We start from the raw sequence: 71,283 nt of genomic DNA, 5'->3' as shown, positions 1-71,283 counted from the left end.
GTGAGGAGCTGCTGGGACAGCAAAGATCTCTGCAGAGCCGAGACACCGGGAGGGAATCACACCGGACCAGAGGGGAAATGTACAAATGTGACTCACCAAGGAGATGTCTAACTCCTCAAATTACGTCCATCACCCAGAGCGAGCAAGCAAGTATGACAGGCAAAGGCAGCAGGAAGGGGTTAAACAGGAGGATGTGCCCAAGATGAAGCAACAGGAAGTGAGTGCGCAAGAGACAGTCCAAGAGAAGCACAGAGAGAGACAGAGTGGAGAGTGCAAGAGACAGAGCCGAGAGTGCCGCTCTAGATAGACAGAGCACAAGAGTCAGGATCAAGAGCACCATAGAAAAATCAAGAGAAAAATAGCACGAGGGCGAGAGGCAGGGCCCAGAGAGCCACCGCCGCGAGGGCGAGAGGCAGGGCCCAGAGAGCCACCGCCGCGAGGGCGAGAGGCAGGGCCCAGAGAGCCACCGCCGCGAGGGCGAGAGGCAGGGCCCAGAGAGCCACCGCCGCGAGGGCGAGAGGCAGGGCCCAGAGAGCCACCGCCGCGAGGGCGAGAGGCAGGGCCCAGAGAGCCACCGCCGCGAGGGCGAGAGGCAGGGCCCAGAGAGCCACCGCCGCGAGGGCGAGAGGCAGGGCCCAGAGAGCCACCGCCGCGAGGGAAAGAGGCAGGGCCCAGAGAGCCACCGCCGCGAGGGAAAGAGGCAGGGCCCAGAGAGCCACCGCCGCGAGGGAAAGAGGCAGGGCCCAGAGAGCCACCGCCGCGAGGGAAAGAGGCAGGGCCCAGAGAGCCACCGCCGCAAGGGAAAGAGGCAGGGCCCAGAGAGCCACCGCCGCAAGGGAAAGAGGCAGGGCCCAGAGAGCCACCGCCGCAAGGGAAAGAGGCAGGGCCCAGAGAGCCACCGCCGCAAGGGAAAGAGGCAGGGCCCAGAGAGCCACCGCCGCGAGGGAAAGAGGCAGGGCCCAGAGAGCCACCGCAGCGAGGGCGAGAGGCAGGGCCCAGAGAGCCACCGCCGCGAGGGAAAGAGGCAGGGCCCAGAGAGCCACCGCCGCGAGGGAAAGAGGCAGGGCCCAGAGAGCCACCGCAGCGAGGGCGAGAGGCAGGGCTGGCATGTAGCATGCGGCATACAATCAGGAGCTGGGCACTCATCCGATGATTCCACTGACCAGTCATTGAGATCTAATTTACATACATTTTATTAAAAAAAAAAAAAAAAAATCAGAGGCTTAATTAGCTGAAAGACAAGCTCACCGTCCATAAGAACAAAACTTCACTCAACTGACCAGCTGGACTGCGAGCTCACCATAGAGGTGAAGAACAGAGGCTCAACTTATCAGACCCTACTAGAAAAATACAGGGGCTCAACTAAACAGCTGGATGACGAGCGTGCCGTACAGGAGAGCGGAGAACGAGCTGCCCAGCTGGGTAACAAGGGCACGGTACAGGGGAAGAGCACAAGTGCAACTGACCTGCTGGACAGTGAGCGCACCATAGAGGTGAAGAACAGAGGCTCAACTTATCAGACCCTACTAGAAAAATACAGGGGCTCAACTAAACAGCTGGATGACGAGCGTGCCGTACAGGAGAGCAGAGAACGAGCTGCCCAGCTGGGTAACAAGGGCACGGTACAGGGGAAGAGCACAAGTGCAACTAACCTGCTGGACAGTGAGCGCACCATAGAGGTGAAGAGCAGGGGCTAGCGTGACCTACTGAACAGCGAGGACACTGTACAGTGAGAGCAGTGCCCACCTGACCTGCTGGACAGTGAGCGCACCATAGAGGTGAAGAGCAGGGGCTAGCGTGACCTACTGAACAGCGAGGACACTGTACAGTGAGAGCAGTGCCCACCTGACCTGCTTGGCAGTGAGCGCATCATAGAGGTGAAGAGCAGAGGCTAGCGTGACCTACTGAACAGCGAGGACACTGTACAGTGAAGCAGTGGCCCACTTGACCTGCTGGACAGTGAGCGCACCATAGAGGTGAAGAGCAGAGGCTAGCATGACCTACTGAACAGCGAGGACACTGTACAGTGAGAGCAGTGGCCACCTGACCTGCTTGGCAGTGAGCGCACCATAGAGGTGAAGAGCAGAGGCTAGCGTGACCTACTGAACAGCGAGGATACTGTACAGTGAAGCAGTGGCCCACTTGACCTGCTGGACAGTGAGCGCACCAAAGAGGTGAAGAGCAGGGGCTTAAGTGAGCCACTAGGTGGAGAAGGAGAAGAGCGGAGGCACAAATGACTAGCAGGACAGCAGACACACTGTACAGAAGAGCTGCAATAAAGTGGGTGCACCGTACAGGGCAAGAACAATGGTGCAACTGACAAGTTGGACATTTTTCGGACGTACAGCAATTCAAAAGGAGAGAACCCGGTAGAGTCCTACAGCACCTTCCGGTAGGAGAACAGGAACTGCTGCAGGTTTATCTACCAGTCTCCCCCCTCGGACTCCACATACCGACTAATGAGCTGCTTGAGCGTTCTGTTGAAATGCTCACACAACCTGTTAGTTTCAGGGTGGTATGGGGTGGTACGCATGGGGCGGACCCCATGTTTCTTCCAGAGGGTCTGAATCACATAGCTTTGGAACTGGGTACCTTGGTCGGTCAATACCTCCTGTGGAAACCCTACTCTACTAAAAATGTCCACGTGCGCCGCATCTATGGATGACAGGGCAACGGAGTCCGGTTAGCAGGTGGCAAAGTCAACCAGGGTAAGGATAAACCTCTTTCCGCTGCAGCTGTGTACAGCTAAGGGGCCCACTAAATAGATGGCAACCCGCTGGAACGATTCCCCTATCAAGGACATAGATTGGAGCAGGGCACGGTAGGGTACTACCCCCATCTGTTCACAAACCGGACAAGAAGATCGGCATTTTTGCACCTCTTGAGCAACCCTTGGCCAAAAGAAACTAAGCAACAGACGGGCCCGGGTCTTTTTGACACCCATGTGCCCAGTTGCAGGGACGTCATGGGCCAAGGGCAGGAGTTGGGGGTCGGTACTGCTGGGGAACCATGAGTTGATGCACACGGGACCAGGGTCTCTCGGGGCAGGATGCAAGCTTTTCACGATATAACAGTCCATTCTCCCATCTATACACCTCCCCCTAATTTCTTTCACCAGGTCGAGCGGCTGCACTGCGGGCAGGCTCTAGGGTGGGGCCCGTGATTTGGGCTTCCTAAAGTCCAGGGCTACTCATCGCCACCGGCTCAGAAGTGGATGATGTAAGCTTGGAGTGTGGGTTACCCTCGGGCGGGGTGGCAGAAGGATCCACATCAGAATGTTGCTTGGCTTGGCTTGGCTGCGGGTGCTGACTGTGACAAATTGGCTTGACAGTCCTTATCCTAGGTCATTCCCCAAAATAACAGGTGTGGGGAGGCGGTCCACGAGTCCCACCTTGACCTCTCCCTGGTCGGTACCCCAGTCCAACTGCACATGTGCTGAAGGAATGTCCGAGCGCTGACCTCCAGCCAGGGAGATGGTCACTTGGCGGCCGGGTAAATAGTGTTCTAGTGGGACAATATCTGGGCTGACCAGGGTCATGGAAGGCCCAGTGTCCCAAAGTTCCTTGGCCTGGATGTGGCAATGGAGGTTGGCTGCTGTAGGCTGGCCAACCCACCGTAGAGTATGGATGGGATATATCACTTTTTCCACTGCTGGTGTATCCCGGGGGTAGCATCCCTCAGACCAGACTGGCTCATTTTGGTAGATATTGACCGACTGGGCAGGCAGACAGGCTCAAGGCATGGGACCCCGGCACTAGGGACACTCTTTGGCAACGTGTCCAAGGAGCCTGCATGTATAACAGCGTCGTGGGTTGGGCAAATCACGGGTACTGTTGGTAACCCTTTGTCCTGATGGGTTTTCTGCTGGTTAGCAGTATAGTCCAGCTTGAGTGACTGGTGGCTGGTCTAATCTTAGGTTGAGATGTCCTCTGGGATTGGTGGACATATCGGGTCTCCAGCAGAGTCGGTTGGCTGTAAACTCGTCGGCCAATCGGGCTCCTTGCTCTGGGTGTTGGGTTTCCGGTCGGCTACCTACTCTCGTATTTCTGGGGCCATTTTCTCTATAAGTTGCTGGAGCACGACTAACTCTCGTAGGGCAGCAGCGGCGTGCGCAGCGCTACTGTCGAGCCAGAGGTTGCAGTGTTGTCGAAGTTGACTGCCAAATTCTTCATAGGAAACCCCCCTGGAGAGATAATGTTCAGAACTTGATGTGATATCTCTTGGAGTTGATGGTAGAAATGGCCAGCAAGGTGTCCTTAATAGTTTCATAGTCTAGGCAGTCCTGAGGCCCAAGCGACCGGGCAGCATCCCGTGCCTGGCCAGTCAAACTACTCCACAGGTATTTAGCCCAATCAGCTGTGGGCACCTCGTGCATCAGGATCAAAGTCTCAGAATCCTGCAGATGTTCATTGACTTCGGTGTTGGACTCATTAAAACACAGGCACGTCTCTGTAGCAGAGAGGAGTTCCTTGCTGTTGGGCCATCAAGGGGTAGGGATACTGGAACTCCCAAAACTGATTCCATAACACAAGCCCTGGTCCCAATGCAACCAACAACTCCTGGATTCGGGCTGCTGGGGACTGGGTTGAATCCAGACTGCCACTGGGTCCTTGCTCTGGCAATTCATCTGGGTCCATTTCAGTGGAGCTTTCGTCGTCCTCCACAACGTTCTGGGCATCCCAACGGACCAATTCCTTGATCAAATCCGACAGTGTCGGTGGCCAAGAATTCAATCCGTTGGAGCTGGAACGGCTCTTGTAGTTGCAGTTTCTTGCTGCGGCTATACATCTACTCCGGTCCTCTTCCCAAGGCAGAGCTGGTAGAGTTGGACCTAGTGTTGTCCGAAACCTGCTGTGTACGCCTCACCTATTGTCTGCTGGGTCTGTCTGTATGCCTCTCTGGCTGTGGAACCCTTGGACGGTGTCTGCAAACACCAGTCCCCCCTGCAATTCCCCTGTATGCACCAGGCTGAGTAGTATCCCACTGCTGCCACCAATGTGTGAAGACCCGGGGTCTTCCATGGGCAAAACACTACTCAGACAACACAGGGTGAGGGTAAACAGCGTGGCAATAATTTATTGAACGACCAGCAATCACTAACCTATAGAACAGTCCCAGCAAATACACAAGATGGTGCAACCTACACAGTCTCACCCTTCCGCTGGCCTGCCGGGATTAGAGTCGTGAGATATGTGGCCAGGTGACCTGATTGTCCCAACCTGGATTCTTCACATCGTCTCACAGTTCAGCAATGGTCAATGGAGCAGTTTTGTATCTTTACAGCCAGGGCTGTGGTCCCTTAATCTGTCATCCTGTAGGGTCTCACTGAACAGAGGCAGAGACCCCTTTTTATAGTTCACATTTGTCAGTTCAAGCCATCATTCACAGGTCAAGGGTCAGGGATCATGATCTTGATCTTATTTCACAATGCTCCACAGCTCATCCCCTAATGTTGACTGGCAAACACCCTACAGAAGTATTTAACTTATCTAGAAAACATCCATTGTTCAATGACCCTGAGTCGCTGTATTACAAGACAGTCAGACAATACATTGTCGATAGCAGCCATTCATCAATTACCAAATATCAACTCAAGTGATCAACATTCAGGATTATTCAAACAATAATCTGTGTTGAGCAACCAAAGAAGAAGAACACAAGTTCAGAAGTCAACATAAAAATATGCCATGTATGTCTGCCATGATTAAGGAAAGCGGTGTCGTCACAGAGGTTAAGCTGCCATAACTGTGGACACAACCCCGACCGGAAGAAGGTACAAGGAGAAGTGTCCCGGAATAGATGGGACACCTCAGAGTCCATTAAGCAGCATCTGCAGCCAGTCTGGGTACACGAGGTGGGGAGGGGAGCGGCGAGCGCAGCTACACACGAGGGGGGGAGGGGAGCGGCGAGCGCGGCTACACACGAGGGGGGGAGGGGAGCGGCGAGCGCGGCTACACACGAGGGGGGGAGGGGAGCGGCGAGCGCGGCTACACACGAGGGGGGGAGGGGAGCGGCGAGCGCGGCTACACACGAGGGGGGGGAGGGGAGCGGCGAGCGCGGCTACACACGAGGGGGAGGGGGCGGAGCAGCTATACACAGAGGTGTCGCACATATACGAGGGGTATACGGCTATACACAGAGGTGTCGCACATATACGAGGGGTATACGGCTATACACAGAGGTGTCGCACATATACGAGGGGTATACGGCTATACACAGAGGTGTCGCGCATATACGAGGGGTATACGGCTATACACAGAGGTGTCGCGCATATACGAGGGGTATACGGCTATACACAGAGGTGTCGCACATATACGAGGGGTATACGGCTATACACAGAGGTGTTACACATATACGAAGGGTATACAGCGTTATAGGAGCAGTATACAGCGATATAGGAGCAGTATACAGCCATATAGGAGCAGTATACAGCGTTATAGGAGCAGTATACAGCGATATAGGAGCAGTATACAGCGATATAGGAGCAGTATACAGCGATATAGGAGCAGTATACAGCGATATAGGAGCAGTATACAGCGATATAGGAGCAGTATACAGCGATATAGGAGCAGTATACAGCGATATAGGAGCAGTATACAGCGATATAGGAGCAGTATACAGCGATATAGGAGCAGTATACAGCGATATAGGAGCAGTATACAGCGATATAGGAGCAGTATACAGCGATATAGGAGCAGTATACAGCGATATAGGAGCAGTATACAGCGATATAGGAGCAGTATACAGCGATATAGGAGCAGTATACAGCGATATAGGAGCAGTATACAGCGATATAGGAGCAGTATACAGCGATATAGGAGCAGTATACAGCGATATAGGAGCAGTATACAGCCATATAGGAGCAGTATACAGCGATATAGGAGCAGTATACAGCGATATAGGAGCAGTATACAGCGATATAGGAGCAGTATACAGCGTTATAGGAGCAGTATACAGCAATATAGGAGCAGTATACACATGACCGTACAGCGGTATACCGGGACTTGTGACGAGCGCTATATAAAGTTGCCTCCGGCTCAGGACTTCCCCGCCGGGGCCTCACAGACACACACAGGCCGGGCTGTGGCCCCCGGGACCCCGGGCCGCACTCACCCTCCGTTCTCCGGTCTCTCTGACTCCTCAGTGTCCGACCCCGCCCGTCCCGCTCTCCCCCACACTGCCTGCAGTGCCGCGTTACTGCCACCAGGGGCCGCTGTGCACAGAGCCTCGCTACATTCTTCTATTCTCCGCTAGAGGCCGCTACATACAGAGCGTCCAGATCCACCTGTCCTCCTGCCGCTAGAGGCCACTCTACCCAGACCGCTCTCTATGTTATTAGCCGAGAAGTCCCGACATCTTTATGACTGGCGGCTGTATGACAACTTCCGGGAGCTGACCGCGGCCGCCATCTTTAGTACTGGCAGCGGGGGAGGGGTCCTGGAGTCAGATACAGCAGACCTCAGTGAGGTTGTGTGCAGACGGTCCGGAGCCGGCTGCGATTCTGCTCATTGTGGAAATGAGCGGCGCCATATTTTTTTTCACCTGCGGACTTTCCTCATACAGGTTAGGTGTATGGGGAGAGCCGGCCTGCGGACCCCCCGGAGGAGGTAGACGCGCCATGTGTCCGCGGGTGATGGGAGACGCAGAGTGGACGTGGGATTTCTCCAGATCCATCCACGGCGGTACCATCCGCGGTGATCACTGACCCAGGGAGGGAGAGACGACGTGACGCGCGCCCCGGAAAACTGTGGCCACGCCCCAATCCACGCCCATTTACCATTATCTTTCTCTTCTGGCAGGAGGAGTTGTCAGAGGGGCGCTGGTAATGAGGGGCATTCAGCAGATGCCTGAGACACCCAAATCCAGGACTAGAGAGGAGCGGAGGGGTCCCGGGTCTCTGCCGGCTGGACACCGTGAATCTCTCCGGCGGCTTCTGATCCCCCCGGTCAGCATGATGTCCTCTGTGCGTCCGGCTCGTCTCTCTTTGTGGATTATTCTTTCTTCATTCACAGTCGGAGCCGCCAGACCTTTCTCATCTTTCTCTACACCACCGTTCAATAGTTTGGGGTCACGCAGACAATCTTGTGTTTTCCATGATACTTTTATTCATCAGATGAGTTGTGAAATGATTAGAAAATATCGTCCAGACATTGACGAGGTTAGAAATAATGATTTTTATTAGAATAATTTTCTCCTTCACACTTTGCTCCTTTGCAGCAGTTCCAGCATTGCTGACCTTTCTAGCTGTTAATTTGCTGAGGTCATCTTGAGACATTTCCCCCCATGCTTCCTGAAGCCCCTCCACAAGTTGGATTGGCTTGATGAGCACTTTTTGCACCATTCGGTGAAGCTGCTCCCACAACAGCTCAATGGGGTTGAGATCTGGTGACTGCGCTGGTCGCTCCATTACAGATAGAATACCAGCTGCCGGCTTCTTCCCTATAGTTCATGTATAATTTGGAGGTGTGCTGTGGGTCACTGTCCTGTTGTAGGATGAAATTGGCTCCAATCAAGCGCTGTCCACAGGGTATGGCATGGCACTGCAAAATGGAGTGATAGCCTTCCTTATGCAAAATCACATTTACCTTGTACAAATCTCCCACTTTACCAGCACCAAAGCAACCCCAGACCATCACATTACCTCCACCATGCTTGACAGATGGCGTCAGGCACTCTTCCAGCATCTTTTCTGTTGTTCTGCGTCTCACAAATGTTCTTCTGTGTGATCCAAACACCTCAAACTTTGATTCGTCTCTCCATAAAACTGTTTTCCAATCTTCCTCTGTCCAATGTCTGTGTTCTTTTGCCCATATTAATCTTTTCCTTTTATTAGCCAGTCTCAGATATGGCTTTTTCTTTGCCTCTTTGCCCTGAAGGCCAGCATCCCGGAGTCGCCTCTTCACTGTAGACGTTGACACTGGGGTTTTGCATGTACTATTTAATGAGGAGCTGTGAGGCGTCGATTTCTCACACTAGAGACTCTAATGTACTTGTCTTGTTGCTCAGTTGTGCAGTGAGGCTCCCACTTCTCTCTACTCTGGTTAGAGCCTGTTTGTGCTCTCCTATAATGTCCTTGTCTTGTTGCTCAGTTGTGCAGCGGGGCGCCCACTCTTCTTTCTACTCTGGTTAGAGCCTGTTTGTGCTCTCCTATAATGTCCTTGTCTTGTTGCTCAGTTGTGCAGCGGGGCGCCCACTTCTCTCTCTACTCTGGTTAGAGCCTGTTTGTGCTCTCCTATAATGTCCTTGTCTTGTTGCTCAGTTGTGCAGCGGGGCGCCCACTTCTCTCTCTACTCTGGTTAGAGCCTGTTTGTGCTCTCCTCTGAAGGGAGTAGTACACACCGTTGGAGGAAATCTTCAGTTTCTTGGCAATATCTCACATGGAATAGCCTTCATTTCTAAGAACAAGAATAGACTGTCGAGTATCACATGAAAGTTCTCTTTTTCTGGCCATTTTTAGAGAACAAACAAATGTAATGCTCCAGATTCTCAACTAGCTCAAAGGAAGGTCAATGTTATAGCTTCTCAAATCAGCCAAACCGTTCTCAGCTGGGCTAACATACTTGTGCAAGGGTTTTCTAGGGTTTTCTAAACATCCATTAGCTTCTTACACAGTTAGCAAACACAATGTACCATTAAAACACTGGAGTGGTGGTTGTTGGAAATGGGCCTCTATACACCTATGTAGATATTGCAATAAAAACAAGACGTTTGCAGCTAGAATAGTCATTTACCACATTAACAATGTATAGAGGGTATTTCTGATTCATTTAATGTCGGCTTCATTGAAAAAAAATGTGCTTTTCTTTCAAAAATAATGACATTTCTAAATGACCCCAAACTTTTGAACGGTAGTGTAGCGTCACTATACGACATCCGGTGTCTGTGGCCGCGTTCACACGCTGCAAAAAAACTGCAGGATCCACACCAGACTCCACAATAACCATCTCTTCCCCCTTATTTGATGCGTTTCTGGTGCAGATGTGAAGCCGCGTTTTTAAGGTGCTTTTTATAGGACAGAAAAGCTTTGATTTTGCACTTAATGAAGTATCTGCGTTTTTTTTCAAGGCTCCACATAGACGCGTCCGAAGACTCTGCCGAACTCTGCGGAAGTGATGAGCGAGCGTGTCTTGTTAACCCTTTCAGCGAGCATGCTCGGCATGTATGTTAGTGCCACTGCGGCTGCTTTGTCACAGCTGTCTAACAAATAGGCAACCCCTGCATGTGTCACAGCTGTCTAACAAACAGGCAATCCCTGCATGTGTCACAGCTGTCTAACAAATAGGCAACCCCTGCATGTGTCACAGCTGTCTAACAAATAGGCAACCCCTGCATGTGTCACAGCTGTCTAACAAACAGGCAATCCCTGCATGGGTCACAGCTGTCTAACAAATAGGCAACCCCTGCATGTGTCACAGCTGTCTAACAAACAGGCAATCCCTGCATGAGTCACAGCTGTCTAACAAACAGGCAATCCCTGCATGCGTCAGAGCTGTCTAACAAACAGGCAATTCTTGCATGTGTCACAGCTGTCTAACAAACCGGCAATCCCTGCATGTGTCACAGCTCACTAACAAAAAGGCAATCCCTGCATGTGTCACAGCTGTCTAACAGGCAATTCCTGCATGTGTCAGAGCTGTGTAACAAACAGGCAATCCCTGCATGGGTCACAGCTGTCTAACAAATAGGCAACCCCTGCATGCGTCACAGCTGTCTAACAAACCGGCAATCCCTGCATGTGTCACAGCTCACTAACAAAAAGGCAATCCCTGCATGTGTCACAGCTCACTAACAAACAGGCAATCCCTGCATGTGTCACAGCTGTCTAACAAACAGGAAATCCCTGCACGTGTCACAGCTGTTTAACAGCCGCGACACATGCAGCCGCGGCGCCTCAAACATATATGCTGAGCACGCCAAAAATACTCTGCGAGCACCTGAGCGTGCGCACCGAAAGGGTTAACCACACCCGCTCGCTCATCTCTGCTCTGCGGGTTTGATGCATTTTCTCATCGGCTTCTTCTGAAAAAAACACAGAGAAAAAAAAACATTTTTAAGCTCAGAATCAAAGTTTTTCTAAAAACTCTGCTTCATATCTGCCCCAAAATCGCATCAAATAAGCAGCAAGCACCAATAATCAGAGGAGATTGTCGCTGCGTCGTGGGGTGCGGACACCGCAGAAAGCGCAGCATTTACGCTACGTGTGAACACGGCCTCAGCATTACTGTTTTATTACATTTTTTATGGGTTTAATAAAGAAAAAATATCAATGACGCCATTTACTGATCCCCGTAAATAATCTGATCGCTGTGTTCTGCGGGGCGTTACGATTACAGGACACCAATGATGTTCATTATTTTTTACAAAACGCAAATGACAATATTTTTTTCATTATTAAATGTTTTCCTTTATTATTTTTTAGCAAAAAATCTCTCATTCTCCCTGTAAAATAAAATGACATATACAGTCCTGACCAAAAGTATTGGCACCCCTGCAATTCTGTCAGATAATACTCAGTTTCTTGCAATCACAAATTCTTTGGTCTTATTCTCTTCATTTATTTGCTTGCAAGGAAAAAACACAAAAGAGAATGAAGCAAAAATCAAATCATTGATCATTTCACACAAAACTCCAAAAATGGGCCAGACAAAAGTATTGGCACCCTCAGCCTAATACTTGGTTGCACAACCTTTAGCCAAAATAACTGCGAACAACCGCTTCCGGTAACCATCAATGAGTTTCTTACAATGCTCTGCTGGAATTGTAGACCATTCTTCTTTGGCAAACTGCTCCAGGTCCCTGATATTTGAAGGGTGCCTTCTCCAAACTGCCATTTTGAGATCTCTCCACAGGTGTTCTATGGGATTCAGGTCTGGACTCATTGCTGGCCACCTTAGAAGTCTCCAGTGCTTTCTCTCAAACCATTTTATAGTGCTTTTGGAAGTGTGTTTTGGGTCATTGTCCTGCTGGAAGACCCATGACCTCTGAGGGAGACCCAGCTTTCTCACACTGGGCCCTACATTATGCTGCAAAATTTGTTGGTAGTCTTCAGACTTCATAATGCCATGCACACGGTCAAGCAGTCCAGTGCCAGAGGCAGCAAAGCAACCCCAAAACATCAGGGAACCTCCACCATGTTTGACTGTAGGGACCGTCTTCTTTTCTTTGAATGCCTCTTTTTTTTCCTGTACACTCTATGTTGATGCTTTTTCCCATCTACTTTTGTCTCGTCTGACCAGAGAACATTCTTCCAAAACGTTTCAGGCTTTCTCAGGTAAGTTTTGGCAAACCAAGGAGATGGTCTATTCTCATCAGATCTATATCCACAGGTGTACACCACCAAAAATAATCATGTTAGATAGGGGGAAGGGGAAGTAGGAGAAGTGTGGATATATAAAAAAAATTAAAATTCATAACCTTTATTAATTTATTAAATCTTTAAAATACAAAATATCTAATGCATCTATAGATGCCTATAAGGTAACCATCTATTAGAGTATAAAGATGGTACCCACTAATAAGTCTGCCTAGATGCAGTGTAGGGCAAATTAGGGACACCTCTGTCCAGTCCCTCTAATATAGGACCGAGGTTATATGTAAATGATATCCCCATATATTGGAATAGCCTCAATGCTAATATCAGGTGGAGCAGTTATACAAATCCAATGAATAGGAAAATTAAATTGTTATCTTGGCAAATTATTTCGCTGTCATGTATAAATCTGCCTTGGGACACAACTGTACACCCCCTGATTATCCCATAAAAATGAGATGACATTAGTCTAGTGGTTTGTAATATTATGGTAGTGATAGATGTCAGCTATAACCACTAACTCTGCCCAATACCGCAGTAGTCCATAATAAAGTGCACTGGGTGTGTATTAGTGCTTGTAATAACTTGAAAATCTTTGGCAGGAGGAAAACCTCACTGCCAAGCGATCATAAATCTTATGACACTGAGGAGCAGCCCGCTGTGCCGAACGACTCCTCACATGTCAGGTACTAATGATCACACTAATGTTTAGCGTGCCTGGCTGATCAGCTGATCGCTGGGGTGAGGGGCAGTCTATTGTCCCCTGTCTCACTTCCCGCACATGTGCTCAGCGTCCCGGCTTCAAACTGCTGATCGCTGCAGTGAGGAGCGATACGCTGTCTCCTGTCTCACTCCCCGCACATGTGCTCAGCGTCCCGGCTTCAAACAGCTGATCGCTGCAGTGAGGAGCGATACGCTGTCTCCTGTCTCACTCCCCGCACATGTGCTCAGCGTCCCGGTTACAACAGCTGATCGCTGCAGTGAAGAGCGATACGCTGTCTCCTTGCTCTCTCACTGCACATGTGCTCAGCGTCCCGGCTTCAAACAGCTGATCGCTGCAGTGAGGAGCGATACACTGTCTCCTTGCTCTCTCACTGCACATGTGCTCAGCGTCCCGGCTTCAAACAGCTGATCGCTGCAGTGAGGAGCGATACGCTGTCTCCTGTCTCACTCCCCGCACATGTGCTCAGCGTCCCGGTTACAACAGCTGATCGCTGCAGTGAAGAGCGATACGCTGTCTCCTTGCTCTCTCACTGCACATGTGCTCAGCGTCCCGGCTTCAAACAGCTGATCGCTGCAGTGAGGAGCGATACACTGTCTCCTTGCTCTCTCACTGCACGTGCTCAGCGTCCCGGCTTCAAACAGCTGATCGCTGCAGTGAGGAGCGATACACTGTCTCCTTGCTCTCTCACTGCACATGTGCTCAGCGTCCCGGCTACAACAGCTGATCGCTGCAGTGAGGAGCGATACACTGTCTCCTTGCTCTCTCACTGCACATGTGCTCAGCGTCCCGGCTACAACAGCTGATCGCTGCAGTGAGGAGCGATACGCTGTCTCCTTGCTCTCTCCCCGCACATGTGCTCAGCGTCCCGGCTACAACAGCTGATCGCTGCAGTGAGGAGCGATACACTGTCTCCTTGCTCTCTCACTGCACATGTGCTCAGCGTCCCGGCTTCAAACAGCTGATCGCTGCAGTGAGGAGCGATACACTGTCTCCTTGCTCTCTCCCCGCACATGTGCTCAGCGTCCCGGCTTCAAACAGCTGATCGCTGCAGTGAGGAGCGATACGCTGTCCCCTGTCTCACTCCCCGCACATGTGCTCAGCGTCCCGGCTTCAAACAGCTGATCGCTGCAGTGAGGAGCGATACACTGTCTCCTTGCTCTCTCCCCGCACATGTGCTCAGCGTCCGGCTACAACAGCTGATCGCTGCAGTGAGGAGCGATACACTGTCTCCTTGCTCTCTCACTGCACATGTGCTCAGCGTCCCGGCTTCAAACAGCTGATCGCTGCAGTGAGGAGCGATACACTGTCTCCTTGCTCTCTCACTGCACGTGCTCAGCGTCCCGGCTTCAAACAGCTGATCGCTGCAGTGAGGAGCGATACACTGTCTCCTTGCTCTCTCACTGCACATGTGCTCAGCGTCCCGGCTACAACAGCTGATCGCTGCAGTGAGGAGCGATACACTGTCTCCTTGCTCTCTCACTGCACATGTGCTCAGCGTCCCGGCTACAACAGCTGATCGCTGCAGTGAGGAGCGATACGCTGTCTCCTTGCTCTCTCCCCGCACATGTGCTCAGCGTCCCGGCTACAACAGCTGATCGCTGCAGTGAGGAGCGATACACTGTCTCCTTGCTCTCTCACTGCACATGTGCTCAGCGTCCCGGCTTCAAACAGCTGATCGCTGCAGTGAGGAGCGATACACTGTCTCCTTGCTCTCTCCCCGCACATGTGCTCAGCGTCCCGGCTTCAAACAGCTGATCGCTGCAGTGAGGAGCGATACGCTGTCCCTGTCTCACTCCCCGCACATGTGCTCAGCGTCCCGGCTTCAAACAGCTGATCGCTGCAGTGAGGAGCGATACACTGTCTCCTTGCTCTCTCCCCGCACATGTGCTCAGCGTCCGGCTACAACAGCTGATCGCTGCAGTGAGGAGCGATACACTGTCTCCTTGCTCTCTCACTGCACATGTGCTCAGCGTCCCGGCTACAACAGCTGATCGCTGCAGTGAGGAGCGATACGCTGTCTCCTTGCTCTCTCCCCGCACATGTGCTCAGCGTCCCGGCTACAACAGCTGATCGCTGCAGTGAGGAGCGATACACTGTCTCCTTGCTCTCTCACTGCACATGTGCTCAGCGTCCCGGCTTCAAACAGCTGATCGCTGCAGTGAGGAGCGATACACTGTCTCCTTGCTCTCTCCCCGCACATGTGCTCAGCGTCCCGGCTTCAAACAGCTGATCGCTGCAGTGAGGAGCGATACGCTGTCCCTGTCTCACTCCCCGCACATGTGCTCAGCGTCCCGGCTTCAAACAGCTGATCGCTGCAGTGAGGAGCGATACACTGTCTCCTTGCTCTCTCCCCGCACATGTGCTCAGCGTCCGGCTACAACAGCTGATCGCTGCAGTGAGGAGCGATACACTGTCTCCTTGCTCTCTCACTGCACATGTGCTCAGCGTCCCGGCTACAACAGCTGATCGCTGCAGTGAGGAGCGATACACTGTCTCCTTGCTCTCTCACTGCACATGTGCTCAGCGTCCCGGCTACAACAGCTGATCGCTGCAGTGAGGAGCGATACACTGTCTCCTTGCTCTCTCACTGCACATGTGCTCAGCATCCCGGCTACAACAGCTGATCGCTGCAGTGAGGAGCGATACACTGTCTCCTTGCTCTCTCACTGCACATGTGCTCAGCGTCCCGGCTTCAAACAGCTGATCGCTGCAGTGAGGAGCGATACACTGTCTCCTTGCTCTCTCACTGCACATGTGCTCAGCGTCCCGGCTACAACAGCTGATCGCTGCAGTGAGGAGCGATACACTGTCTCCTTGCTCTCTCACTGCACATGTGCTCAGCATCCCGGCTACAACAGCTGATCGCTGCAGTGAGGAGCGATACACTGTCTCCTTGCTCTCTCACTGCACATGTGCTCAGCGTCCCGGCTTCAAACAGCTGATCGCTGCAGTGAGGAGCGATACACTGTCTCCTTGCTCTCTCACTGCACATGTGCTCAGCGTCCCGGCTACAACAGCTGATCGCTGCAGTGAGGAGCGATACGCTGTCTCCTTGCTCTCTCACTGCACATGTGCTCAGCATCCCGGCTACAACAGCTGATCGCTGCAGTGAGGAGCGATACACTGTCTCCTTGCTCTCTCACTGCACATGTGCTCAGCGTCCCGGCTACAACAGCTGATCGCTGCAGTGAGGAGCGATACACTGTCTCCTTGCTCTCTCCCCGCACATGTGCTCAGCGTCCCGGCTTCAAACTGCTGATCGCTGCAGTGAGGAGCGATACACTGTCTCCTTGCTCTCTCACTGCACATGTGCTCAGCGTCCCGGCTTCAAACTGCTGATCGCTGCAGTGAGGAGCGATACACTGTCTCCTTGCTCTCTCACTGCACATGTGCTCAGCGTCCCGGCTACAACAGCTGATCGCTGCAGTGAGGAGCGATACACTGTCTCCTTGCTCTCTCACTGCACACAGTGCACTTTATTATGGACTACTGCGGTATTGGGCAGAGTTAGTGGTTATAGCTGACATCTATCACTACCATAATATTACAAACCGCTAGACTAATGTCATCTCATTTTTATGGGATAATCAGGGGGTGTACAGTTGTGTCCCAAGGCAGATTTATACATGACAGTGAAATAATTTGCCAAGATAACAATTTAATTTTCCTATTCATTGGATTTGTATAACTGCTCCACCTGATATTAGCATTGAGGCTATTCCAATATATGGGGATATCATTTACATATAACCTCGGTCCTATATTAGAGGGACTGGACAGAGGTGTCCCTAATTTGCCCTACCCTGCATCTAGGCAGACTTATTAGTGGGTACCATCTTTATACTCTAATAGATGGTTACCTTATAGGCATCTATAGATGCATTAGATATTTTGTATTTTAAAGATTAATAAAGGTTATGAATTTTAAATTTTTTTATATATCCACACTTCTCCTACTTCCCCCTCCCCCTATCTAACAAGTTTTGGCAAACTCCAGCCTGGCTTTTTTATGTCTAGGGGTAAGAAGTGGGGTCTTCCTGGGTATCCTACCATGCAGTCCCTTTTCATTCAGACGCCGACGGATAGTACGGGTTGACACTGCGGTATCCTCGGACTGCAGGGCAGCTTGAACTTGTTTGGATGTTAGTCGAGGTTCTTTATCCACCATCCGCACAATCTTGCGTTGAAATCTCTCAGCAATTTTTCTTTTCCGTCCATATCTAGGGAGGTTAGCCACAGTGCCATGGGCTTTACACTTCTTGATGACACTGCGCACGGAAGACACAGGAACATTCAGGTCTTTGGAGATGGACTTGTAGCCTTGAGATTGCTCATGCTTCCTCACAATTTGGTTTCTCAAGTCCTCAGACAGTTGTTTGGTCTTCTTTCTTTTCTCCATGCTCAATGTGGTCACACAAGGACACAGGACAGAGGTTGAGTCAACTTTAATCCAAGTTAACTGGCTGCAAGTGTGATTTAGTTATTGCCAACACCTGTTAGGTGCCACAGGTAAGTTACAGGTGCTGTTAATTACACCAATTAGAGAAGCATCACATGATTTTTCAAAGGGTGCCAATACTTTTGTCCACCCCCTTTTTTAGGTTTGGTGAGGAATTGTATCCAATTTGGCTTTAGGACAATTCTTTTTGTGTTGTTTTCATTGAATACAAATTAAATGAAGATAATAATACCAAAGAATTTGTGATTGCAATCATTTTCAGGAAGAAACTGAGTATTATCTGACAGAATTGCAGGGGTGCCAATACTTTTGGCCACCACTGTATATAGCACCCAGCAGTGTATGTAAATCAGTATGTCTTTCCTCCAGACGCTGAGATATTCCTCTTTGCCTTTGTGTACCGTCTTCTGGGTTTCCCCCTTGGTCAGGCCATGCAGGTTGGTGGCTTGGTCAGGCTGGTTTGGGGCCGATTTGTGTTGGGGGGCTTCGTTCTCCTGGGGCTTCCCGGTGTAGCAAGGCTTTGTGATGGTAGTCGCTGGGACTACTACTTTGTAGATGAGCCTTGAATGATGGCGCCTTCTCCTGGATCACAAGGTGTAGCGGGAATCTGCTCGGCAGGCGCTGTTTGATGTGCTCCGATGGACTTGGAGGAGGTGTTTGCAGAACTCTAGGTGGAATATTTCTGTTGCTCAGGATCCCACTTTGACCAGTTTGGGTACGAGACTGAACCCCAGATTTTGCTGCCGTACAGAAGGATTGGGGCAATGATGGTATCAAAGATTTTTAGCCAGACGGTTACAGGTGTCTTGAGATGGTACAGACGTCTTCTGATGGCATAGAAGGCTTTGCACGCCTTGTCTTTCAGCAACTGTATGACTTGCTTAAAGCTCCCTGATTGGCTGAGTTCTAGGCACAGGTAGGTGTACTTATTGGTTTCTGTAAGTGGACAGCTGTCTATTATGAAGGGCGGGTGGCCTTCTGGTTTCTGCTTTCTTTTCTGGAACACCATGATATTAGTTTTCTTCCGGTTGATTGGCAGTGCCCATGTGGTGCTGAAGGTCTCTAGGATTTTCAGATTATCTTGGAGGCTTTCCTCAGTTGGTGATAACAGCACGAGGTCATCAGCGTACAGCAGAAATGTCACCTCTGTGTCATGGAGGGTGAGTCCTGGTGCTGAGGAGGACTCCAGTGCCACGGCCAGCTCGTTGATGTAAATGTAGAAGAGCGTTGGACTGAGGCTGCAGCCCTGTCGCACTCCTCGGCTCTGTTGGAAATAGGCCGTCCTCCTTCCATTTACCCTCACACTGCAGCTGTCCTCAAGAGTAGGAGCTTCGGGTGACATCATATGTTTTGCCTCCTATTCCGCTCCCCAGCAGTTTTAGGAATAGTCCTGGGCGCTTTGTTGAAGTCCACAAAGCAGACATAGATCCTCCCATGCTTTGTATTGTGGACGTGCTTCTTGATGAGGATGTGCAGGGTGTAGATGTGGTCGGTGGTGCAGTGGTTTGGCATCAAGCCTGTCTGGGTTTTGATGAGGATGTTGTGATGGGTGAGGGAGGTGAGGATCCTCTTGTTCAGGATACAGTTGAAGAGTTTCCCCAGGTTACTGCTGACACATATTCCCCGGTAGTTTGCTGGGTCGTACTTGTCCCCGTTTTTGTGTATCTGGGTTATGAGTCCTTGGTTCCAGTTTTTGGGGAAATAGCCGGCCTGCAGGATGTCAGGGATCACCACAGGGACGGCACCAGGGAGATCACACAATATCTCACCGTGCCGTCACGCTGTCAGTATTTCGTCCGGAATCGCGAGCACACGATCCAGAATACTCACTCCTTGGGCATGACTTCGCACCTCCGAATTTCAGCTCCAGGAATATGTGTTTATGCCCCGTACGGTTGCTGCCGGCTGCACGATACCCGATTATTAATATTATTCCCTGCCACCACCGTCCAGATTTGAAATATAATACAGGCCTGGGCGGACGCCTGCGTTTTGGTAGCGTATATGGCTTCGGGGGAGGGAACGATTACAGGATAAAAGAAACAGAACTATTAAATTTTATATTTAATCCAAAAGTGAGGCAGTGTTTAGGAAAAATATATACACAAGGATGTTACAAAGGAGACATTAAAATACATAGGCAGTTACATAAAATAAACAGGATAAAAGAAGAAATACACTATACAATTCGCAGAGACGAATCAGCATAGGTGAAGGAGGGGCTCCCCAATTGATTTGAGCGTTATCGAACGCGACCCGTGGCTTATATACCTTATACCCCCCTGGCAATGAGTGCTCCTGTATTCTCCATGGGATCTCTTCCTAAGGGGAGATCTGCCCACACGCCCCTTGTGGTGACATCATGTGGGCCGGTCTCCAGCCTGTACATTTTTATGAAAAACGCTAACTTCTACGATAACTCATCGCTCGTTGATCGCAGAAGCGTACAAACGATGCAGTTTATTCTCTTATGGATAGCTGCAGTCTGCTATTCTGGTGTTTTTGCCCTACTGCTCTATGTAGAGTTTTTCAGCTGCAGAAAAAATATCCCTATCATTCCCTCACTGATTTTATCTCTAAAAATATGGCTCCTGTTATTGCCGGACGTATGGAACTTACAATATTTCATATTGGAGTCGATGTGGCTATGGCTGGTGGCCGGGAATTGTTTGTGACTGCCTTTGAACTTAATGAACCATTTCCTCCAAACCCTGGCCTGGTAGAAGGTGTCAATCTATCTCAGGTCTGTGTTAAGGGGAAATACATTTGCATTTTAGTTAGCTTGTAACACTTCATGGCTGGCATTTGTTTGTGTAAGGCCTCCCTGATGACTGTGTTAATTAGGGCTTTTGTGCTGAGCAGAAGGGGAAGAATGGTCAATATCTGGGTCAGGGAAATATGGAAGAACATTTTCAATATTCCTGAATACTTACCTGACACAGTACAATATTGAATAGTTTTGCTATTGCAGCCTGGATGTCTGACAGGCTGTTTTTCAGCATTTTGGGGAGGATCCTATCTGGGCCGCTGGCTTTTTTTTACCTTTTATCAGTGTGATCCTTTCTGTTATTTCTGGCATTGTAATTGGTGTGTCTAGAGGGTTTTGGAAGTCTTTGAATTTTTCCTCCACATCCTTCAGTTTGTTCACAAGCTCTTTTTGTGCCAGGTTCAGGTCTTCACTTGGGATGTCTTTGTAAAGGTCCTTGAAGTACTGGAGCCAGATGTTGCCACTCTGGATGTGGAGGTTGTTACCTTTCCAGTTGGATCCTTGGTGGCTCCATAGTTCCCAAAAGCTGTTGTCTACAAGGGCATCTTAGAGTTGGAGGCGTTTGGTGGAAATGTGGTTTTGCATTTTCTTTTTGAGGATGAATTTGTAATTTCGTTGTATGGTGAGGTAGGCTTCTCTCAGAGTGGGGTTGTTTGGGTCTCTGTTTTTCTTATTTGAAGCCGTTCTTAGGGTCTTCCTTATAGCTTTACATTCCTTGTCAAACCCGTTGCTGACATTTTGCTTACTCGGCCTCTTGTTGCTGCATCTTTTCAGGTCGGACATTTCTGCCATGACACAGAGTATGTCGATGTCGTTAAGGTCCCTTACTGCTAGATGTTCTCCTTCTGGGTTGAGTTCATACACGTTATTATGGAAGGGTTGGAGGTTGACTTTTCAGCCTAAGCCTCTACTTTTGTAGCCCTATGGCTGCAAAGTCCAAATCTAACTGAAGCCCCTTGGCTTCAAAGGTTCTCCGTAGGGCTGCACAATGCATCTCTATGGGAAATCTGTGTATGACCGATATTCCTTTCCCTCGAACACAAATATTGAGGCACCTGACTGTTTTGGGGGCAGGTCAGATGCAAATTGAGTTACTTGACCCCCTCCTGTTTTGGGGGGGCTTCAAGGGGACTGAAACTTTTTTTTTTACTTATTACACTAGTTATTTATAGTGATCATTTCTGGGCTATATTCACATCTTGGGGTCCATTTGAGAAGACACATTTTTTGGAGTGCAGCCACCTCAAGTAATAAATACTGCCTCCCACGTCACCACTTCTGAATTTTTTATCCACTCCTGGTTTAGGCTTACAATAACTGATATGAAAAACTGATCAAAAAAACTGATGTGTGAACCCAGCCTTACAGTGTATTTTCACTTATATCCTGTATTTTGTTGTATATTCTAGAGTGAACAGCATGTACTGTGGAAATATATCTGCTATGGTGCATTCTTATAAATGAACTGTAGATGGCAGTATAGTCTGCTCTCAGTGCATGGCATTGCTGGGGGAGGGGGCTATGTGTTTCTGTATTGAAGCTTGTCTCTCTGAGAAGACATTACATGTTAATTAGGTGCTTGTATAGGGGGAGGCTTAAGATAAATCTGCTATAGTGTAGTTTTAAAAAGAAATAGTAGATTGCAGTATAGTCTGCTTCACATCTCCCCCCCCAGGTCCGACATACATACAGCTTCGCATCTCCCTCCCCAGGTCCGACATACATACAGCTTCGCATCTCCCTCCCCAGGTCCGACATACATACAGCTTCGCATCTCCCTCCGCAGGTCCTCCATACATACAGCTTTGCATCTCCCTCCCCAGGTCCTCCATACATACAGCTTTGCATCTCCCTCCCCAGGTCCTCCATACAGCATCTTCTCCCTCTATATAGCTTTTCCCTGTGTTCAAATATTCATTCTCATGAAGTATATATCCTTTAAATATTGATATATAGATAGAAAGATATATATTTTTTTTAAATCCTGTGCCTTGCTCCACCCCCCACCCTAGGTACAGGACCCCCGGTGCCTAGCGGAAAATACAGGCCTGGATATATCCTTTAAATAATTGAATAAATATTATCAAATGTTAAAAAATTTTGGTCATAAAATAACCTACAGCTAAACAATTGATTTTGATAAATTATACATGCATGATAATGCCCCGTCTCATGCTGCACATAACACATCTGCATCTCTGGCTGATATGGGCATAAAAGGGGACAAACTTATGGTGTGACCCCCATGCTCCCCTGACCTCTACCCCATTCAGAACCTCTGGAGCATCATTAAAAGGAGTGTCTATGATGGCGGGAGGCAGTTCACATCTAAGCAACAGCTCTGGGAGGGTATTCTGTCCTCATGAAAAACAATTAAAGCAGAAACCATCCAAAACCTGACATTCAATGGACGAGAGAGTTCAGAAGCTCCTTTCCAACAAGCGATCCTATGTGCAAATGTAACATCACCTAGAATAAAGTTTTGAGGTGAAAACTGTTTGATTTCAGTGTGTAATAACCTGCTAATGCTTATAATTTCAAAAATGACCATTTTTTTGTTCTTTATTAAAATGAAAAGGTTGAAAACTCTGCTGTGCATAATAATTTGGAACATGCATTTTGAGTGCAGTTTGAGTTTTTTATTTTTTAAAAAATATCCTGTTATCATCGGCAGTTTGTACAAAAACCTTTCAATTGTACTCTAATAGTTATTTGACTGGAAAATTACAATGACTGCAATTCATATAGGGAATTTGGGAAAATCTGAGAAAATATTATTTGCATAATAATTTGGAACACAGTGTATGTCTATCTGTATACAGGGGGTCTGTATATATATATATATATATATATATATATATATATAATGTATGTATGTATGTATGTATGTATGTATGTATGTATGTATGTATATATATATATATATATATATAATGTATATGCTTGCAAACACTTTATTAACAGAAAACCCTCAGTCCTGCTTATTCCTCACCCCCTGCTGAGCTGATAATGCCTAATGGATGGGGTGGGGAGAGCCATTCAATCACAAGCCTAAGGCCATGTGCCCACGTAGCGTTTTTGTAGCCCTTCTGCGGCATTTTTACGGCCGCGAAAACGCTTGAAAAGCCGTCTGCCATCCAAAGCAATGTGAATTCGGATGTGCTGTGCACATGATGCGCTAATTAGCGCGCCGAATTCGCATTGCGTTGCAAAATGCAGCATGACCATTTCTACCGCGATTAAACCTGGGATGAAGACGAGACTACAACTCCTCTCATTCCGGCTACCACGCGGTGAAAAAAAGAAATAAAAAAGTTAAAAATAAACAAAACCTGTATATTCACCTCTCCGGCGGCCCCCGATCTGCTCTCCGGTCTCCTCCGGTCTGCTCCTGGCCGCGTCTTCTCTCTTCAGCGTCCCGCGGTGTACTGTCAGGACCTACGGTGACGTCATTTAGTCACCTGATGGTCACGCAACCGCTGACGTCAGCGGTCAGGTGATGGTCGCGTGACCATCAGTTGACTAAATGACGTCACCGCAGGTCCTGACAGTACACCGCGGGACGCTGAAGAGAGAAGACTCGACCGGGAGCAGACCGGGGGCCGCCGGAGAGGTGAATATACTTTTTATTTATTTTTTTTTTTTAACGTTTTAATTCTTTTTTTTTACTATAGATGCTGCATTTAAAGCATCTAAGTTGTTCACACATTATGAATCCATGCCGGTTGCCGGTTGCATGGATTTATATCGTGTGACCAACTTGTCAAGCACTTTCCAAGTGATGCTCAAAATCGCTTGGAAAACTGCTTGAAAAAACGCATGCGAAAACACATGTAAAAATGCTGAAAAAACGCATGTAAATCTGCTACGTGGGCACATAGCCTTACTCCGCCAATCTGTGAAACTAATACAAACTGGGACACTTGAACCCATTGTGCCAGACGAGCTGAGAAGCGAGTGACTACTTATCTTGGATGTCACTTTTGCCATTTTCCTAATATAGTTTTTTTCACTTTTTTTTCAGTTTCAAGCATGAATTCTGCTAAAGTGTAAGATCAAATATCCCTTCTCATGGAGGATATATCCAGGGCCGTATTTGATATTCATGCTGTCTTAGGCACTTTAAGTGGGCACGCCCCCTACAGATTAGTCAGACTAAGGGCATGTGCACACAGCGTTTTTTTACACGGTCTCCACACTATTCTCTCCTATAAAATATTCCCACCTCATTGTCTGACCTAGTGATATGACAGGCACAGCACACCCTCACCCTTCCCCACACTGTCCATTCTCCACACAGAGCTCCCCACCCATGTTTTCCACAGAGACTCTCACCCAGGTTCTCCATACAGCTTCTCTTCCCCTCCCCAGGTTCTCCATACAGGTTCTCTTCCCCTCCCCAGGTTCTCCATACAGCTTCTCTTCCCCTCCCCAGGTTCTCCATACAGGTTCTCTTCCCCTCCCCAGGTTCTCCATACAGGTTCTCTTCCCCTCCCCAGGGTCTCCATACAGGTTCTCCATATACTGTAGCTTGATAAACATAAGAGGCATATGGTCTCCTTAAGGCCAGAGGTTTCATAAGTAACAGTTGAAGGGAAAGGGAGGGGGAGAAGGAGGGTGGAGGAGAAGGAGGATGGGGAGAAGGAGTATGGGGGAGAAGGAGGATGCGGGAGAAGGAGGATGGGGAGGAGGATGGGGGAGAAGGAGGATGGGGTAGGGAAAGCTAGGGTATACAGGGACATACAGAAGGGGGCACATCTTATGTCAGAAAAAGTAGACTTTAGCAGTGCTAAGAGGATATAAAAGACTCTGGTCAACATTGCATCCAAGGGAACAGCTATCGATTATGAAGAGATCCTGTCTCTTGGATCCCTGGAGAATGTGGTCCCCTTCTTGGAAGAAAGAGGGTTTTTAATATTCAACAAATCGTCTACCTCTGCACCACCTACTGCTGGTGCTTCATCTGAGCAAACTGCTGAAACTGAGGTGCTAGAAGAGAAGGTTGCAGGTGTACTGGTCCTAGAGGAGACAGAAGAAGAAATGGAGGTTACACCGGCACATGAAGAGCGTGAAGATGATGCTGAAAATGTACCCACCCTATTGGAGCCTGAAGAGCCTACAGAATACTGGCATGCTGATGATGATGAAGAAGAAGACCAGAAGAAGAAGACAGTAGAGAAGAAGGTCACAGAGATGTTGAACTTACACTGCCACCTGAGGAAGGTCACAACGAAGAAGATGTGGAGGAAGCGGGTTTCGATCAAACCACACAGAGGTCAGTATGTATACTTGTCCCTATATCCTCTTAGCACTTGTAAGGTAGCGCTATTCATTATGCTGGGGCACTCCCTTCACCGGGTCAAAGCACACATGCAACGTTTTTCCCGTAATTCACAGTCCAGCAGTTTATTACATCTCATAAACCGCTCATCACATAGTCCATCTCAGTGGCTCACCGACATGTTACACATAATATCCCAGAGCCATTCTAGTGACAGACATGCCCACTTGGCTCCAGATACAGACTTCAGCAAGGTAACAATATCAATGTCCACATCAAGCAGCGTTTTTACCTTTGCCGGGTCGTAGCTGCTTCAATCAGCTCGGTTCTGCCACCTATGTGGCTTTAAGGCTTCCCAGATGGGGCCTCCGGGCCACGTACCTTCAAAGGCTACTGGTATCTCAAACACAGGGGAATCCAGCCTCTGCCGTCCAGGCTAGTGGAGTCCCACACAGGGACCAGGCCTCTCGCCCTCCAAGGCTACTGGTATCTCAAACACTGGGGATCCAGCCTCTGCCTTCCAGGCTTCACCAGGCCTCTCTTTCTAGGCCTCACCAGGCCACTCTTTCTCTACCTGTTTCCAAACTACCAGGGTTTATATATCCTTTTGTGTACACAGGACCTGTGATGATGTCTCGGTCACGTGATCAGTCACCTGAGGGGGAGGTAAATGGTCAGCTAGAGCACACCCCCTGGACATTCTAGCAATGCAGCAAGCCGCTGCATTACACACTGCCAAAGTCTATTTTTTCTGACATAAGATGTGCACCCTTCTATATGTCCTTGTATACCCTAGCTTTCCCTACCCCATCCTCCTTCTCCCCCATCCTCCTTCTCCCCCTCCCTTTCCCTTCAACTGTTACCTATGAAACCTCTGGCCTTGAGGAGGCCATATGCCTCTTATGTTTATCAAGCAAAATCAAAATAGGAGGAAGTCCAGCAATGGTCAGATGGAAGGAGGAGAAATATTGGATATTTTTTATTTTTCATCTCCTCCTTCCATCTGACCATTGCTGGCCTTCCTCCTATTTTGATATTGCTTGTTAACCCTGGGTGTAGGCCCAAGATCTCTGTCCGTCCACCGCACCCACTCCTCTTGGACCTTGTGGTCTACTAACTGGTGAGCCGATGTACCCATTTTATTTGACTCTTATGTTTATACATGAAACACTATGTAATTCATCTACAAGCTGACATCATTTTGCTTATGTCTTTATATTGCAAGCCTGACTGTGGCTGATGGTCGATCATACAGGTTTGCTAGTTCGCTATATGTTATGTTCTGTGACAAAAAGTAGTAAAGGGAGAATTGGTTAAGAAATGTCTAATGCCTGAGCTGTTTCTTTATTTCTCACCAATTACAGAGCCTTGCAGACAAAATGGACAGCAGATCCAAGAAAGAAGATGCTGGCAGCTGGACTCTACAACCGCCACTCTCTGCAGGACCCACTGCTGGTGGGCTGCACCAACTATTTACTGCACACCTTGGGGGTGAGACACTTCAGACAGGAAGTTGAGGATGTCGCCAGGTTCCTCTTTTACATGAACCCCAAGGTTGCCAATCTGGACTTTGTAAAAGATGTAGAAAAAGTCAACTCCTTCTTTACAAAGCTGAATCTGGCAAATCAGACCATTTTCAACTACCTAAAACACGTGCGTAGGTTCATGACTTACAATGTGAGAGCCGCCAACCTCTCTGAAAAAAACCGCGCACTGTTTAGGTCATGTGAGTTTTTTATGACCGTGACCGAGGACATACAAAAGAGGTTGTCAAAGGGAATATCAAGAGAAGTTGTCAGCAAAAGGTGGGTTATGAGCTAATATTTATATTGAAGTAATAGGAAATTATGGATAATGTAAAATCTAAATGGATATATCTTCTCCTCCATATAATTTCCCTCAACCTTAAAACACTGCTTGGTAATTACCAAGAAATACAATATTGACACCTGCAGCCGGGCAATGCAATTACCAATCATCAATTAGCACTCTGACACTTAATTGCCTTTGCAAAGAAAAATGGCCCTGGCAATATTGGTATTGGGAGGTCTGTATTAGGTAAAATGCATATTAGTGTCTGCTCACGATATATTTATTTTACTCCCTTATATAGCGTCATTAATTCCACAGCGCTTTACAGACGTTATCGGCACTGTCCCCATCGGGGCTCATAATGTACATTCCCTATTAGTCTGTGGAGTGTGGGAGGAAACCGGAGAACCCGGAGGAAACTCACAAAACACGGGGAGAAGATACAAACTCCTTGCAGATGTTGTCCTTGGTGGGATTTGAACCCAGGACCCCAGCGCTGCAAGGCTTCAGTGCTAACCACTGAGCCACCATACAGTGCTAACCACTGAGCCACCGTACAGTGCTAACCACTGAGCCACCGTATATAGTGCTAACCATTGAGCCATATATGTGTTAATGCTACCATAGGTGGCCCTGTGGTTTGTGTAGCGTGACTCTTGGTGGTGGTTATTTAGTGTATGTGTATCTTATACCATGTGATTATGTTAGGGAGTACAAGTGGTTAATTATAACTCCCCTTATTTGATGCACATTCTGTATAATTGCTTGATTGACACTTTATTGTATCCCCCTGAACACTCAGCAGTTTGGGGTATTTCCCATATACCACTTACCTTGGCAGTTAATTCCCTGAATCGGCTGTATTTGGGCCGTCCTTCCCTGTATATTATTGCCTCCCATCTCCCATTACACCATATTGATCATGAATGTTTTGAATTGATTTTAATGTTTTGTTTCTATTTGTAACATAATAATCTCTGATTTCCCTTCATTGTGTTGTGTGCTCTCTATTATACTATGCAGCCTTTCCTCTCCTTTTGTAATTCATTGTTTGAATAGTGAGTCGCACCCCTTGTTTTTGGTCCCCTTCATTACCTTATTACATTTTTTTGTTACACTTTTTTCTTCTCAGGAGATCTCATAACCCTCATACACTTAGTATTGAAGTAGATATTTTTTATATATTTGTACTGTGTGGCTTGTATATACTGTAATATTCTATTATTCATTTTATGTGTAGGTACCTGGCACTGACAACGTCACAGAGTACACCTCAGGAGTGCCGGAAGATCCTGGATGTGGAAAGCAATCGTTTTTAAAGTGTCTTCAAGCTGCCAAAGATGGATGTCTGCGTCAAAGCCCCCAGCTGGAAGTGATTTACTATCTACAGGCCCTGGTGGTCCTGAAGCATCTGCAGCAACCCGGGGTCCTACAGAACATGACCGGAAGTTCCTCTCTTCTCTTTATTCACTACTCATACTCATTTTTGGTTTACTTTTCTTTATGTCTAACCTTTGGTCTCTTCATCCTTAGGTGTCTGAGTGGAAGGAGAGGATTAGCCACACGTATGAAGGGGAAGACCTCGTTGTTATCGGTGTAAAGTTTGTAATGCAGCGGCTTGCGGCATTACTGTAATGGTCCAGGGTGTGTTTTGGCCAACCATGTACCTTCCCCAGGTGACTGGTCACGTGACACCGCACAGGTCCTGTGCACACAGAAGGTCTGATCACATGACTGTGACATCAGCACAGGTCCTGTGTGTGCACTGGAGGATATATAAACCCTGGTAGATTTGAGACAGGTGTGTAAGGCGTGAGGCCTGTTCCCTGTGTGGGACACAGTTAGAGTGTGAGGCCTAGTGAAGCCTGTTGAAGCCTGAAAGGCAGAGGCTGGATCCTTCTGTGTAAGCGATGCCAGTAGCCTTGGAGGGCCAGATGCTTGGAAGGCAAGAGTCCTGGAAGGCAGAGGCTGGATGTTAGGTGTAAACACATACCAGTAGCCTTTGAAGGTACGAGGGCTGGAGACCCCCATCTGGGAAGCCGTAAAGCCACAGCTGTGGCAGAACAAGTCTGAAGCAGCTAAAACCCGGCAAAGGTAAAACACTGCATTATATGGACGTTAATATAAGTGACTTTGCTGAAGGTTGTAACTGGAGCCAAGTGGGCCTGTCTGCCACTTGAAAGGCTCCTGGACATTATATGTGACTCGCCCCCTGGGCCGTGGGGCACTCGGATCCGGGCAATTAGGGAAACGGTGGGAGTAGTAGTGGCAACCCGGTTCCGTGGCTCAGGGTGGTCAGGCCAGTGGTAGTCCGTTATGTGCTATTGATAATGTCCGACTATGCCACCCGTGGATTTGCGGTCATTAGGTACCGCCGCTGCAAGGCAGACCGCTGGGGCTGATGAGGTGTGCAGCTGGGATGGTGTGACTCCCCACGGGAAGAGTGCGGCCCCAGGGCAGTGTAGTGGATGGTGGGAGCGATGGTGGTGAGAGTCCCAGTACCGGTAGTGCTGGAGGCGCGAAGGAGCACACAGACAATAGGTTGCAGTCCAGGGTCTTTACTGAAACAGGTAAACTGACCCATAAACAGTCCCAGCTAGGAGGGGACCTGCATGTCTGAGAGCAACGGGGAAATTGGCCCTGGTCAGGGTGATGGTGTAGGCCTTCCGTGCTTTCTGCGCTCCTTCTGGCTATCTCCTCGTTATAGGGTAACAGCCCACGTTTCCAAGCTTTCCATGTATTCTCGCCTGTATGGCCTGCGACGTGGGTTCCTTTCTGCTCCCAGCCTTGTACGGCTTTACTGGTCCCTTCGGTTGTGGCAGGGCCTCCAGGCTTCTTAGGCCAAGGAATATACAGTCCCTTGCGGACTGGTTCTCTGCTGGAGGATGTAGAATCCTCCCAGCCTCAGACACCAAAGTCTGGTAAAGTCAGTCTCCTATCTGCCAAGACAGGCTCTCTTCGCCTCTTGTATCTGGCTTGTGACTCTCCTCCTACCACACTTCCTCTTAGGTGCAGTGCAACTGTCTGTCCCTGCTCTGCTCTGGGACAAGTCTCAGTGCTGAGACAGGCCATCAAGTTCTCCCTAACCCTGCCCTCAGTACCAGCTTTTATAGGGGCAGCCTGCTCCCCCTACTGGCCTGAGACAGGAGGTACTGCATGCTAATGTTCCCCTGACTAGAGAACCTCCCCCTTGCTCTCAGACACAGCTTTAATTTACACTTGTGGCATCCAGGCCAGGGTGACACATTCCCCCCTAGTGAAATTTAGTACTCCGGGACTAAACAGTAAACAAAGACAATATGCATAACAATAAAACATTAATAGACAAACGACGCACAAATTGAGTTCTTAAGGTCACAGTGTGACCTGTGACTGGGTGTCCATATCACCAACCCAACGGGGAGCCTTAACCAGGTGGGGGGTCTGTCCTACCCCAAGTCCTTCACAGTCTTAGTTCATGTAACATACCTGGCGGCGCCCTTGCATGGTGGTCCATCTCCCACTGTGCAAGAGCGCGCACTTGATCTCCAGTCGAGAATGTCTCTCTGGCTTCCCTCCATGTTGTCTGTTTGTGTCTGTTTCTGCTGCTTAAGGGCGGCGCCCGATCACTTCCTGCTTTTTGTACCTGCTGTGGGTCACACCCCTTGTGCATCCTCAGCCTATTGCTGTCTGTCACCTGGTATATAACCCAGCTGCCCCAATCAATCCCTGCCTGAGCATTGTGTTTCATTCAGTGTGTGCGTGCATTCTGAAGGTGCCAGGTCCCGTTCTGTGTTCTCTTGTCTGCCTATCCTGGAGGCTGTATTTCCAGGCCTGTCTGAACACGCTCCTAGCCTGTTCCTCCCGCCTTCTAGGGGCCGATTACCTAGACCCGCTCCTGTATCTTGTCTGTCCTGTCTGAACTCGCTCCTAGCCTGTTCCTCCCGCCATCTAGGGGCCGATTACCAAGACCAGCTCCTGTATCTTGTCTGTCCTGTCTGAACTCGCTCCTAGCCTGTTCCTCCCGCCTTCTAGGGGCCGATTACCTAGACCCGCTCCTGTATCTTGTCTGTCCTGTCTGAACACGCTCTTTGCCTGTTCGTCCCGCCTCTCTGGGGGCCGTATTCCCAGACCCGCTCCTGTATCCCGCTGCAGTGTCGGTCTCTTCCGTACACTCAGTTCCAGTCTGAACTCTCTCCTATCCTTTACCTGTTTTGCCTCTATGTCCGTTCCTTTCCTTTTTCTGCAGAGTCTGAACTTGTACCTAACTCCTGCTTGTTATCTCTGTACTCCCGTTTGTGTGTTTGTGGTCCACTCGCTACTTCACTGCAAGTACCTTGTGGGTATCTGGCTCTGCCTTTCCCTTCCTGTCTGTTCCGTGTGAACAGAGCCCTGTTCCCCCTGCTCAGTCTCGCTCCGCTCTGACTCCTTCGCTCACTGCTCCGGCAGTCTCGCTCCGCTCTGACTCCTTCGCTCACTGCTCCGGCAGTCTCGCTCCGCTCCAGGCGGTCTCATCCTGCTCTGCTCTTGCTCACTGCTCCAGGCGGCCTCGTCCTGCTCTGCTCTTGCTCACCGCCCCAGGCGGCCTCGTCCTGCTCTGCTCTTGCTCACCGCTCCAGGCGGCCTCGTCCTGCTCTGCTCTTGCTCACCGCTCCAGGCGGCCTCGTCCTGCTCTGCTCTTGCTCACCGCTCCAGGCGGCCTCGTCCTGCTCTGCTCTTGCTCACCGCTCCAGGCGGCCTCGTCCTGCTCTGCTCTTGCTCACCGCTCCAGGCGGCCTCGTCCTGCACTGCTCTTGCTCACCGCTCCAGGCGGCCTCGTCCTGCACTGCTCTTGCTCACCGCTCTAGGCGGCCTCGTCCTGCTCTGCTCTTGCTCACCGCTCCAGGCGGCCTCGTCCTGCTCTGCTCTTGCTCACCGCTCCAGGCGGTCTCGTCCTGCTCTGCTCTTGCTCACCGCTCCAGGCGGTCTCGTCCTGCTCTGCTCTTGCTCACCGCTCCAGGCGGTCTCGTCCTGCTCTGCTCTTGCTCACCGCTCCAGGCGGTCTCATCCTGCTCTGCTCTTGCTCACCGCTCCAGGCGGTCTCGTCCTGCCCTGCTCTCGCTCACCTCTCTGGGCGGCCTCACTCTGCTGTGTTTGTCTGCCACATCTGTGGTTCTGTTCCAGAGTCCCAGTGTGTACTGGGTCCTATCCCGCCTGTGTTCCTACCTGCTAGTGCCTTCCTGTCTGCACTCTAGCCGTGCTTGCCTGTACCCCCCCTGCCTGCATACCCGCCTGCCCGCATACCAGTCGTGCCTGCCTATTCCCACCAGTCTGTGTGCCAGCCTAACCAGTCTGTTCCTGTATTCCCCTGTGTGGGTCAACAGCCGTGTCCGGGGTCTGTCCTGGAGTAGCACCTGGTCCCTCTGCTCGGTTCCTCCTTGGTGCACTGGCGTCGTATGCCGTCGTGCGACCCTGGTCGGATCGGGTGAATACCTAGTTACGCCCCTCCAGGCATTCACTCTCCGGCACGGTCCAGTGGAATCACACGCCGCTCAGTCCGGGCGTGTGCATTACAGTTCATTCCTTGGTTAGGCTCCGAATGCAGTCCATACAAGGTCCCGGTTATAAAAAGTCCATAACCTGTGAGTCCTTACGATAGCTGCAAGAAACTGAAACACAGAATTACCAATCATGCATGTAACTTTGCAAACAATTCAACATTTGGCAACAGGGTTATTTACAATCTTAGTGCACTCTATATTCTCCAGCGAGCGGGTATCTGCCCCTTTGTGCTCCTGGTTGACCTCCTTAACCCACTGTCTGGTGGTGGACCAACCTGGCTTTCCCTACTAGCATTAGGGGTACAGCTACCAGCTGGGTGCACAGGTAGGGCAGGCAGCTGTCTGCGGGTTCTTTGGCTTACCGCAGGCATGGCAGGCTCACTGTCAGCAGAGGGTTGACTCTCCTGGGCTGCTGGTACAGGCTCTTCTGCCTCTGGAACCGCTTGCTCCTCTTCACCTTCCGGCTCTGGTGTTGGTTGTTGCTGTGCCGGTTGCAGGAAATGCAGGACAGGTACCACTATGGCGTCATTTATGCGAGTCCAGGACTGAGGGAACTCTCCGAGAACGGTGCTGATCATTTCTTCCTTGTCCTCTGCGGGTTCAAGGTCACTCTGATCCTCTTCTGCACTACGGAGTTGCTCGGGGCACCTTTTGAGGTGGTCTCTGGAGACGACACTAGTGGTTTCTCCTCCGTCCTTGGTGATTACGCACACCTTTGGGTTGTCGTGGTCAGACTGCAGTACGGTGTAGGGTTCCCTTTCTCACTGGTCATCCAACTTATGTATCCTTCTTTTTCGCTTCAGCACTTGCTCACCAGGTTCTAGGGGACCAGCAGGGGCGTGTTGGTTGAAGAGTTTTTCTTGCCTCTCTCTCACCTGGGCCAGGCTCTTCTCCACACTCTCCTGTACCTTCTTGTACTGCAGTTGCCTTTCCGTATCCCCGTCTGCATCTGGAGAGGTGTCCTCAGGTGTTAGGACTCCCATCTCCAGGTCTACGGGCAGCTTACCCGGTCTGGCTCGCATCAGGTAAGCCGGGGTGCAGTTGGTAGCATTCACCGGGATATGATTGTATAAGTCTATCAGGTCCGGCAGTTTTTCTGGCCACAGGCTGCGTTCCTCCAGGGGCAACGTCTTCAGGAGATCAATAACTATATTGTTCATCTTCTCACACATCCCGTTGGTTTGTGGGTGGTAAGGCGTTGTCCGAATCTTCTTACAGCCATAGAGGTTGCAGAACTCCTGGAAGATTTCAGCCTCGAACGCTGGACCCTGGTCCGTCAGGACCTGTTCTGGATACCCGTGTGGACGGCAGAAGTATTGCTGGAAGGCTCTGGCCGCTGTTTGGGCTGTCAAGTCCTTTACCGGGACCACCACGAGAAAACGGGAATAGTGGTCCACGATTGTCAGGGCGTAGATGTACCCTGACCGGCTTGGAGCCAACTTGACGTGGTCTAGAGCTACCAACTCAAGAGGCTGCGTGGTGACGATGGGCCTCAAGGGTGTCTTCTGGCTGGTGCGGTCCTTCCTCCTTAGGTGACAAGGGCCACAGTCTCTGCACCACTTTTCTACAGCTCCTCTCATGCAGACCCAAAATAATCTTCCTCTTAGCAGGAACTCCAGTTTCTTCCAACCGAAGTGCCCCGCTCTGTCATGGTAAGCTCCCAGGACCATAGCTGCATCCCACCTTGGAACCACGACTTGCCAGGTCAGCTCGTGCGTCCGGTGGTTGACAATCCTTCTGCACAACTTGCCTTCGTAGAGGAACAGCTTGCTCTTCTCCTTCCACAGTTGCTTGGCTTCCTCTGGAGCATCCGGATCCATGAGGGCGTCTTCCTGGGTCAGCAGTTCTTTCACCAGACGGATGGCAGGGTCACTATCTTGGGTCTCGGCCCAGCTGTGGTGAGGTAGGGGATTGATCATCACGGTTGTTAGATCCTCCTCCTTCACGCGGTGGGAGTATTGAGCGGCTCCATACCGGTGAAACGCGGGGAGTTCTACCTCCTCCAGCTCTTCTGGGTCTTCGTCACCTTCAGGTAAGTGAGGCATCCTCGATAGGGCGTCAGCGTTGGCATTGGTTTTGCCGGCCCGGTACTTGATCACGAAGTCATAGTTGGAAAGACGGGCCATCCACCGCTGTTCTAGGGCACCCAGTCTTGCATTGTCCAGGTGTGTCAACAGGTTGTTGTCCGTGTACACGGTGAACTTTGCGGAGACCAGGTAATGCTTGAAGCGTTCCGTCACGGCCCACACCACCGCCAAGAATTCTAGCTTGAAGGAGCTGTAATTCTCCGGGTTCCTCTCAGTGGGTCTCAGCTTCCGGCTGGCGTACGCGATCACCCTTTCTCTGCCCTATTGGTTTTGGGACAGTACGGCTCCCAGTCCCACATTACTGGCGTCTGTGTGAAGGATAAAAGGCTGGCCATAATCAGGGTAGGCCAGGATCTCATCCCCCGTGAGGGCCATCTTCAACTGGCGGAAGGACTCCTCTTCCAGTTTATCCCACTTGAAGGGTGGCTTTTGACTCCTGGACTTAGACTGTCCGATCAGGAGGTCCTGCATTGGAGCTGCCATCTTGGTAAACCCGGGGATGAATCTTCGGTAGTAGCCTACCAACCCGAGAAACTGTCTCACCTCTTTGATGTTCGAGGGGCTTGGCCAGCTCTTGATTGCAGTGACCTTGTCAGGGTCGGGGGCCACTCCTTCCGCGCTTACCACGTGCCCTAGGTACTGGACCTTTGGTTTCAACAGGTGACACTTCGATGGTTTCAGCTTCAGGCCGTAGCCTGCCAGGGCTTCGAACACCTCGGCCAGGTGCTTTAGATGGTCCTCGTAGGTCTTCGAATAGACGATCACGTCGTCCAGGTAAAGGAGGACCGTCTCGAAGTTTCGGTGCCCTAGACAGCATTCCATCAGCCGCTGGAAGGTCCCTGGTGCGTTGCAGAGCCCGAAAGGCATACAGTTGAATTCGCTCAGTCCCATCGGGGTGGTGAAGGCGGTCTTCTCCTTGTCAGCCTCTGCCACAGGAACCTGCCAGTACCTGCTAGTAAGGTCCAAAGTAGAAAAGAAGTTAGCTGATTTTAGTGCGGCTAAAGACTCCTCTATTCTAGGCAGCGGATATGCGTCTTTGTAAGTGATACGGTTGATTTGTCTATAGTCGACGCACATTCTCATGCTGCCGTCTTTCTTTTTGACCAGAACCAAGGGGGCTGCCCAGGGGCTACAGCTGTCTCTAATGACCCCAGCTTCTTTCATCTCTCTTAGCATGCCCTTTGCGTTCTGATAATGTGCAGGGGGTACAGGCCTGGGTCTCTCTTTTATTGGTGGGTGGCTCCCTGTGGGGATGTGGTGTTCTATCCCCTTTACTCTGCCGAAGTCTAGCGGGTGCTTACTAAAGACTCTCTCGTACTCCTTTACCACCCGGTAGACGCCTTGTTTTTGGTGCAGGGGAGTGTAGTCAGCACCCACATGGAGTTTCTGGCACCAGTCCTCCTTTTGTTTCTGGGAGCCATTACCCTCTGCCTGTGGAGATGGAGGCAAGAGTTCCACGGCCCTGATAGCTTTGTGTTCGACAACAAACAGTTTGGCGAGTGTAGCGTACCTGGGTAAGTGTACTTCCCTCTCCCCAATGTTGAGGATGCGGACGGGCACCCTCCCATGACGGACATCAACCACCCCCCGGGCTGTCAAAATGGTGGGCCTGCTGTCCGAGTACACGGGTTCTACCATGGCTTGGTAGTCTCTACCTCTCAACCCGATTGCAGTCCGACACCAGATCATCATTTCACTTTTGGGAGGCATGGAAATGGGGAATGGGTCACTCAGTCTTACGCTACCGATCTCACCACCAGACAGTTCTACCTGCTGCCGTCTCATCAGGGCTTTTATCTCCTTGTTGAGGACTCTCTGTTGGCTGGAACTAGCATTCACTGCCACCTGTTGTAGAATTACAATTACCTCTGAAAGACAATTTTCAATTACATTAGTACCCACAGTTATTTTAGGGTGACTTTCACGACGGTCAATGTTCTCAATAATCACTCCCTGTGCCGTTAGTTCAACTTTACCAATTTTAATGGTCATCTCCTTGAACCCCATCTGCGGCACGGGTAAGCCATTACTGGCGATGATGCTCAAGTTACTGTCTGGATACCGTGTGATATCAGCATCAGTCCAATACTGCTTAAAAAGTACATAAGGGATAGTGGTTACTTGTGACCCAGTATCCAGCAAGGCGCTCATGGGGATACCGTCCAGCACCACGGGTAAAACCGGGCGCCCCCCAACGTACTTATTGCGCCAATTGTAAGGGCCTGGTGATCTTATGCCTGGGGGTTGGCCCTCTGCCCCAGGTTGGACCCGTTTAAATTACAGTACCTGGAAATGTGTCCGGGCTGGTTGCATCGACGGCAAATGGGCTGTCCATCCTCTGCGGAGCGGTCTGTGGGCCTCCCTCGGAACGACGGGATCCTCCTCTGTCGACGCCACGGGACATCCTCCGGACTTGAAGCCAGCTCGATGGGTCTTGACGGGTCCACTTGCAACGCCTGGACGGTCCTGGTCAACACCACGACGCTCCTGGTCAGCTCCTGGACTTGGTGGTGCAGGTCTTTCGACGGGGCTTGGTTCAGGGCCTGTGCATCAGCCTCCACGGAGTCCATAGAGGAGGGAGCCGCCTCCTGGTGGTTGGTGAGAGCAGGGCGCCGGGGGTTTATAGCGCCACTGGTTGCAGATTCACGGAGCACCCTTATGGCCCTGTCCTTAAATTGGGCAAAGGTCAGATCAGGGTTCTGAAAGAACATGAGGCGCAGCTGGGTCCTGTGGGTGCTAGACAGCAGACCTTCTATGAACTGTTCTGTTAGGAGCTTATCCGTTTCCTGCACACTGCCAGGGTCAGTTTGTTGAATAGCCCTCAAGGCTTCCTGCAGATTTAGGGCATAGTCTCTGATGCTGTCCTGTGCCCGCTGCTTACATCCATAGAACCTCATTTTAATCTCAGCGGAGGTACGTGTGTCAAAGGTACCCCGCAGCCGGGCCAGAATACCCTTCACAGTCCTTTTCTCCTCAGTGGGCCATGATTTTACCTCCCTTTGTGCTGCGCCAGTTAACTGCCCTGTCAATATGCTGACCTTCTGTTCCTCTGTCAGGGGGTAAACCTGGAACAAACTGTACAGTCTTTCCTTAAAGTCAGTTAGGGCATGGGGCTCCCCTGAGTATTTGGGCAGCCAGGCCGCTCCAGGGATGTAGGGCAGGGAAAAGGGCATCACCGCTGCTGCAGCTGCGTTGGTGGTAGTGGGCGCCTCTGTGTCAGACATCTTCCTCCCCCCTAGTTAAGCGTGGCCTACCTTCCGACGATCCTCTTCTGTAGGCCGCGGCTCCGCTGCTGCTGCTCTGGACGAGGACCTTGCGTCGCGTCCTGATGACGTCAGCGTCGCTCTCTCTCCCTTCCAGGACCTTGCGCAGCGTCGGTGCGTGGGGCGGGGCTTCGGGTCTCGCGTGCTTTCGGCGTCCACGCCCCTCTTCTTCCTGCTCGGCGTCCTGAAGATGGCGTCCGATGGCGGGAAGCAGCTGCGGATGGCGGGAAGACGGCGGGAAACGGTCCAAGATGGCGTCTGATGGCGGGTATCGGCTCCGGATGGCGGGAAACGACTCTGGACGGTGGGAAGCTTCGCCACAGGTAAGTTACAAAAGTCTTTTTCAGGCACGCAGTACCCGGTGGTTGCGGGCACGAAATCCTGCCGACTACGCCAAAGCTGACTCGCCCCCTGGGCTGTGGGGCACTCGGATCCGGGCAATTAGGGAAACGGTGGAAGTAGTAGTGGCAACCCGGTTCCGTGGCTCAGGGTGGTCAGGCCAGTGGTAGTCCGTTATGTGCTATTGATAATGTCCGACTACGCCACCCGTGGATTTGCGGTCATTAGGTACCGCCGCTGCAAGGCAGACCGCTGGGGCTGATGAGGTGTGCAGCTGGGATGGTGTGACTCCCCACGGGAAGAGTGCGGCCCCAGGGCAGTGTAGTGGATGGTGGGAGCGATGGTGGTGAGAGTCCCAGTACCGGTAGTGCTGGAGGCGCGAAGGAGCACACAGACAATAGGTTGCAGTCCAGGGTCTTTACTGAAACAGGTAAACTGACCCATAAACAGTCCCAGCTAGGAGGGGACCTGCATGTCTGAGAGCAACGGGGAAATTGGCCCTGGTCAGGGTGATTGTGTAGGCCTTCCGTGCTTTCTGCGCTCCTTCTGGCTATCTCCTCGTTATAGGGTAACAGCCCACGTTTCCAAGCTTTCCGTGTATTCTCGCCTGTATGGCCTGCGACGGGGGTTCCTTTCTGCTCCCAGCCTTGTACGGCTTTACTGGTCCCTTCGGTTGTGGCAGGGCCTCCAGGCTTCTTAGGCCAAGGAATATACAGTCCCTTGCGGACTGGTTCTCTGCTGGAGGATGTAGAATCCTCCCAGCCTCAGACACCAAAGTCTGGTAAAGTCAGTCTCCTATCTGCCAAGACAGGCTCTCTTCGCCTCTTGTATCTGGCTTGTGGCTCTCCTCCTGCCACACTTCCTCTTAGGTGCAGTGCAACTGTCTGTCCCTGCTCTGCTCTGGGACAAGTCTCAGTGCTGAGACAGGCCATCAAGTTCTCCCTAACCCTGCCCTCAGTACCAGCTTTTATAGGGGCAGCCTGCTCCCCCTACTGGCCTGAGACAGGAGGTACTGCATGCTAATGTTCCCCTGACTAGAGAACCTCCCCCTTGCTCTCAGACACAGCTTTAATTACACTTGTGGCATCCAGGCCAGGGTGACATATGTGTAATATGTCGGTGAGCCACTGAGTTGGACTCCGTTATAAGCAGTTATGAAGAGTAATAAACTGCTGGATTGTGAAATGCTGGAAAACGTGGCTGGTGTGCTTTATTTGACCCGGTGCAGCTAGTGTCCCCCAGCATGACGACTAGCGCTGCCTTACAGGTGGTTGGAGAATGCGGGCAACTGCAGCCCGGTTGCTAGGGGCAACTGCAGCCCGGTTGCTAGGGGCAACTGCAGCCCGGTTGCTAGGGGCAACGGCACAGGACGACAAGTGTGGATGCAAGCATCTTGCTGTGGCTCGGCGGGGTCACGAAAATTAAAGCATCTTGCTGTAACTTGGCGGGGTTACGAAAATTGTCCTCGCACTCAAACCTGGTTTGCGGTGGCTCGGCAGGGGCCACGAAAATTTTCTGGGGAGAGCGGTGAAGTGTCTAGTGTGAATAGTATACCGCGATGGCTGTGAACGGAGCAGCAAATGAAACTGAAGCTATTGAGCGATTAAAGTGCCGGTTAAAACCGCAGCAGGTATTTGAGAAACGTCTACAGGACATTGTGCAGGAACGGCAGGAGCTGTGGGCACCGTATAGAATGGCGGTAGTGGACCATTCTGTGAACTCTCCGAGGGCGCCAGTATTGTCCCAGAGTGCCCGGGGATGTGGTAAGAGATGTTGTGAACTGGGTCCTAAGACTATTGTTGATTTTTTTTGTAAAATTCCCCCTACAGGTGTGGGTGTCCAAAAGGGGGCGGAGTCTCAAAAGGAGGCGGATTTTCAAAAGAGCGTGGAGTATAAAAAAACAAAATTTGTTACTGGTTGTGGGTTGGTACCGCCTAAAAACCACAATTTGACCGTTGATAACGGGGTAGCTCCAGTAGAAGGGGTTGACGTCAAAGTGGGAGGTGACCCGTTAGTCCACGACACCATGGGGAGTGACACAGACCCCACAACTGACGGTGACACTACGAAAGTAGGAGAGTTCAGTCAGGAGGAGCTAGACGAGGAGAGAAAGTCCCCCTCTCGTCGTCGACGGCGCAAGGGCCACAAAAAGGTTGCTCCTGTAGTTTTTGCTGAAAGTGAAAATAAAGAAAATGTAGTACTGTGTGCCTTTGTTCCAAGTGTGGATCCTCCTTTCGAGGCAGAAGAGGAGGTGACGTTGCCAGTAGCAACCTCCGGTACAGTACTGAGACAGAAGGATCAGGATCTGACAACCCTGAAAGAGGAGGCGGCCAGTCATGACCAAGAGCTGGAGCCTATCAGGCAGCAGTGTCAGAGTGACGTGCAGCAACTATGGGAAAACCTGGAGAACGTGTCCTCAGACCAGCGGAGCCTGGAGTCTGAACGGCAGAAAATATACCAGGTTGTGAGGAACTTACAGCGAGACCTGGAGGGAAGCAACGAGGAAATTAACCAATGGAAGGAAATGTTCCAGGAAATTAAGGAGGACCGCCACAAAACCAAGGAGGAGGTTTTGCAGTTGAAGCTTGAGAAGGAGGCGGTGCAGGATGAAGTTTCTGGGCGTGAACAAAACCTAGAACGACTGCGCGAACAGTTCAACCGGGAGCTGTGTGAATCCAAGAAGGAATATGGTGAACGCAGTGGGGAACTGCAACAAATTAAGAAAGACTATGAGGATCTCTTCAGGGTTAAAGAAAAACTAGAGGATGATAAGGCGGATGCAGAGCACATGCGCCAAGTGGTTGAGACCACTCTGAAGGACACTCGTGATGAAAATGTTGATCTCCGCAGAAAGACCCTAGGTCTGGAAGCTGAGATGAAGGAGCTGCAGACGTTCTGTGATAATCTCCAGAGGGCAGACACGTGCCTTAAGGAAAGAATCAGCAAGATGGAAGCTGAGCGGAAAAAGATGGAGGAGTCTATCGGAGAAGCCACAGACCAGGGCCAGGAGTTGGCCACTGGAGATGGGAGGTATGAAACAAATATCTACTCGAATAATGCGAGCTCGGATGATTCGGTGGATGTAGGAGCCGAGATCAAGGAGCTCAAGGAGTCGCTACAAGCCCATTTGAAGCAAGAGAAGCTTGAGAGACTGGCTGTTGAGAGCCGAGTGGGCGCATTGGAGACAGATAGGTCTGAGAGAACCCTACTGTTAAAGGAGCAGCTGAAGCAGGAAGAGCTTCAGAGATGGGCTGCTGAGAGGCGAGTAGCTCAGCTAGAGGAAGAAGTTTTCGAGCTCAAAGGTCGCCTGGCAAAGTGTCACTCAGTGAACGAGGCCTCCTTGGAGAAGGAAAAGGGCAAACAAGTTGCACTTACTCCTTTATACCATAAGAAGGTGGACCTGGAGGAGAGCTAAGAGTGTTAACAGATGATAAATATGAGATGGAAGTGGTCAAAACAGAAAATTCTTGAAGTTGTAGCTGTGAGTCAGCTCAGGGGAAGCATACAGGGTGAAGAAGCTGAAAGTCAGTTGTTACTGAAACCTGAGGTGGTTGATCATCTGGAAACCACTGGTGAGACAGAAACGTCTCGGTACAAATGCCTCATAGATGTACCCAGGGCCGTATTTGCCCTTAGGCACTTGTAGGCACGTGCCTAGGGCACCGGAATTCGGGGAGGGCGGTGCCTGAGCGTGGGTTTTTTTTTTGGTTTGTTTTTTTCTTTTTGGTCCGTGCCCCGAGCTGGCCGGGTGGCTCCGGCTTCCCCCCCCGGTCATCGCGCCCATAGGCGGATTATAATGAGGGCAATACGGGAGTCTATAGCCGGATTGCCCTCATTATATGTGCGGCGCTGCGCCGGCACATGCTGGCATACAGTGGCTCCCCCAGCAGCGGCGCACAGCCGCTGCTTCTTCTCCGGCCGGGCCAGCACTGCAGCAGTTAAATTCCCTGTGTGCTGGCCCGGCCGCGTCACTGCTAGGAGACATGGCCCTGTGCGCGGCCGTGTCTCTTAGCTGTGATGTCACGCAGTGCGCGCCCGGCCTGCAGTGCTACATACCACCGGAGAGGAGCAGGAGGACTGGAGCCGAGCCGGGGGATGGTGAGTCTGTGTGTGTGTGAGAGAGTGTGTATGTGTGAGAGTGAGTGTGTGTATGTGTGATTGAGTGTGTGTGTGTGTGTGTGTGCAGGCAGATATCATTGTGTGATGTCTGTTTATATGTATTTTTGTGTTTCAAATGTGTTTATGCATGTATGTATATGTTTGTGTGTGCGTGACTGCGTGCGGCCTCCTGTGTATAGATGGCGCCGTGCGGCCTCCCGCTGTGTATAGATGGCGCCGTGCGGCCTCCCGCTGTGTATAGATGGCGCCGTGCGGCCTCCTGCCGTGTATAGATGGCTACGTGCGGCCTCCTGCTGTGTATAGATGGCTACGTGTGGCCTCCTGCTGTGTATAGATGGCTACGTGCGGCCTCCCGCTGTGTATAGACGGCGCCGTTCAGCCTCCCGCTGTGTATAGATGGCTACGTGTGGCCTCCTGCTGTGTATAGATGGCTACGTGCGGCCCCCTGCTGTGTATAGATGGCTACGTGTGCTCAATATTGTGTTTTGCTGTGTGCCCACGATGCAGAAATGCTTCAGATTTTTTTTGAGCGTTTCTGCATCTCCCTGGCAGACAAAACGCATGCGGATTGTGCATGCGGATTGTACATGCGTTTTTCCTGCCAGGGACTTGCTGATGTGAAGCGTTCTTCACATGTATTTCTGCATGCGGGTTGTGATTTTAGCATCACTTGGAAAGTGCTTGACAACTTGGTCACATATAAATCCATGCAACCGGCAACCGGCATATATAGTGTGACCGTAAAAGAATGGTAAAAAATAAAAAATAAATATATACTTATCTTCTGATGGCCTGCCGACATCAGTGGTCGCGTGACTCGTCACATGACTAAATTACGTCATGGCAGGTCCTTTTCAGACCATTGCGAGCTGCCGGCAAGCCAGGACGCATCGGATAAAGACACCGGGGGCCATCAGAAGGTAAGTATGATATTTATTTTTTATTTTATTATTTTTTTTACAGGTTCTATGGTACCTGGGTCTGGAGTTGAGTCTCCTGTCCTCCACACCCGGGTACCATCTGCACATTGAACCGCATGTTATCCGCATGTACATATACAGTGATGCGGATTCCATACGTTCCAATGCAAGTCAATGGCGGCGAAAACGCATCGCTTCCGCAAAATAATTGGCAGTGCTGTGGATTTTTCCGCAATGATAATCCGCAGCGGAAATTTCCGCAGCATGTGCACAGCAGATGCCGATTATCATTGGGGACCATGGCAGGCCTTCTAGCAAGCGTTTCTGCAGCGGAATTGCTTAAAAAACGCATAGTGGGCACACAGCCTAAAAAAAATTATTATAATTAATATTGTGCCAAATTAATTTCACGTGAACTATCACATGATCTATCACAGGGGATCATGTGACATGTCACGTGATACATCAGGTGTGTGTGTGGGGGGGGCCGCGCCTTCTAAACTGACCGGGGCCCTTGCTACTCTTCATCCACCCTGATCGCGCCCTCTCGCCCTCCGGTCACACCCACCCACCTCACCTCTCTAGTCTGCTCTGCTGCTGCAATCTGGAAAGAAGAGGAGGAGCCCGGGCACTTGAAGTTCCCGCGGAGGCCCGGGCAGCACATCGCAGGTGGTGGCTCATCTCAGCAGGCAGCGCCGGTAATTGTGTCCTGTTGTGATGTGCCATTGCGCCGACACTGCCACCCGGGCCGTGGTGCCGATGCATGATGCTGGCTGAGGAGCTGCCGCTTCTGCAGACAGTCTGCTCTGCAGCATAATTGATGATGGCGGGCGGCAGGCGGCTAGGTGGGCGGGGGGATCATAGTTTAGGAGCAGACGCGCAGTCAGCAGCTGCCGCCGGTACTGTGTTCTGTGCTGTGCACAGACAGTACAGCCAGCGGGCAGCAGTGCCAGCCTGACAGAGCCCAGACTGCCTGAGTCTTTGACTAGTCTCAGACTCTGAGGAGTCTGACTAGTCTGTGACTGTTGTCACTGGTCAGACATGATGGCAGGCAGCAGCAGGGAGGGAATCCCAGATATGGGCGGCATCAGGCACTGCAGCATTGCATATGGGCCATATGCAATGCTGCAGTGCCTGCTGCAGCCCAGTTCTGTGTGGGCCGCTCCCATCCCCCTCCACCCCCATATACAATGCTGTGGTCTGTGTGGGCCGCTCCCATCCCCCCCCCATATACAATGCTGCAGCCCTGTAGTCTGTGTGGGCCGCTCCCATCCCCCTCCACCCCCATATACAATGCTGCAGCCCTGTGGTCTGTGTGGGCCGTTCCCACCCCCCCCACCCCCATATACAATGCTGTGGTCTGTGTGGGCCGCTCCCATCCCCCCCATAGACAATGCTGCAGCCCTGTGGTCTGTGTGGGCCGCTCCCATCCCCCCCACCCCCATATGCAATGCTGCAGCCCTGTGGTCTGTGTGGGCCGCTCCCATCCCCCCCACCCCCATATGCAATGCTGCAGCCCTGTGGTCTGTGTGGGCCGCTCCCATCCCCCCCACCCCCATATGCAATGCTGCAGCCCTGTGGTCTGTGTGGGCCCCTCCCATCCCCCCCACCCCCATATGCAATGCTGCAGCCCTGTGGTCTGTGTGGGCCGCTCCCATCCCCCCCACCCCCATATGCAATGCTGCAGCCCTGTGGTCTGTGTGGGCCCCTCCCATCCCCCCCACCCCCATATGCAATGCTGCAGCCCTGTGGTCTGTGTGGGCCCCTCCCACCCCCCCACCCCCATATGCAATGCTGCAGCCCTGTGGTCTGTGTGGGCCGCTCCCATCCCCCCCACACCCCAACCTTTTATATGTGCTACATGGAATGGGGGGGGGGTGGAGAAGCTACATGAAACTTGGGGAAACGGCCGCGACGGGGGGGGGGGGGAGATATTGGATGCGAGGGGGGCACGACGTGGGGGGGGCGTGATGGGGGGTGAGGGGGGGCGTGACTGGGGGGGGGCGACCACTGACAGTGCCTAGGGCAGCAGAAACTCCAAATACGGCCCTGGATGTACCCGAGGATTTGAGAGAAGAATGCACCAGAGAGTCAGTGCATGAAGAGTTTAAGAAGGCCACGGGAGCCTGTAAGGTGTACTCGACACCAGAAGCTAAACAGCTGGTGGTCCGGTCCACAACCGAAGTCACAGTGAAGAGGGTGGCGATCGTAAGTGACATGCACTGGCGATGTATTTGCACGAAGCGGTTTCTCCGGTTGAAAACGGAACAAGCCATTAGACAACTGGAGCTTATGAGAAAATCTCAAAGTCTGCATGAAGAGGTCATCCGTTTGCCTCATGCTCTGGTGAGAAAGCTCATTGGGAGAAATGGCCGAGCCATGCAGATGATGGTAAAGAAGTCAGGTGTGATGAGAGTAAGCAGTCCACGTGATCGTCAGGACTGGATACCAGATGAAGACGGCATGGTGTCATTCTCCGCTGTAGGAAAGGAAGAAAATCTTGCATATATACGCATGCTGATAGAGTACCGAGTGACCTACCTGCGAGAGGTAGAACAGTTGAATCTTGCCAGACTGCAAATGGAAAGGCAGCATCACCTGAGCAGCAAAAGATGGCAGCCATCTAGAAATTGTGAGACCAGACAGAGAAAGGGCCCCCTAAGTAACAGAACAGCTACAGCTGAAGCTAGGGACCTTTCAAGATGTCCTGAGGATAGTGGGCGTGAGTTTAGAGGTAGTGAGACCTCCAGTAACTCAGGTTTGAGAGGCCCATACAAACGACCCAATAGAGTACGGGACAGTACGGAGTCTAACCTGACCTTAGATACCAGGGCGTGTGAGTCACACTGCTGTATGGACCGCTGGGAGCGGGGGAGGTCTGACAAGGTTACGACTGACCGCTGGCAGCGGAGGAGGTCTGACAAGGTTACGACCTGGAAAGGTGACTTGACCGAAGTCAGTGACAATGACAGATGGTAGGTCCCTAAGGAATGGGTTAATGTCGGTGACTAATGTTCCAGGGGCTGAGCAGCGCAATTGTCAAGTACATGGTCTCTGTGTGAACTGTGGGTTATAAGGTGATTGTGTATAGTATGTGTTCAACCCCACAAGTTTGAACAGAGGGGGGGGATATGTAATGCAGCGGCTGCGGCATTACTGTAATGGTCCAGGGTGTGTTTTGGCCGACCATGTACCTTCCCCAGGTGACTGGTCACATGACTGTGACATCGCACAGGTCCTGTGCACACAGAAGGTCTGATCACATGACTGTGACATCAGCACAGGTCCTGTGTGTGCACTAGAGGATATATAAACCCTGGTAGATTTGAGACAGGTGTGTAAGGCGTGAGGCCTGTTCCCGTGTGTGGGACACCGTTATCCTGGAGAGGCCTAGTGAGGCTTAGTGAAGCCTGCTGAAGCCTGAAAGGCAGAGGCTGGATCCTTCTGTGTAAGCGATGTCAGTAGCCTTGGAGGGCCAGATGCTTGGAAGGCAAGAGTCCTGGAAGGCAGAGGCTGGATGTTAGGTGTAAACACATACCAGTAGCCTTTGAAGGTACGAGGGCTGGAGACCCCCATCTGGGAAGCCGTAAAGCCACAGCTGTGGCAGAACAAGTCTGAAGCAGCTAAAACCTGGCAAAGGTAAAACACTGCATTATATGGACGTTAATATAAGTGACTTTGCTGAAGGTTGTAACTGGAGCCAAGTGGGCCTGTCTGCCACTTGAAAGGCTCCTGGACATTATATGTGTAATATGTCGGCGAGCCACTGAGTTGGACTTAGTGATAAGCAGTTATGAAGAGTAATAAACTGCTGGATTGTGAAATGCTGGAAAACGTGGCTGGCGTGCTTTAATTGACCCGGTGCAGCGAGTGCCCCTCAGCATGATGACTAGCGCTGCCTTACAAGTTACACAAGACCGCTACACAGCAAGTGGCCACATTCGTGCTGACTAAGGAAGAAGAAATGGTGAGATTTAGTCATGCTCCTTATTAATTTATGATTTAATACATGATGACACATTTCTATTATTTTACTATAATAATTATTAATATTTCCTTTTATTTCTAGTGGTTCAGAGTCTACTATGAAAGAGTCAGACCAAAGCTTGTGAGGAAGAACTCGCCACAAGAAACATTTTTCCTCTCGGGGAAGGAGATCTTCAATGTCTCAAGTGACATTTCACGGTACCATAATAAGTAAGATTTACACAAATGACCAAGTATTCTTGAATAAAAAGCACATTATCATTCTTTAATAGCAAATGTAGTGCTATGTATTTTTTTCTGTATTCCTTTCTAGGCAGTGGTAAAAACTGTTCTGGGCTAATATGATTGATCCCCTATTAATCACTGATCAGTTGAGCGCCAATCAGATGGGCAGCACCCAAAATATGCAATGAATGGCGCGCAGAAGTAGTGATGGGAGAACCCCTGACTGTTTGTGTATGGCAGGTTCAGCCAAACGCCGAACAGTTTATTAAAAGTTCAAGCTCGGGTATCAGAAGAGTACCCCAACCTGAACACAGACCCCATTCATGTGAATGGGGGACCGCAACACCCCTGTTATCATTCTTCAATAATAAATGCAGTGCAATGTATTTTATTTTTTCTGTATTCCTTTCCAGGTACAAACTTCCGGTTATCTCAAGTCAACTTGTGAGGAGGGTATGTGAGACATGGACTCTCCCAAACTATTCAGACTCCGAGAAATGTCTCTCTGCAAAATATCTTGCGCACACCAATATGACGGCAGAAAGGACGTATAGAGAGAAGACCCTGACGGACATATGCCATGCATACAAGCTGGTGGCACAGGCAGGGAAAGAAGCCAGTGATGAGCCTCAAGCCAGCACTTCAAGGTGATAGATTGTGGGTAGTAAATTCATATACGCTCTGTAATATCACATTGTTATTTTTCTTTAGCTGTGTCCCAGCTATGAAAAGCTATTTAGGTCTTCATATCTACTATAACATTAAACTTTGATTCTTTGAACATTAAACCTCCACCACTATGTTTGGCAGTTACAAAAAAAGTAAAATATAAGGTTTTACTAACTTTTCGTTAGGGATGCCGAAGCCTGCACTACCCAGGAGGAAGACCGCAGGGAAGAGGACCGAAGACTCCAAGTGGACGAGACTGACCAAGAGGAAGATGGTAGCGAAGAGGAGCAAACTAGTGAACCGGATGAGATCTGGACTTCAAGGTGAATACGTCAAAATGATAACCCTGTCTATAGCTAGTTTGTGCAGGCATCACCTGATTGTATACTAATGGTCATTTTATTCATATACCCATCTAATTATCTTTATTCAGAGCAAGATCACCCTCTCCCCAGCTCAGGACAACGAGGTCCCGAGAAAGAGGATGGGGCAGGACAGGAGCCCCTCAAGGTAATGAGTGCTCACTGTCTGACATTAGTGATTGGAAAATACAATAAAAAAAGCCCTCAAACAGTCTGATCTCATAAGGTTGTAATTTCAGTCTTCATTTTTTTTTGTCTTTTAAAGGCATGAAGATCCAAGAGACAGAAGGAGAGACACACTACCAAAACGTGTTCCCATCGTCTACCTACGTCACCTTGATGAGGACACTGCCCAAACCTGTGGACACTCTGTAATATCACATTGTCCCAGCTATGAAAAGCTATTTAGGTCTTCATATCTACTATAACATTAAACGTTGATCCTTTTCACATTAAACCTCCACCACCATGTTTGTCCAAAAAAATTACACTTTTCACAGCCCTGGTACCAGTCCATACATAACTAGGTATTTTGTAACATGATAACTTTTTAATCAATTATGAACCTAGCCTTGACACCTTGGTGTCACCATGACTCAACAATCACTCGGGCAAATCCGTGACCTCTTAAAAACATTAGCATTTTGAGAACTCAAACATCTAGGAATGTGGACTTGGTATGGCAGTGCATGTTATAATATATTTACTACTTTGCTTCTAAATACAGTAAAATAAGGTATATTAACTCTTCCTTAGGGATGCCGGAGCCTGCACTGCCCCGGAGCGAGACCGCAGGGAAGAGGAGCGAAGACTCCAAGTGGACGAGACTGACCAAGAGGAAGATGGTAGCGAAGAGGAGCAAACTAGTGAACCGGATGAGATCTGGACTACAAGGTGAATACGTCAGAATTATCAAACAGTCTCTAGCTAGTTTGTGCAGGCATCACCTGATTGTATACTAATGGTCATTTTATTCATATACCCATCTAATTATCCAAAATCGCACTCGCCCCTGCTCAGGATAATGAGGTTCCAGAAATAGAGGCTGGGGCAGGACTGGAGCCCCTCAAGGCACTGATAGTACTCGCTGACATTACTTATTGGAAAATAAAAAATAAAAAAAACTCTCAAATTGTTTATCCTCATGAGGTTGTAGTTTCAGTCTTCATTTTTTTTTTTGTCTTTTAAAGGCATGAAGATCCAACAGACAGAAGGAGGGACACTGCCCAGACGTGTACCAGTCGTCTCCCTCCATTGCCTACACTCTGCCCAGACGTGTACCAGTCGTCTCCCTACATTGCCTACACTCTGCCCAGACGTGTACCAGTCGTCTCCCTCCATTGCCTACACTCTGCCCAGACGTGTACCAGTCGTCTCCCTGCATTGCCTACACTCTGCCCAGACGTGTACCAGTCGTCTCCCTACATTGCCTACACTCTGGCCAGATGTGTACCAGTCGTCTCCCTACATTGCCTACACTCTGCCCAGACGTGTACCAGTCGTCTCCCTGCATTGCCTACACTCTGCCCAGACGTGTACCAGTCGCCTCCCTACATTGCCTACACTCTGCCCAGACGTGTACCAGTCGTCTCCCTACATTGCCTACACTCTGCCCAGACGTGTACCAGTCGTCTCCCTACATTCCCTACACTCTGCCCAGACGTGTACCAGTCGTCTCCCTACATTGCCTACACTCTGCCCAGACGTCTACCAGTCGTCTCCCTACATTGCCTACACTCTGCCCAGACGTCTACCAGTCGTCTCCCTACATTGCCTACACTCTGCCCAGACGTGTACCAGTCGTCTCCCTACATTGCCTACACTCTGCCCAGACGTGTACCAGTCGTCTCCCTGCATTGCCTACACTCTGCCCAGGCGTGTACCAGTCGTCTCCCTGCATTGCCTACACTCTGCCCAGACGTGTACCAGTCGTCTCCCTACATTGCCTACACTCTGCCCAGACGTGTACCAGTCGTCTCCCTGCATTGCCTACACTCTGCCCAGACGTGTACCAGTCGTCTCCCTGCATTGCCTACACTCTGCCCAGATGTGTACCAGTCGTCTCCCTACATTGCCTACACTCTGGCCAGACATATACCAGTCGTCTCCCTACATTGCCTACACTCTGGCCAGACGTGTACCAGTCGTCTCCCTGCATTGCCTACACTCTGGCCAGACGTGTACCAGTCGTCTCCCTGCATTGCCTACACTCTGGCCAGACGTGTACCAGTCGTCTCCCTACATTGCCTACACTCTGGCCAGACGTGTACCAGTCGTCTCCCTGCATTGCCTACACTCTGGCCAGACGTGTACCAGTCGTCTCCCTGCATTGCCTACACTCTGCCCAGACGTGTACCAGTCGTCTCCCTGCATTGCCTACACTCTGCCCAGACGTGTACCAGTCGTCTCCCTGCATTGCCTACACTCTGCCCAGACGTCTACCAGTCGTCTCCCTACATTGCCTACACTCTGCCCAGACGTGTACCAGTCATCTCCCTACATTGCCTACACTCTGCCCAGGCGTGTACCAGTCGTCTCCCTACATTGCCTACACTCTGCCCAGACGTGTACCAGTCGTCTCCCTGCATTGCCTACACTCTGCCCAGACGTGTACCAGTCGTCTCCCTACATTGCCTAAACTCTGCCCAGACGTGTACCAGTCGTCTCCCTGCATTGCCTACACTCTGCCCAGACGTGTACCAGTCGTCTCCCTGCATTGCCTACACTCTGCCCAGGCGTGTACCAGTCGTCTCCCTACATTGCCTACACTCTGGCCAGACGTGTACCAGTCGTCTCCCTGCATTGCCTACACTCTGGCCAGACGTGTACCAGTCGTCTCCCTGCATTGCCTACACTCTGCCCAGACGTGTACCAGTCGTCTCCCTGCATTGCCTACACTCTGCCCAGACGTGTACCAGTCGTCTCCCTGCATTGCCTACACTCTGCCCAGGCGTGTACCAGTCGTCTCCCTACATTGCCTACACTCTGCCCAGACGTGTACCAGTCGTCTCCCTACATTGCCTACACTCTGCCCAGACGTGTACCAGTCGTCTCCCTGCATTGCCTACACTCTGGCCAGACGTGTACCAGTCGTCTCCCTGCATTGCCTACACTCTGGCCAGACGTGTACCAGTCGTCTCCCTGCATTGCCTACACTCTGGCCAGACGTGTACCAGTCGTCTCCCTGCATTGCCTACACTCTGGCCAGACGTGTACCAGTCGTCTCCCTACATTGCCTACACTCTGGCCAGACGTGTACCAGTCGTCTCCCTGCATTGCCTACACTCTGCCCAGACGTGTACCAGCCGTCTCCCTGCATTGCCTACACTCTGCCCAGACGTGTACCAGTCGTCTCCCTACATTGCCTACACTCTGCCCAGACGTGTACCAGTCGTCTCCCTACATTGCCTACACTCTGCCCAGACGTGTACCAGTCGTCTCCCTGCATTGCCTACACTCTGCCCAGACGTGTACCAGTCGTCTCCCTGCATTGCCTACACTCTGCCCAAACGTGTACCAGTCGTCTCCCTACATTGCCTACACTTTGCCTAGACGTGTACCAGTCGTCTCCCTGCATTGCCTACACTCTGCCCAGACGTGTACCAGTCGTCTCCCTGCATTGCCTACACTCTTCCCAGACGTGTACCAGTCGTCTCCCTGCATTGCCTACACTCTGGCCAGACGTGTACCAGTCGTCTCCCTGCATTGCCTACACTCTGCCCAGACGTCTACCAGTCGTCTCCCTACATTGCCTACACTCTGCCCAGACGTGTACCAGTCGTCTCCCTACATTGCCTACACTCTGGCCAGACGTGTACCAGTCGTCTCCCTGCATTGCCTACACTCTGCCCAGACGTGTACCAGTCGTCTCCCTACATTGCCTACACTCTGGCCAGACGTGTACCAGTCGTCCTACCATGTCACTCGGATGAAAGATACATTTCTATTATATTTCTCCTTTACCATTATAATTGTTAGAACCTTGCTCTTAGGTTTTTTTTCCTTTGCTGGTCACATGACCTTGTTGGCCTATTTAATCCTGCTCCGCCCTTCTGGCTTTGCTGGACTTCATTGTATATCTACTTTCTAGCTAGCCTGTGCTCTGTGTCTTGCTCTGTTAGTTTGCTTGGTCTACTGACCTCTATGTTCTATATATTTTGTTTGTTCGTCTGTCTGCTACTATTTCTGTTAGGAGGTGTCCCATATTCCTCCCAGTCCTTAGTACTTGTAGGGATTCCTTCCCCACATCTATAGGTCTCCGTACAGACTAGCTTAGGACTTTAGCAGGTCTGATCGCAGGATCAGGTTCCCTGTTACATCGTAGGGATTTAGCTGAGTTCTATCGTAGGGACAGATCTCCTCTCTTTCCTTAGCTCTGGTAGCAGAACATAACAGTAAGTCCAGCCAGCAAATTCTCTAAGGAAAGATTTTTCTGTTCCATCATGGTGTCGGTTCAGGATTTGGTTCATCGCCTGCAGGGACTCTCTCTGGAGGTGGCCGAGCTCCGTCAGCACGTGAGTAACTGTTCTGGAGCACATTTCTTGGAGCCTAAGGTATGTTTGCCGGATTTATTTTTTGGTGAACACCGAGAATTTTTTTCATTTAAAAATGCTTGCTTATTGTATTTTCGTTTGAGACCTAAGTCCTCTGGGGATGAATCCCAGCGCGTAGGGTTCATAATGTCACTTTTGCGCAAAGAGCCTCAGGAGTGGGCTTTTTCTTTGCAACCTAGTGATACATGCTTCAGATCAGTGGATAGTTTTTTTTCTGCTTTGGGACTATTATATGATGATCCTGACCGTGTCGCATCAGCTGAGACTGAGTTGAGACGTTTAAAACAGGGATCAGGTAATGTGGAAAAATATTGTACTCATTTCCGTCGTTGGTCTACTCAAACAGGGTGGAACGATTCTGCTCTGAAAAGTCTATTTCTTGCTGGGCTCAGTGAAAGGGTTAAAGACCTGCTAATTGCTTATCCTACACCTGAAGATTTGCAACAGGCTATGCAATTAGCTATACGGGTGGATAGGAGACTGCGTGCTAGGGTTAATGAGAGCAAATCCTCTGCTATGTCAGTTTCTGGTTATGAGAATGTGTGTACTAACAGTGGTGAACCGATGGAGATTGGATCGGTGGCACCTCGCTCTCAAGAAAAAGACCGTCGATTTTCTGAAGGCTTGTGTTTCTATTGCGGAAAATCTGGTCATTTGATTAAAGGCTGTGAGCTTCGTATGAAGAAAGAAAAAAAAATGGTCAGTCACGCCCGTATTGCCTGTTTAAATTCCAAGGGTGTATTTTTAGCTGCTTCCACGATTGCTCAGAAAAAATTAATGGAATTTCGGGTGTTTGTTGATTGCGGATCTACTCTGAATGTAATTGATGGGGGATTCGTGGAAAAACTCAATTTAAAACCCGAACCTTTATCATCCCCCATTGCTGTGGTTTCTGTGGATGGTTCCCCTTTGAAGAATATTACTCTCAAGGTCTGTGAATTTCCTCTCACTATTAATGGTGTTCACCATGAGAAATTGGATTTGGTAGTGTTGAATAACTTGCCTTCTCCGGTAATATTGGGATTGCCCTGGTTAAAATTTCACAATCCTGTACTGGATTGGTCTACCAGTGAAATTAAATCCTGGAGCCATAAATGTTATGACAAGTGTTGTAACGGGCGTATTGCAGCTTTGGATAGGGGAGAATTGCCTGTTCCTATTCAGGATTTTTGGAGAGTTTTTTCTGAGAAGGAATCGCAGGTTTTGCCTCCCCATAGAGACTATGATTGTTCTATTGAATTTGTCCCTGGAGCGACTCTTCCTAAAAGTCGTTTATTTAACCTTACTATTCCTGAGAGGAAGGCTTTGGAGGAATACATACAGACAAGTTTGGCCGCCGGTCACATTAGGACCTCTAAGTCTCCTGTGGCTGTTGGATTTTTTTTTGTAAAAAAAAAGGACGGCGGTTTACGTCCTTGTCTGGATTTTCGTGAGATTAACAAAATTACTGTACGCAATCCTTACCCACTGCCATTGATTCCTGATCTGTTTAACCAGTTAATGGGGGCCTAGTGGTTCTCTAAAATTGACCTTAAGGGGGCATACAATCTGTTGCGCATGAAGGAGGGTGACGAATGGAAGACTGCTTTTAACACTCCTGTGGGTCATTTTGAGAATCTGGTTATGCCTTTTGGTCTTACTAATGCTCCTGCATTTTTTCAGAATCTGATTAATGACATCCTTAGACCTTTGATCGGCAAAAATGTGGTTGTGTATTTGGATGACATTTTGATTTATTCGCCAGATCTGGAGTCTCATTGGCGGAGCGTACGTGAGGTATTACAGTTATTAATGGACAATTCGCTTTTTGCTAAGCTGGAGAAATGTGAGTTCGCTGTACAGAGAATTAGTTTTTTGGGCTACATTATCTCCAGCGAAGGTTTTGAGATGGATCCGGTTAAAGTTCAAGCTGTGCAGGAATGGCCTAGGCCTATTGGTTTGAAATCGATACAGAGGTTTTTGGGTTTCGCCAATTACTATAGAAAATTCATAAAAAATTTTTCTAGTATTGTCAAACCTCTGACTGATCTCACCAGGAAAGGTGCTGATGCGGTTCAGTGGTCTTCTGAGGCCATTGAAGCTTTTGTGTATCTCAAGGAGAGGTTCACCTCTGCTCCCATCCTTATGCAGCCTGATGTTACTAGGCCGTTTTTGGTTGAGGTTGATGCTTCCTCTGTGGGGGTTGGCGCAGTATTGTCTCAGGATAACGGGGATGGATTACATCCCTGTGCCTTTTTTTCAAAAAAATTTTCGGAGACTGAACTGAATTACGATATTGGTAATCGGGAATTATTGGCTATTAAACTCGCATTTGAACACTGGCGCCACTTCTTGGAAGGTGCGGAATTTCCCGTTCAGGTTCTTACGGATCATAAAAATCTGATATATCTTGATGCTGCCAAGCGCCTGAATGCCCGTCAGGCTAGGTGGGCACTGTTTTTCTCGCGGTTTAATTTCTCCGTTACTTACATCCCTGGTACTAAGAATGTTAAGGCGGATGCCTTGTCTCGCAGTTTTTCTCCCATAGTCGGTGCTGAGAAAGAGGAGAACATTTTACAAGAAGGTGTTGTGATAGCTGCTTTGGACTCCGTTTTGGAAAATGAGATTCTTAAAGCACAGGAGAATGCCCCATCTAACACTCCTCATGGGAGGTTGTTTGTGCCTGGGACCTTTAGGAGAGATTTGTTTGTTGAGTGTCACGAATCTCGGTTGGCAGGTCATCCCGGAATCTCTGAGACCAAGAGACTGGTGGGTTGCAGTTTTTGGTGGCCTAGATGGCAGAAGGAAGTCATTAAGTGGGTGCGTCAATGTACTATATGTGCTAGATCTAAGTCCTCACATACTCCTGCTGCGGGGTTGCTTTGTCCTTTGGAGGTTTCCAGTGCTCCTTGGACACATTTGGCTATGGACTTTATAACTGACCTTCCCCCCTCTGAGGGTTTTACTGTCATCTGGGTGGTCGTGGACTGTTTTAGCAAGATGTGTCACTTGGTTCCTTTCGTCAAACTGCCCTGCGCTAAAACTCTCGCTAAGGCCTTTGTCAAGGAAATTGTCAGACTTCATGGCGTTCCTACTGACATTGTTTCTGATAGGGGTCCTCAGTTCGTGGCTCGTTTTTGGCGTGCCTTTTGTGATAGGTTGGGAGTTCATTTGTCGTTCTCGTCCGGATATCATCCTGAATCTAATGGCCAGACAGAAAGGAAAAACCAGGATGTTGAGCAGTTCTTGCGTTGTTTTGTGGCAGACAATCAAGAGGGGTGGTCTGAGTTTCTGCCACTTGCTGAATTTGCTCTGAACAATCATACATCTTCTTCTGCTGGTTGTTCGCCTTTTTTGTTGTTGTTCTGGGAGACATCCGTCGTTTGGGTCGTTCTCCAAGTTGGGATCTGCCGTGCCTGAGGAGGAGAATTTTTCCGGTGATTTGGAGAGAGTTTGGACGGATGTGCGTGGTAATCTTCAGGAGGCCAACAGAAAATCTAAAGACTACTTTGATAGGAAACGACAGGAGGTTTTGTTCGCTGTTGGTGACATGGTTTGGTTGTCCTCTAGGAATCTGCGGTTGAGGATTCCTTCAAAGAAATTGGGTCCCAAGTTTGTAGGGCCCTTTAAGGTGCTTCAGGTTGTCAACCAATCTGCTGTTAGGTTGGAGGTTCCTACCTCCTGGAGAATTAATCCGGTATTTCATGTCTCTCTGTTGAAAAAAGCTGTTGTATCGGATTGTGACGCCTCTGCCTCTGTTCCTCCGGTGGTGGAGGACGGGGAATATGAAATTTCTCGCATCCTTAACTCTAGACGGTATAGAGGTAGTTTGCAGTATCTTGTGGCCTGGAAAGGTTTCGGTCCCGAGGATAACTCTTGGGTGAGGTCGGATGATGTTTCCGCGTCCAGACTTATCAGAGCGTTTCACAGGATATTTCCTGATAAGCCTGGTCCTAGGGGATCCGGAGGATCCTCTTAGAAGGGGGGGTACTGTTAGAACCTTGCTTTTAGGTTTTTTTTCCTTTGCTGGTCACATGACCTTGTTGGCCTATTTAATCCTGCTCCGCCCTTCTGGCTTTGCTGGACTTCATTGTATATCTACTTTCTAGCTAGCCTGTGCTCTGTGTCTTGCTCTGTTAGTTTGCTTGGTCTACTGACCTCTATGTTCTATATATTTTGTTTGTTCGTCTGTCTGCTACTATTTCTGTTAGGAGGTGTCCCATATTCCTCCCAGTCCTTAGTACTTGTAGGGATTCCTTCCCCACATCTATAGGTCTCCGTACAGACTAGCTTAGGACTTTAGCAGGTCTGATCGCAGGATCAGGTTCCCTGTTACATCGTAGGGATTTAGCTGAGTTCTATCGTAGGGACAGATCTCCTCTCTTTCCTTAGCTCTGGTAGCAGAACATAACAATAATCCATTTCTATTATTCTCCATCTATCTTTCTATCTTATAAAGAATAACCTACAGCGTGCCAAGGTAAAGTTGTGTTTTCTTCCATCTTAGAAGAGAATAGATGTTCTGACATTTCAGCATCTCACACAGCAATCTCAGTGGGAGTCGGTGCGATGCCACAACATGGATCCTCTCCTATGATGGAATAAAAATGCTACATTGATGTTACTTTACCATGGAGCACTTAAGGTTATCCCTTGTGTCTAATGTTAGGAGTCCTGATTTTAACCCCTGCCTGCTGGCACCATTTCTCTGGTTAATGGTTGTGCTGCTCTATTTTGGTGACTAATTATTATCCATCATCATTTTTTTTCTTTACTTTTAGCATATTTAACATTATTGATGGCAATGTTCAGGAGCAGTTTTTGCAGCCACAGTTTTCTCTTTAGGTGTCAGCCATGCCCCCTAAGAGCTAGTGTTCACACCTAGACAATGGGAATGTTTTTCTAACGTTCTCAATGGCCATCATTACAGAGACTGATCGTATTGGTCAAGGTGTCTCAGTTTTCTGTATAAAAGGCCAGATCAGAGTCTAATTGCTCAGACTGCTCTTGGCGATCCAGTGAAGCTCTGTTCTCTCTACAGGACTGATCTCCACGGACTGCTTTTTCCAACCGGCTTTTTACTTTTTGCTCTATTTCTTTACATACAGTTTTTTAATCATAGAATGGTAGAGTTGGAAGGGACCTCCTGGGTCATCTGGTCCAACCCCCGGCTCAAAGCAGGATTCACTAAATCATCTCAGACAGATGTCTGTCCAGCCTCTGTTTGAAGACGTCCATTGAAGGAGAACTCACCAACTCTCGTGGCAGCCTGTTCCACTCATTAATCACCCTAACTGTCAAAAAGTTTTTCCTAATATCTATCCTGTGTCTCCTCCCATTCAGTTTCATCCCATTGCTTCTAGTCTTTCCTTGTGCAAATGAGAATAAAGATGATCCTTCTACAATGTGACATCCCTTGAGATATTTGTAGACAGCTATTAAGTCTCCTCTCAGTCTTCTTTTTTGCAGCTAAACATTCCCAAATCCTGTAACCGTTCCTCATAGGACATGGTTTGCAGACCAGTCACCATTCTGGTCGCTCTTCTCTGAACTTGCTCCAGTTTGTCTATGCCTTTATTAAAATGTGGTGCCCAAAACTGTACACAGTATTCCAGATGAGGTCTGACCAAAGAGGAGTAAAGACCGATAATGACTTCACGTGATCTAGACTGTATGCTTCTGTTAATACATCCCAGAATTGTATTTGCCTTTTTTGCTGCTGCATCACACTGTTGACTCATGTTCAGTCTATGATCTATTAGTATACCTAAGTCTTTTTCACATATGCTGTTGCTTAGCTCTATTCCTCCCATTCTGTATATGCTTTTTTCATTTTTATTGCCCAGATGTAGTACTTTGCATTTTTCCCTGTTATAAACCATTCTGTTGGTTGCTGCCCACTGCTCCAGTTTATTTAGGTCTTTTTGAATCCTCGCTCTCTCTTCTCTAGTATTAGCTATCCCTCCTAGCTTTGTGTCATCAGCAAATTTAATCAGTTTACCCTCAATTCCTTCATCTAAATCATTGATAAAGATGTTGAACAATACAGGTCCCAGGACAGAGCCCTGTGGTACCCCACTTGAGACATTCATCCAACTGGATGTGAAGCCATTTACGACCAGTCTTTGAGTCCGATCACTAAGCTAGCTATGAATCCACCTAACAGTTGCCTTGTCCATTCCATACTTGGTAATTTTTTCAATAAGGATGGTGTGAGATACCTTGTCAAATGCTTTGCTGAAGTCAAGATATACTATATCTACAGCATTTCCCTGATCCACCCAGTCAGTGATTCTGTCATAGAAGGAAATTAAGTTAGTCTGACATGACTTGTTAGTTACAAACCCATGCTGACTCTGGTTAATCACTTCATTCTTATCCAGGTACTTACATACATGCTGTTTAATAATTTGTTCAAAGATCTTTCCTGGTATAGAAGCCAGATTCACCGGCCTATAGTTCCCGGGGTCCACCTTCTTCCCCGTTTTTGAAGATAGGAACAACATTTGCTCTTCTCCAGTCTTCTGGGACTTCTCCTGTTCTCCAAGAATTTTCAAAGATTATGGAGAGTGGTTCTAAAATTTCTTCTACGATCTCCTTCAGTACCCAACAGCTTTTTTAAAAGCCATCTTAACCTTTTCATTTTGTATCTCTTTGCTTTTGTTCTAATTCTTAGGTTTAAGCATTGAATCCAAAGTGCACAACAGAACCCCGATGACCTGCCCGATCTGTTACAAGATAGAGGACAACCTGGCACCCACCTAAGAAGAAAAAGCAAAAAAAAGCAGCAGAGAGGATGAGATCAGGGCTACCCTCGCACAAGCAAGGAAAAATCTGGTTGCTGTGGCAGTAAACGGTCTGGCCATTGAGTACAATGCGGTGGAGGAGCTGGTGTGTGACGGTGGGTGCCTGGAAAAAGTAATTGCATTTCTTAATGGACGTGTTTTTTTTTACTAAAATATATATGTCTTTTACAGAGCTGCATTTGACAAAGAAGAAAAGTTTATTCAAGAAAAAGAAAATAAACCTGGACCTCCCGTCATAGAGACCAAAGACGAGGATTTTCAACAATTTATTTTCTTATATCCCCTAACTATTGAGACAGAACCACCAAGAATGTCAGGTGAAGTTCCCACTGAATGGACCACATCTGTATGATAGGTGGAGGAGGAGACGGAACAGAATGCGAGTGGACTATATATTCCGACTTCTTAAGGATGGTCAGCCAGATGAAGAGGAGGTGAACAGGTGTATTGCACAGAAACTTTGGAAAAGTAGCTTGCCGGGGGTAAAGAATAGTTGTGAAAAATGGAAAAAGGGTTAGACTTACATCAGGACAATGGACAGGACACTTTTAACAGGACACTTATTCTGTTGAATGGACATTTTTATGGATTTTCTTGGATATGTCAGGACTAGTGTTGAGCGATACCTTCTGATATTGGATCGGATTGGATCGGACCGATACCCAAAAAATATCGAATATCGCCGATTCCGCTACCGGAAACCAATGCAAGTCAATGGGACACAAATATCGAAATGAAAATAAACCCTTTCTTTCCTTGTAGGTTAATTCTACATGAAGGAAAACAACTAAGAATAATGTAGAATGTATTACATGAAAAGCCGGCAATTCAGCAGCGGCATACACCGGTACCCGACAATTTATAACAGAAAGAATAGAGCATCACACATAGATTAGATAGATAGAAACATGTCAGTCACATATATAAGAAGTACAGTGACAGTGTTGGTTACTGCACTTGTCGTTTAGTGTTAAAGGATTTATTAAAAAAAATATTAGTGTTTCCATGCACCGTCTCTTTAAAAAAGCCGGCCGGCAATTCAGCAGCGGTACCCGACAATTTATAACAGAAAGAATAGAGCATCACACATAGATTAGATAGAAACACGTCAGTCACATATATAAGAAGTACAGTGATAGTGTTGGTTACTGTACTTGTCATTTAGTGTTAAAATAAAGGATTTATTAAAAATAAAATTGGCGTGGGGTTCCCCGTAATTTTAGTCTCTAGCGGAGGTTAAGCAGACGGCTGGGGCAGATGTTTGAAGCCTGGGAAGGGGGTAATACCCACGGAGCTTCCCAGGCTACTAATATCAGCCCCCAGCTGAATACCTAGCCTTTACCAGCTATTAAAATGGGGGACCCCCTCAAAAAAATGACGTGGGGTCCCCCCTATTTTAATAGCTAGCAAAGGCTAGGCAAACAGCTGGGAGCTGAGCGCTGCCATCCAGCTTGCCATGCCACAGACACTGAGAAGCGCAGGCATGCTTGCGCTCTGTAGTGTCTCTGAAGGATGACAAGCTGGATGGCAGCGCTCAGCTGCGATCCAGCCTGTCATCTCAATGTCATCCCAGCGTGGGAGAATTCTCACGCTGAAGCGCTGAGCGCTGAGCGCAGGAGAATTTTCCCACTCTGTCAGTGACGTGCATGAGGTGAGCTGAGTTCATTGGACATGACCTCGGCTCATCTTTATGCCGTCACAGCAAGACACTGAGGAGCACAAGCATGCCTGCGCTTCTCAGTGTCTGCCGCATGGCAAGCTGGATGGCAGCGTTCTGCTGCGATCCAGCCTGTCATGTGAATGTAGCAGAGCTGGAGCCGTCCTGGGAACCATGGAAAGGTAAGGATGATGTTGCTTTATTATTTTACTTTTATTGCAGGAGATCGTTGGCTTCAGCTGGAATGGGCGTGATGGTAAGTAGAGTTTAATTTAGAACAATAAAGAATTGTGTCTTTATTTCAATTAAAGGACTTTATTCTGGGTGTTTGTGTTTTTTTTTAACTTTGACTATGGGGTTAGTAATGGGGGTGTCTTATAGACGCCTCTCCATTACTAACCTGGGCTTGATGTCAGCTGGCATTATAAGCTGACATAAACCCCAGCCCTATTACCCCCTGCCACCGCACCAGGGCAGTGGGAAGAGCGAGGCTAAGTCCTATGGATGCGCCATTTCTGGGGCGGCTGACGGCTGGTGTTTCTAGCCTGGAAGGGGGCCAATATTCATGGCACCCTACCTGGGCTATTAATATCAGCCCCCAGCTGTCTGCCTAGCCTTTGCTAGCTATTAAATTAGGGGGGACCCCACGTCATTTTTTTGGGGGTCCCCCATTTTAATAGCTAGTAAAGGCTAGGTATTCAGCTGGGGGCTGATATTAGTAGCCTGGGAAGCTCCGTGGGTATTACCCCCTTCCCAGGCTTCAAACATCTGCCCCAGCCGTCGGCTTAACCTCCGCTAGAGACTAAAATTACGGGGAACCCGACGCCAATTTTATTTTTAATAAATCCTTTATTTTAACACTAAATGACAAGTACAGTAATCAACACTGTCACTGTACTTCTTATATATGTGACTGACATGTTTCTATCTATCTAATCTATGTGTGATTCTCTATTCTTTCTGTTCTAAATTGTCGGGTACCGGTGTATGCCGCTGATGAATTGCCGGCCGGCTTTTTTGAAGAGACGGTGCATGAAAACACTTATTTTTTTTAATAAATCCTTTAACACTAAATGGCAAGTACAGTAAGCTGAGCGCTGCCATCCAGCTTGTCATCCTTCAGAGACACTGCAGAGCGCAGCATTATGGGAACTTCCGATTCCGGTATTCGATATTCTAAAAGTATCGGAGCTCAGTATCGGAATGCTCAACACTAGTCAGGACATGTCAAAAGCTTTTGATCATATCGGGTCTCACTTATGAGACCTTCTGTGATCAGTAACTTTTGACATAACTTATGACCTGTCAAAAGTGTTTAAGAATGACAGTATGTTTTCTTTTTTGGCAAATGTATGTTTGACATTGACTTGTGGGGGTTTGGGGTGACAGGGGTTGTTTAATAAAGTAGATATTTTTTAAGTTAAAGGAGAAGTGCAGCACTGGGACAACTTCCCAGTGTTACATCTACCCTATGAAATAGAGCATTATTCTAAATACATTTGTGGCGCTCCTGAGGGTTCGGTCGCCACAGAGGTACTGCATCTCACCCAGAGGTGTGGTGTCTCCTTCTCTCAGGTAAGGAGGGAGTGCTGCCCGGAACCCCAACACCAGCATCCAACACTACACTACTCCAGGCCGGCTGGAAGGGCAAGACGCAAGGTATGTTTCTGCTGAGCCCTCTCCCTGGCTGGAGGGGGGAAACCCAAAAGTTAGGGGGAACCAGTAGTGGGTGTGGGTGGAGGAAGTAGTTAGGGGGAGCACTTTGGTAGGAGTATAAATAGGGAAGCCATCTTAGGGTGGCAGATCAGTCAGTGGAGAACAGTCAGGGAGCAGAGTCTCTTTAGGAGCTCGGCTCCACAAGTAGGGCCCAGTCCTAGAGGCCCAGGAGGGGAGCAGAGGAGTAGGCTCCGTTCTAAGAAGGGATCCCAGGGGGTACGGCGAGTGCAGGACGGCACCTGTATGCCCCGAATCTGCCAGAAGACAGAGGGATCAGGCCCCAAGAAGGGGACCGGCCCCTGTACCAGTCGTGTTACTCCAATTCTCGGCTGGAAAAACCGGAGGCTTCTGGCTTATATAGACAGTTGCCAAAGCCTCATTCTAATCCCCGTGAGGGTCAAGCAGGTCCAGGAACTCCAGTTAGACAGGAGGGACTTCAGAGCACCCGAGCAGGATTGAGAGTGGGGAAGCGCAGGGCAGGAGGGAGAAAGACCCAGCGAGAAGACAGTCTAGATAGGAACATGAGAAAGTGGGGTTCTGTCAGGTACTCCTAATCTGCCTGAGGAAGAGCTGAACCCCTGCCTGGTGAACGCAGTGCGACGTGGGAGGCCGACACCTGTACAGTGCACCAGTGGAACTGTCATAAGAACTGTGAGTAAAAACTCGGATGACTGCACCGCACTGCCTCCATCCATTCTTTCATCTGCGCCATTTTTCCCTCCCGGCACTGCAACGCCCAGCGCAACCCACATTATCTACACTGCCCTGGAGCTAGCTCTACCTGTGGAGAGCCACACCATCCCTGCTGCCGTAACACCAGCTCCAGAGGACTGCTCCGCAGCGGCGGCTCCTTTTGGCAGCAATCCACAGGTGGCGTCACGAACAATCCCAACAACCCCATATAAAGTATCCCCCTTTTGCACTGACCGCCCTGCGTCACGGACCGGGCCAGCCACCGTGATATTCCCCAGCAACCAGAGGCCCGGCTGCCGAGTACCCCACGGCCCTGGGGACGCGTCAAGCTTTGGCGTCACGAACAGGATACGTGACCAGGAACTGTGTTATGTTCCTGAATGTGGCGCCCGCCCCAGAAGAACGGGCGCCATTATGTGCGTGCTCAAAGACAACAAAATGGAACCTCCCATCGGGGGCCGGGTCCCGGAATGGCGCCAAAAGCCAACCCTGCCCCTTGCAACAGTGACTGTCCGCGTAGATGTGTCCGTCAAGGCAGGGAGGCCGTCACAGGGAGTGACCGACAGCAGATTGCCATGGGACCGCCCCCGAAAGAAGAGAGGAGGAGGAGAAAAGGAATGGAGACAGGGTGTGGTCTTAACCAGTCTAGACAGACCGCACCCGGCAGCCAGAATGGAGGAACGCCAGGACCAAGCCTCCGCCTCTGGCCTGCTAGAGTGGCAAGCGACACCCCTCACCCTGGAGGGAGAGGCCGGTAAAATATCCCAGGAGGACGCGGAGTTCCTCTGTAACATACCTGGCGGCATCCTTGCATAGTGGTCCATCTCCCACTGTGCAAGAGCGCGCACTTGATTTCCAGTCCAGACTATCACTCTGGCTTTCCTCCATGCTGTCTGCTTGCCTCTGTTTCTTCTGCTTAAGGGAGGCGCCCGATCACTTCCTGCTTCTTGTAGCTTCTGCGGGCACACCCCTTGTGTGTCCTCAGCCTATTGCTGTCTGTCACCTGGTATTTAACCCAGCTCTTTCCTGGAATCCTGGCCTGAGCATTGTGTTCTGTCAGTTGGCTTCTAGTCACTGATGTGCCAGGTCCTGTCTATGTTTCCTGCCTTGCGGTATCAGTTCCCGTGTCTGAACTGTGTCTGAACTGTCTTCTAGCCTGTTGTCTTCTGCCTATCCTGGAGGCTGTATTTCCAGGCCAGTGTGAACACGCTCCTAACCTGTTCTTTCCGCCTTCTAGGGGCCGCATACCTAGACCCGTTCCTGTATCTTGCCTGTTCCTGTTTGAACACGCTCCTAGCCTGTTCGTTCCACCTTCTAGGGGCCGCATACCTAGAACCGCTTCTGTATCTTGCTGCTGTGTCTGTTCTTGTCTGAATACTCTCCTAGCCTGTTACCTGTTTTTCTCTATGTCCGTACCTTCCCTTTTCCTGCAGAATCTGATCCCGTAACTAACTCCTACTCGTTGTCCCTGTACTCCCGTTTGTGAGTTTAGAGTCCACTCGCTACTTCATTGCAAGTATCTTGTGTGTACCTGGTTCTGCCTCTCCCTTCCAGTCTGTTCCGTGTGAACAGAGCCCTGTCCCCTCTGCTCTGCCTCGCTCACCGCTCCTGCGGTTTCCGCTCTGCTCTGCCTCGCTCACTGCTCCTGCGGTTTCCGCTCTGCTCTGCCTCGCTCACCGCTCCTGCGGTTTCCGCTCTGCTCTGCCTCGCTCACCGCTCCTGCGGTTTCCGCTCTGCTCTGCCTCGCTCACCGCTCCTGCGGTTTCCGCTCTGCTCTGCCTCGCTCACCGCTCCTGCGGTTTCCGCTCTGCTCTGCCTCGCTCACCGCTCCTGCGGTTTCCGCTCTGCTCTGCCTCGCTCACCGCTCCTGCGGTTTCCGCTCTGCTCTGCCTCGCTCACCGCTCCTGCGGTTTCCGCTCTGCTCTGCCTCGCTCACCGCTCCTGCGGTTTCCTCTCTGCTCTGCCTCTCTCACCGCTCCGGCAGTTTCAGCTCTGCTCTGACCCTTTGCTCGCTGCTCCGGCAGTCTCGCTCTGCTCTGACCCTTTGCTCGCTGCTCCGGCAGTCTCGCTCTGCTCTGACCCTTTGCTCGCTGCGCCGGCAGTCTCACACTGCTCTGACCCTTTGCTCGCTGCTCCGGCAGTTTCGCTCTGCTCTGACCCTTTGCTCGCTGCTCCGGCAGTCTCGTCCTGCTCCTCTCGCTCACCGCTTCAGGCGGCCTTGTCCTGCTCTTCGCTCGCTCACCGCTCCAGGCGGTCTCGTCTTGTTCTGCTCTTGCTCGCCGCTCTGGGCGGCCTCACTCTGCTGTGTTTGTCCACCGCATCTGCGGTTCTGTTCCTGAGTCCCAGTCTGTACTGGGTCCTATCCACTCGGTGCTCCAACCTGTCGTACCTGCCAGTACCTCCCTGCCTGCATACCAGTTGTGCTTACCAGCATCCGCCAGTCTGCATACCAGCCGTGTCTGCCTATACCCAGCAGTCTGTGTGCCAGCCTAACCTGCCTGTTCCTGTATTCCCCTGTGTGGGTCAACAGCCGTGTCCGGGGTCTGTCCTGGAGTAGCACCTGGTCCCTCTGCTCGGTTCCTCCTTGGTGCACTGGCGTCGTATGCCGTCGTGCGACCCTGGTCGGATCGGGTGGATACTTAGTTACGCCCCACCAGGCATTCACTCTCCGGCACGGTCCAGTGGAATCACTACATATACACGCACACGCCACTCAGCCCGGGCGTGTGCATTACAGCATGCTCAGGCCATGGTTCCCGTAGAGCCCCACGGCCTTCGCTTTCTGAGACGTTTTCCAGCGAATACGTGCATTAAAAATAAAAATAAAAAAAATTTCTTTAGCTGAGTTCCAGGCGAATTACGCACCCGTCCAGATGGAGCTTTCTGCACTCGCTCCTGCGGATCCGCCACGGTACTATGGGGATCCAAGACAGAGTCGTGCATTTGTGGAGCAATGCTTTCTACACTTCAAGTTCTACCCTCTTTGTTTTCCCACCGATTGGGTTAAGGTGGGATTCATGATGTCTTACCTAGCGGGTGATGCCTTGAAATGGATCACCCCCTATGGGACGCACAGGATCCTATCGTCCTGGACTTGCAGGCCTTCCTGGTGGCCTTGCTAATGGTCTTCGATGACCCTAACCTGGAGGCTCCTGCTGAAGCTTCACTTCCCAATATCCCGGAGCACCCCGATGGGTAATGTGTGTGGGTAGCGCACTAGTCCTCCTGCCCAAAGAGACTACTGCCCATCCAGAACCCACACAGGATGACTACGCTCTCCGGAATACTTCTCCCAACCTCAAGAGGCAGTCCAGACGTGCTAGGCGTAGAGGCAAGCCGTCACGCCAGGGTCTGTCTGTAACAGGTCTGGGAGGTGGAACCTCTGAGCTATTATACAAAGGGGCAGTCTTTGTAAGGATGCAGGTGGCTCCCAGGGAATGCGGGAAGGTAGACACGGCAGGTGACAAGAACAGTCTCAGGATAGAAGGACAGAACGGACACAGCAAGTGACGGGAACAGTCTCTTTACAGGCGGGTGGTCACGGCAAGTGACAGCAGAGCCTCCAGGTAGGCTAACAGGCAGGTAACAGGTGAGCGCTCCCAGGTGAGCGGGCAAGAGTCTCCGGACAGGCAGGTGGTCACAGCAAGTGACGGCAGAGCCTCCAGGTAGGCTAGCAGGCAGGTAGCAGGTGAGCGCTCCCAGGTGAGCAGGCAAAAGTCTCTGGACAGGCAGGTGGTCACAGCAAGTGACAGCAGAGCCTCCAGGTAGGCTAGCAGGCAGGTAACAGGTGAGCGCTCCCAGGTGAGCGGGCAAAAGTCTCCGGACAGGCAGATGGTCACGGCAAGTGACGGCAGAGCCTCCAGGTAGGCTAGCAGGCAGGTAGCAGGTGGGCGCTCCCAGGTGAGCGGGCAAAAGTCTCTGGACAGGCAGGTGGTCACAGCAAGTGACGGCAGAGCCTCCAGGTAGGCTAGCAGGCGGGAAGCAGGTGAGCGCTCCCAGGTGAGCGGGTAAGAGTCTCACGGCTGGCTGGCAGGTGGTCACGGCAAGTAACGGCAGAGCCTCCAGGTAGGCTAGCAGGCAGGTAGCAGGTGAGCGCTCCCAGGTGAGCGGGCAGACCGATCCATAGACAGACTGACAGGTGTTGGAAGACAGACTGTCGGACCGCATGAATGCAAGCAGTTAGACAGGTATCAGGCAGGAATCAAGCAGGATTCTGGCAGGTAACTGGCAGGTATCTGGTAACGGGACCTGAGGGCTGAAGCAGAGTTGATAGGCTTTGCAACAAGATTGCTCGGGCACCTCCATTTTGGAGGAGGTGCCTTATATATGGTGAGGTCCTCCGGCCATTGGCCGGGGACTCCTTAGGACGGCGCGCGCGGCCCCTTTAAGAGAGAGGGAGCTGCCAGCAGAGCGGGAGGAAGATGCCGGGCACGGAGCGGAGAGGTGAGGGGAACGGCGTCCCTGCCTAGCAGGAGGCAGAGACGCCGACGCTGCAGTACCCCCCCCTTTAGGCCCCCCTTTTTTAGGCCAGAGAGAAATTTATCAAGGATGAGAGGGGCATGGATGTTGTCCCGGGGTTCCCATGTTCTCTCCTCAGGACCAAACCCTTTCCAACCACTAGAAAAAAGGTCTTTCCTCTTACCCTTTTGGTGGCTAGAATGTTCTCTACCTCAAACTCGTCTTCAGCGGAAACCGGAGCAGGAGGCGTACCTGTAGACTTGGAAAAAGAGTTAAGTACCACGGGTTTGAGTAGAGATACATGGAAGGAGTTAGGGATCCGCAAGTTGGCCGGGAGTTTCAATTTATAGGCCACCGGGTTGATTTGCTTGATAACTTCCAGAGGGCCGATGAAGCGAGGCCCTAACTTGTAAGAAGGAATCTTGAGCCGGACATATTTGGACGAGAGCCAGACTTTATCTCCAGGACGGAATTGCGGTGGATCCAGACGTCTTTTGTCAGCGTGTTTTTTCATCCGCTCGGCAGACTGAAGAAGTCCGGATCTGGTACTCTCCCAAATGGAGGAAAATTCGCTAACCAAAGATTCCGCAGCCGGGTTGTCCACCGAGGTGGAGACGGGAAATGGGATCCGAGGATGCTGACCGTAGACTACAAAAAACGGGGATTTGGAGGAAGATTCGCTCTCGTGATTATTGTAGGAAAATTCGGCCCATGGTAAAAGATCCACCCAGTCGGAATGGTGAGCATTAATAAAGTGCCAGAGGTAACTGGTTAAATTTTGGTTGATCCGTTCTACTTGACCGTTGGACTGTGGGTGATAAGCAGAAGAAAAGTCCAAGGTGACCCCTAGCAATTTACACATGGCTCGCCAAAAGCGAGAGGTGAACTGAACCCCTCGGTCGGATACAATGTGGAGAGGAAGACCATGAAGACGGAAAATATGATGTATAAAGTCTTTAGCCAACTCGGATGCAGACGGGAGACCCGGCAGTGGAACGAAGTGAGCCATCTTAGAAAAGCGGTCAGCGACCACCCAAATGACCGTACAACCGGCAGAGACAGGGAGGTCCGTTATAAAGTCCATAGCTATATGCTGCCACGGGGCAGCAGGTACAGGAAGAGGAAGGAGGCGGCCGGCTGGCAGGTGTCTCGGAACTTTGTTGCGGGCGCAGGACACACACGCAGAAACAAAATCTATTACGTCCTTGTGCAGGGTAGGCCACCAGTAATGCCGGATAATAAGCTGGAGGGTCTTCTTCTGACCAGCGTGGCCAGATAGCTTAGACGAGTGTCCCCAGTGTAGGACCTTCTCACGATCAGGTACTGTTACGAACGTCTTTCCGGGTGGAAGACTATTTAGATTCACGGGGGCCACCTGCATTACTCTGGCGGGGTCGATGATGTGCTTAGGCTCCTCCTCAAGATCAGAGACCAAAAAGGATCGGGACAAGGCATCAGCTTTGATGTTTTTCTCTGCCGGGCGAAAATGAAGCATGAAATCAAAGCGGGCGAAGAACAAGGACCACCGGGCTTGGCGCGGGTTAAGTCTCTGGGCGCTCTGGAGGTAAGCCAAGTTCTTGTGGTCCGTGTAAATTATTACCGGGTGAAGAGACCCCTCGAGCAGGTAACGCCACTCCTCCAGTGCCAGCTTAATGGCCAATAATTCTCGATCTCCTATAGAATAATTGCGCTCAGATGAGGAGAAGAGTGTAACGGGTCTGGGAGGCGGAACCTCTGAGCAACTATACAAGGGGGCGGTCCTTGTAAGGAAGCGGGTGGCTCCCAGGGAAGACGGGCAGGTAGTCACGGCAAGTGACAGGGACAGTCTCTGTGTAGAAGGGCAGGTAGTCACGGCAAGTGACAGGGACAGTCTCTGGGTAGAAGGACGGGTACTCACGGCAAGTGACAGGGACAGTCTCTGGGTAGAAGGACAGCAGGCAGGTGGCTGGTGAGCGCTCCCAGGTGAGCAGGCAAGAGTCTCTGGACAGGTAGGTGGTCACGGGAAGTGACGGCGGAGCCTCCAGGTAGGCTAGCAGGCAGGTAGCAGATGAGCGCTCCCAGGTGAGCAGGCAAGAGTCTCTGGACAGGCAGGTGGTCACGGGAAGTGACGGTGGAGCCTCCAGGTAGGCTAGCAGGCAGGTAGCAGATGAGCGCTCCCAGGTGGGCGGGCAGGCTGGTCCATAGACAGACTGACAGGTGTCGGAAGGCAGACCGTCGGACCGCAGGCTTGCAAGCAGGTAAACGGATATCAGGCAGGTATCAAGCAGGAATCTGACAGGTGACTGGCAGGTAACTGGAAACGGGACCTGAAGGCTGAAGCAGAGTGAAGGCTTTGCAACAACATTGCTCGGGCACCTCCATTTTGGAGGAGGTGCCTTATATATGGTGAAGTCCTCCGGCCATTGGCCGGGGACTCCTTAGGACGGCGCGCACGGCCCCTTTAAGAGAGGGGGAGCGCGCGCGCGCGCACCCTAAGCACCGTGGCCGGGAAGCAGCGCGCGCTGCCAGCAGAGCGGGAGGAAGACGCCGGGCACGGAGTGGAGAGGTGAGGGGAACAGCGTCCCTGCCTAGCAGGAGG

At 50.3% G+C, this 71,283-nt stretch overlaps 2 protein-coding genes across 4 annotated transcripts in view; one reads left to right on the top strand and one right to left on the bottom strand.

Annotated features, from left to right (window-relative positions):
* Positions 1-7,255, bottom strand: part of TLN1 (talin 1) — a 115,584-nt gene extending 108,329 nt beyond the window's left edge. For 2 of the 3 annotated variants that reach the window (XM_073684474.1, XM_073684488.1), the window contains exon 1: positions 7,114-7,255. The gene's annotated coding sequence lies outside the window, so the exon portion shown is untranslated. Of the gene's footprint in view, positions 1-96; positions 235-7,113 lie in introns of those variants that run through there. The other variant, XM_073684479.1, reaches the window with a different exon arrangement.
* Positions 7,256-45,604: 38,349 nt separating this feature from the next.
* Positions 45,605-61,270, top strand: LOC141169822 (uncharacterized). Its single transcript, XM_073655123.1, has 9 exons — positions 45,605-47,567; positions 47,670-47,797; positions 48,226-48,459; positions 48,667-48,804; positions 48,915-48,991; positions 49,109-49,252; positions 49,600-49,737; positions 60,052-60,276; positions 60,353-61,270. The coding sequence occupies exons 1-6, from the start codon at positions 47,565-47,567 to the stop codon at positions 49,216-49,218; spliced, it is 690 nt and encodes a 229-aa protein (XP_073511224.1). The 5' UTR covers positions 45,605-47,564; the 3' UTR covers positions 49,219-49,252; positions 49,600-49,737; positions 60,052-60,276; positions 60,353-61,270.
* Positions 61,271-71,283: the final 10,013 nt, after the last annotated feature.

The sequence above is a fragment of the Phyllobates terribilis genome, unplaced genomic scaffold, assembly GCF_046119375.1.
Source record: "Phyllobates terribilis strain yellow unplaced genomic scaffold, ASM4611937v1 Scaffold_1__5_contigs__length_1240528914, whole genome shotgun sequence".
In the NCBI taxonomy this organism is placed as follows: Eukaryota; Metazoa; Chordata; class Amphibia; order Anura; family Dendrobatidae; genus Phyllobates; species Phyllobates terribilis.
This window is presented reverse-complemented; position numbering and strand designations above follow the sequence as displayed.

Excerpts from the sequence above, each read along its gene's own strand:
- LOC141169822 (XM_073655123.1), top strand. Across the intron at positions 48,460-48,666 it reads CCTCAAGCCAGCACTTCAAG|GGATGCCGAAGCCTGCACTA; the intron begins GTGATAGATTGT and ends ACTTTTCGTTAG. Across the intron at positions 48,805-48,914 it reads GATGAGATCTGGACTTCAAG|AGCAAGATCACCCTCTCCCC; the intron begins GTGAATACGTCA and ends ATCTTTATTCAG.